This window comes from Salmo trutta, chromosome 5 (assembly GCF_901001165.1).
Source record: "Salmo trutta chromosome 5, fSalTru1.1, whole genome shotgun sequence".
Lineage (NCBI taxonomy): Eukaryota > Metazoa > Chordata > Actinopteri > Salmoniformes > Salmonidae > Salmo > Salmo trutta.
In genome coordinates this window covers 17,624,670-17,696,458 of record NC_042961.1, presented here as the reverse complement: position 1 = coordinate 17,696,458, position 71,789 = coordinate 17,624,670, and the positions used below count along the sequence as shown (strand labels likewise).

The 71,789-nt window shown below is 43.0% G+C and overlaps 4 protein-coding genes and 2 non-coding genes across 7 annotated transcripts in view; 4 read left to right on the top strand and 2 right to left on the bottom strand.

Annotated features, from left to right (window-relative positions):
* The window catches only part of polh (polymerase (DNA directed), eta), a 9,655-nt gene extending 8,176 nt beyond the window's left edge, over positions 1–1,479 (top strand). For both annotated transcript variants that reach the window (XM_029752745.1, XM_029752743.1), the window contains one exon: positions 31–1,479. In XM_029752745.1, the coding sequence (XP_029608605.1) occupies positions 31–1,138 (1,108 nt within the window). In that variant the 3' untranslated portion in view covers positions 1,139–1,479. The remainder of the gene's footprint in view (positions 1–30) is intronic.
* Positions 1,480–3,978: 2,499 nt separating this feature from the next.
* LOC115193773 (GTP-binding protein 2-like) lies at positions 3,979–5,253 on the bottom strand. The gene is made up of 3 exons (XM_029752742.1): positions 5,053–5,253; positions 4,710–4,874; positions 3,979–4,236 (listed from the first exon to the last, which is right to left on the bottom strand). Exons 2-3 carry the CDS (start codon positions 4,869–4,871, stop codon positions 4,051–4,053), a joined length of 348 nt encoding a protein of 115 aa, XP_029608602.1. The 5' UTR covers positions 4,872–4,874; positions 5,053–5,253; the 3' UTR covers positions 3,979–4,050.
* A 1,894-nt stretch (positions 5,254–7,147) lies between these two features.
* gtpbp2a (GTP binding protein 2a) lies at positions 7,148–30,802 on the bottom strand. Its single transcript, XM_029752741.1, has 12 exons — positions 30,385–30,802; positions 27,509–27,535; positions 23,958–24,142; positions 23,469–23,577; positions 23,119–23,316; positions 22,811–22,985; positions 11,590–11,809; positions 10,889–11,024; positions 10,741–10,799; positions 10,228–10,399; positions 9,885–10,049; positions 7,148–9,434 (listed from the first exon to the last, which is right to left on the bottom strand). Exons 1-12 carry the CDS (start codon positions 30,595–30,597, stop codon positions 9,249–9,251), a joined length of 1,845 nt encoding a protein of 614 aa, XP_029608601.1. The 5' UTR covers positions 30,598–30,802; the 3' UTR covers positions 7,148–9,248.
* trnal-cag (transfer RNA leucine (anticodon CAG)) lies at positions 15,297–15,379 on the top strand. Its single transcript has one exon. It is a non-coding gene; the product is annotated as a tRNA-Leu (tRNA).
* Positions 16,289–16,371, top strand: trnal-cag (transfer RNA leucine (anticodon CAG)). The gene has a single exon. It is a non-coding gene; the product is annotated as a tRNA-Leu (tRNA).
* A 5,325-nt stretch (positions 30,803–36,127) lies between the features above and the next one.
* LOC115193770 (otoraplin) lies at positions 36,128–67,506 on the top strand. The gene is made up of 6 exons (XM_029752740.1): positions 36,128–36,178; positions 37,708–37,795; positions 65,908–66,203; positions 66,453–66,592; positions 67,016–67,132; positions 67,303–67,506. The coding sequence occupies exons 3-6, from the start codon at positions 65,948–65,950 to the stop codon at positions 67,324–67,326; spliced, it is 537 nt and encodes a 178-aa protein (XP_029608600.1). The 5' UTR covers positions 36,128–36,178; positions 37,708–37,795; positions 65,908–65,947; the 3' UTR covers positions 67,327–67,506.
* Positions 67,507–71,789: the final 4,283 nt, after the last annotated feature.

Here is a 71,789-nt window from a genome sequence, read left to right as displayed (position 1 = left end):
TTCTCTTTCTTTCTGTCTCTTTTTATCCAGGACTCCTCCCCTCACCCTGCTCCACATTTCGGCCAGTAAATTTAATGATTCACCCTCTGCCGGGGCCGGAGGAATCGCCGGCTTCCTGTCCAGTGATGTCACTTCCACCCAGGCCTCCACTCAGTCTTGCTCTGGTTCAAAGAAGGACTCCACCCCCAAGAGACCCGGCGCCATCCAGTCCTTCTTCCAAAGATCTGCAGAGAAACAGAGGAAGGAGGAAGAGGGAGAAGAGAATGATAGGGGCAATGGAACCTTTCTCCCGCCTTCCTCTTTTCCTGTGTCTTTCTCTGTAGTAGAGAGGAGTGTGTCTGAGAAAGAAAAAACAACCTCAACTGTTTCTAGTACATCTTGTCACTCTTCTTCTGTTGTCAGTTCATCAGCCAGCCCCCATACTGGCATCACTTCCTTCTTTCAGAGGAAGACTCTTGGGAGAAACCAGCAGCCCGTAACCTCAGCCTCACACAGCGACAGTCTCGCAACAGGCAGAACAAGATGTTCCACAGTAGGATATGATACAATAGGGAGTGTCCAACTTTTAACAGACACAGTGGGGTGTGAAATAGCAGGAAGTTACACAGCTCCGGGAGCTGAAACATGTGACGAGCAGACTGCGAACGTAAAAGGAAAACGCACGAAACACACTCAACTCACGAGTTCTAACCAAGCAGAGGACCAATCTCTGGGGTCTGGGGAGGGAACTTGTACTCTATCAGGGGAAAAACAGTCCGAGGGGTCAGAGATGCCCTACTATCCCCCTTCTGACCCGCCTCAGTGCCATGCCATTGTGGCCAAAGAGGACCTGCTGACCTCTGAGTGCTGTGGCCAGGACGTGCTGGCCTGGGAGATGCCTGAACATAATGACTACCACTTTGCCTTGGACCTACAGAACTCTTTCTCCTCTGCAAGCACAACCACCAATGCCTCTCTTCATTCCTCCTCTCTCTCCTCCTCTGTTTCAACTGCCTCCCGCCCCCCTCTCAGGGCAGGCGCCCTTCAGTTGTCCCGGGGAAAGACGCGGGCTAGGGGCCAGTCAACACCGCAGCCTAAACGGCCCCGCTCCCAAGGTGGTACTACTGGTACGCTGGACTCCTTCTTCAAGAGGAGCTGAGGACGAGGTAGAGGACAAGAAGAGAATGACCATGAAAGGAGGTAGAGAATATACTGTGCTGGACTGGTTACTTCTGCTGATGCTATTTAAACTGACCAACAATATTCTAAACTCACTGCCAAAACAATTTATGTGATTGTATGGCGAGATGCTGTTTAATTGTAATGGCAATTATTGTACAGAATAAATATTTTTACGTATAGAAAATTAGCATATTTTATGATGGCTCTACAGATATTGATGAAGCCATACTTTCCTGGATGGCCTCTTTCAAGGGATATGTTATCTTGAGAAGCTTGTACATTTCTGTGATCATGTTTCCATTAAACATTGAAAATGGTGCTTGTGTTGTGGGCCTATTTTATCAACCATGTGAAATGTGTGTTTGCCACTAGATGGTAGCATCACACATGACGAGCGCACGCACAGTTAAGGCACTCAGTTTAATGCTTATTCAGCTTAGAGACAGTATTTGTGTTCAAGGAAATAGTTTGCTTAGTTTTACCGATGCAAATCTAAGAGAAGGCAAACATGCAAAATGCCCCCGTGTGTTATTGGGCTTTTGCTGTGATAACATTGTTGGCTGACCTTTAACAGACATTTGGCCCACCTTGTGAATAAACTATAAACTGAGTCAGTGTAAACAGTAGCCTATATTGCAGAAACTGGGCTGTAGTGTGACTATCTCCACAGCTGTTAAACACTCTATAATGCTCATACTGAAGTGGTCTTTTTTTCAACTATTCCATATCTGATTATTTTCCTAATAGTTTCGAACAAAAGAGAAGATAAGTGGAAACCTCATGTTGGGTTTACTTCCAGGTCATGGCAGAGTTAGGCTGGTGTGAGAGCTACAAGGAGGCCCTAAACGTATGACAGACACATCGCCAGTCCCGTCAATGATAAGGCCTGGGAAGTAACAGAATATAACTACTTTCATTTTGTGGATTTAACAATATAATTATGTAGATTTAACAATATAATTTAACAATTTAATATTGGAATGACAATTTCAATAAGATCTTAATACTGAGGTTCAATCTTAATGTCTGTTTTGTTATCTTTGACCTCAGTACAGTCCTGGTTGCCTCTATGATGAGTGGCATTGCACCATTTCTGGGTGTACATTCTCTGTATGTGAGGAATCAAGTGATCATCCCTTTCATAACACAGTGGTGTTTCAGTCTGACTCACAGTTTCTAGTGTCTTGCATCAGCTGAGTAATAGAAAAGGGAGGAGGCTAACAAAGGGGAGGAGAGAGAACTTCATGGACCCATTTATTATAGCTTTTCACCAGGGCACCCTTCAGATAAACAGCCTAACTACACCATTAAGGTGTAGAATCTTTTGAGAACACAGACAAAAATTAATGTAACACAACTTTTTATGTGTACCATAATATACAAACTGGATCTATACATAAATATGTGGTACTTCACCCCACACAGAACAGCGCAAACTGGAAACAGACGCCTCACAAGTCCTCAACTAGCAGCTTCATTAAATAGTACCCGCAAAACACCAGTCTCAACGTCAACAATGAAGAGGCGACTCCGGGATGCTGGCCAACTAGGCAGAGTTACTCTGTCCAGTGGCTGTGTTCTTTTGCCCATCTTAATCTTTTCTTTTTATTGTCCAGCCTAAGATATGGCTTTTTCTTTGCAACTCTGGCTAGAAGGCCAGCATCCCGGAGTCGCCTTTTCACTGTTGACATTGAGACTGGTGTTTTGCGGGTACTATTTAATGAAGCTGCCAGTTGAGGACTTGTGGGGCGTCTGTTGTCCAAACTAGACACTCTAATGTACTTGTCCTCTTGCTCAGTTGTGCACCGGGGCCTCCCACTCGTCTTTCTATTCTGGTTAGAGTCTGTTCGCTCTGTTCTGTGAAGGGAGTAGTACACAGCGTACGAGATATTCCGTTTCTTGGCAATTTCTCACGTGGAATAGCCTTCATTTCTCAGAACAAAAGTAGACTGATGAGTTTCAGAAGAAAGTTATTTGTTTCTGGCCATTTTGAGCCTGTAATCAAACCCACAAATGCTGATGTTCCAGATACTCAACTAGTCTAAAGAAGGACAGTTTTATTGCTACTTTAATCAGGACAACAGTTTTCATCTGTGCTAACATAATTGCAAAAAGTTTTTCTAATGATCAATTAGCCTTTTAAAATTGTGAACTTGGATTAGCTAACACAACGTGCCATTGGAAAACAGGAGTGATGGTTGCTGATAATGGGCCTTTGTATGGCTATGCAGATATTCCATAAAAAAATCTGCAATTTCCAGCTACAATAGTCATTTACAACATTAACAATGTCTACACTGTATTTCTGATCAATTTTATGTTATTTTAATGGACAAAAAAATGTGCTTTTCTTTCAAAAACAAGGACATTTCTAAGTGACCCCAAACTTTTGAACGGTAGTGTATGTTTGAGTGAGAGGCGAGTGTGTAAGCACATCACTCAGAGGTGTGAATCAACTGTGTTTAAGGTGACTGCTGCTTTACACTCATTTCCATAGTTACTATTGGATAGATTTCTGTGCCTTTTGTAACCAGGTCTTCCTTACACCTCAACCTCACCGTGGTGACTGTTGCTAGGTGAACAGGTGACACAGGAGACAAAATATACTTCCCTCATCAATATCTAGAAAAGCAAATGGAAACAATCGAAATAGCAGTTCTTGAAAAGGCTTGAGAAAAGGTTTGGTGACAACAAGGCTTTGGAAAAACAAAGTAAAAGACAAAAGTTGAGGGAAAAGTCGGTTCTTTGCTGAGATGACAGGAGAGGGGCTTTGGAAGAAGCAGGAAGGCTGAAGACGACAGGAGAAAGAGACGCAACCCTCTCCTCCGATGTTCTAGGATCTAGCTGGGACTGCTGTGGTTCTCCTGTTCCACTGGGCGGTTCTGGGTTCTAGGCCTCGTCCTCCTCCTCACTCTGTGAGGGCTGTGACTGGGAGACAGGCTGCAGCTTGGTGACCTGGCCGATGCCTTTGGTGGCTCCCTCTCTGAACAGCAGCTTGGCCCCCACCTTCAGGTACTCTGGGTGCTTAATGAACTTAAAACACACCACCGCCTTCTCACCTGTCCTCAGCTCCTCCTGTGGTACACAATAGATGGATTAGTAGTTTCATGGAAGACTTGTATTAGTTTCATAGAGGAAGACTTGTATAGAATATTATCACTGTATGTTAGCACTTCACAAATATTAATTCTACAAATCCTTAAAACTAGTGTTGACACTATACCAGAAGTATTTAAGTGTGTTAACTTTTGTGCAGCGTGAGAGGGGAGCTAACATCCCAGACCTCCAGTGCAGGCTAGCAATGAGTAAGGGGGAGCAGGCAAGGTTCACGCTATAATAAGGGTAGGGGGCGTTGATAGACAGGCTTAATCTGTGAAGTACCGAAAGTAAAAAAAGATACTAAAACATGAAAAAACGTTTGGTACTGTATCGAAAAAGTACCGAAGTTTCGGTATACCGTGCAACACTACTTCATCCGTGCAACACTTCTGTCTGTAACTGCAGGGTTTCTCCAGACAGAGAGGATTGTGGAACGGTGGAGGACTGACCTTGCCGTGCACAGCCTTCACAGTAGCAGTCTGTCTGATGTTGCCCACATGCACAGTGACCTGGAAGCCCTTGTGGAAGGTCTTGGCGTGGAATAGCAGCACGATCTCCGCCTCAAACAGCCAACAGATAGTGGGGTTCATCTCTGGACTCACCATCACCATACCCTGGGAGGGAACACACAGGAAGTACAGTCATTAAATACAATGAAACGGAACAATGGAAAATATGTTGATATTAGAAATTAAAAGGCAAACACTACTGCATAAACCACGATGGACAGAGACGTACAACTCAGTTTCAGCAGCTTGAGCGAAATACAAGTACACCGTTTGAGCGTCTCACCTTGCGTAACAGCGAGCGGTCGAAAGTGTCCAGTGCGAGTGTGGCGGCCTGGCCGGCCCTCAGTACCCTGCATGCTGAGCGGTTTCTCTGGATGCTGCACACTGTCAGCTTGAGGAATTGACCGGAGTCTGTAGGACCCACAACCAGCTGCTCCCCCTCACGACAGATACCACTGGATGGATGGAGAGAGATGGATGAGAGTTTGACAGATACCAATGGAGAGAGAGAGAGAGAGAGAGAGAGAGAGAGGAGGAGGAGAGTTTGACAGATACCAATGGAGAGGGAGGAGAGTTTGACAGATACCAATGGATGGACAGTTAGACGTACCACCACTACAACATGAGAGAGAGAGACAGAGAGAAATGTAATAAGACAAAAAGGGAAGGTCAGACAGATGCTACTCCACAAGGAGAACTAGATAAGAAAAAGGAACATGACGGCGAGCCTTGCGGTTGAGGGCAGTCCAGTTTCCTTAACAGGCGGTGATACAGCCCAACAGCATGCTCTTAATGGTGCATCTGTAAAAGTTTGTGAGGGTTTAAGGTGACAAGCTACATTTCTTCAGCCTCCTGAGGTTGAAGGGGCGCTGTTGCGCCTTCTTCACCACACTGTCTGTGTGAGTGGACCATTTCAGTGTGTCCGTGATGTGTATGCAGAGGACCTTAAAACTTTCCACCTTCTCCACTGCTGTCCCGTCGATGTAGATAGGGGGGTGCTCCCTCTGCTGTTTCCTGAAGTCCACGATCATCTCCTTTGTTTTGTTGACGTTGAGTGAGAGGATGTTTTCCTGATACCACACTCCGAGTGCCCTCACCTCCTCCCTGTAGGCTGTCTCGTCTTTGTTGGTAATCAAGCCGAATACTGTTGTCGTCTGCAAACTTTATGATTGAGTTGGAGGCGTGCTTGGCCACGCAGTGATTTATACTTTTACTTTTGATACTTAAGTATATTTCAGCAATTACATTTTATTTTGATACTTAAGTATATTTAAAACCAAATACTTTTAGACTTTTACTCAAGTAGTATTTTACTGGCTGACTTTCACTTTTACATGATTAACTTTCTATTATGGAATCTATACTTTTACTCAAGTATGACAATTGGGTACTTTTTCCACCACTGTCGAATGTATATGTGTCACTCTCTTTCCTTATCTTTCTATCCAGGACTCCTCCCCTCACCCTGCTCCACATTTCAGCCAGTAAATTTAATGACGCACCCTCTGCCGGGGCCGGAGGAATCGCCGGCTTCCTGTCCAGTGATGTCACTTCCACCCAGGCCTCCACTCAGTCTTGCTCTGGTTCAAAGAAGGACTCCACCCCCAAGAGACCCGGCGCCATCCAGTCCTTCTTCCAAAGATCTGCAGAGAAACAGAGGAAGGAGGAAGAAGAGAATGATAGGGGCAATGGAACCTTTCTCCCGCCTTCCTCTTTTCCTGTGTCTTTCTCTGTAGTAGAGAGGAGTGTGTCTGAGAATGAAACCCCAACCTCAACTGTTTCTAGTACATCTTGTCACTCTTCTTCTGTAGTTAGCTTATCAGCCAGCCACCATACTGGCCTCTCCTCCTATCAGGAAGACTCGAGAGAAACCAGCAGCCCGTACCCTTAGCCTCATACAACAACAGTCTTGCAACGGGCAGAACAAGATGTTCCACAGCAGGATATGATACAATAGGAAGTGTCTGAATAGAACTACTTTCTTTCAATGTGGATTGAACTATTCCCATACACTGGAAGGATCATTTCAATGGGGTCTTAATACTGAGGTTTAATCTAAATGTCTTGTTTTAACTGTCGACATCAGCATCAGGTCTTTGACCTCAGTACAGTCCTGGTTGCCTCTATGATGAGTGGCATTGCACCATTCATGAGGAATCAAGTGATCATCCCTTTCATAACACAGTGGTGTTTCAGTCTGACTCACAGTTTCTAGTGTCTTGCATCAGCTGAGTAATAGAAAAGGGAGGAGGCTAACAAAGGGGAGGAGAGATAACTTCATGGACCCATTTATTATAGCTTTTCACCAGGGCACCCTTCAGGTAAACAGCCTAACTACACCATTCAGGTGTAGAATCTATAGAAAACACAGACAAAAATAAATGTAACAACTTTTTATTTATGTGTACCATAATATACAAACTGGATCTGTACATAAATATGTGGTACTTCACCCTCCCAAAAAATTATAATAGCCTTAACAATTTTTTAAAAAGGAAAACAATCGTTGCATCCTTGGTAGAGAACGCGTGACACTTGTTGGTGCTGGACTAAAACAGTCTGAACAACAAGTGAATATATAATTGAGTGAAATAAGAAACCACTACAAATCTATAAAAAACAGAAACATTACTTAGATGCAAAAATCAATTTACAACATCTGATCAGCTCTTTTTTCATATTTTGGTTCAGTCATTTCCCTCTACGAGTGCACACATAATACCACATGTGCAACAAAAAGAGAACATTTAGTTGCACCTCTTAATAGTTTTAATACCGCGGTCACGTGCTAGTTGGAAATAGGAAACTCAGAAATGTCCAACTTGCTAACTGGTTGTAGATACACGTACCGCATTCAACCAGTTAGCCAAGTTTGAAATTCCAGAGTTCTGACTAGCATGTGAACGAGGCATAAATGAGCGAGTGATTTCTCTGCGTCATTCTTTCTAACATGCAATAACTTGACACTTTATATGGTCAACAGCAGACTTGAACAAACAAATTCAGCAATGAACACCTTTCCCTATTCATCATCTAGATATCAAAAGTTGTTTCAAGGAGCAGCACCAAATCAAGTTGATTTACCGAAAAAGTTGTAAAACCTTGGGGTGTCATGGAAGGGTACTCCAAAAGTAGTTCCACTAGGCACTGTTTTACCCCTTCATAATCAGAGACAACAGTAACGTAAGGGAGAAGACGACAGAAAAAGACAACATCAGACACAATTGCCGAACAGGGGAGTTTAAACATAGCAGCACAAAGTGGCCGCTTTTTAAACAATAAGCATAATCAAAACACACAAAGTAGTCAATCTCTTTGGGAGAAATGGCTGACTATTCCAAAGATACTCAAAATGATCAATAAAATCTCAAAACCATTGGAGTAGTTCTGTGAGAGTGGAATGGTGTCTATACTGTACGAACTATACTGACCTGAGTAACTAAAGCACTTGAAAAGTAGGTAGCAACACCATTCATTGGTTAGTCGGGCTATCGAGGGGCATTGCTACGAGTTACAAACATAATTCTCAAACTGTGCCAGAGAAAGGAGAACTTTACTGGGGATGAACGTCAGTGAGATCATTGGCCATCTTGGCCAGTTTATCACAAGGTCAAGTTTTACCCATACATCACAAGCTAAAAGGAAATGCCTCATAAAGTGCCAATGTGAACAACATATTCAAACATGGTATAAGAGGACTTCTGTCACTTTCAGCCAGGCACTGTGCAGGTCATACAAACCAGATGATGTGGGATTAGGAAGTTGACAGAGGAGGCATCACAGTTCTAACCTCTGACATCCTAGTTCTGTAGCTGCAATAGAAGAAAACTCACATCGATCTGCCATCAGTCCTCTGTCTGTATTTTTAGTTTGTAAACATGCCAGACATCTGGTAACAGAACTCAGTGCCTTTTCAGGTGATAAATACAGGCATCTCAGTGTGTGTGGACGCACCTGTGTACTTGTGTTTCAGTACGTGAATGTATGTTTGAGTGAGAGGCGAGTGTGTGTATGCACGTCACCCAGAGGTGTGAATCAACTGTGTTTAAGGTGACTGCTGCTTTACACTCATTTCCATAGTTACTATTGGATAGATTTCTGTGCCTTTTGTAACCAGGTCTTCCTTACACCTCAACCTCACCGTAGTGACTGTTGCTAGGTGAACAGGTGACACAGGAGACAAAATATACTTCCCTCATCAGTATCTAGAAAAGCAAAAGGAAACAATTGAAATAGCAGTTCTTGAAAAGGCTTGAGAAAAGGTTTGGTGACAACAAGGCTTTGGAAAAACAAAGTAAAAGACAAAAGTTGAGGGAAAAGTCAGTTCTTTGCTGAGATGACAGGAGAGGGGCTTTGGAAGAAGCAGGAAGGCTGAAGATGACAGGAGAAAGAGACGCAACCCTCTCCTCCGATGTTCTAGATCCTGGGATCTAGCTGGGACGGCTGTGGTTCTCCTGTTCCACTGGGCGGTTCTGGGTTCTAGGCCTCGTCCTCCTCCTCACTCTGTGAGGGCTGTGACTGGGAGACAGGCTGCAGCTTGGTGACCTGGCCGATGCCTTTGGTGGCTCCCTCTCTGAACAGCAGCTTGGCCCCCACCTTCAGGTACTCTGGGTGCTTAATGAACTTAAAACACACCACCGCCTTCTCACCTGTCCTCAGCTCCTCCTGTGGTACACAGATAGATGGATTAGTAGTTTCATGGAAGACTTGTATAGAATATTATCACTGTATGTTAGCACTTCACAAATATTAATTCTACAAATCCTTAAAACTAGTGTTGACACTATACCAGAAGTATTTAAGTGTGTTAACTTTTGTGCAGCGTGAGAGGGGAGCTAACATCCCAGACCTCCAGTGCAGGCTAGCAATGAGTAAGGGGGAGCAGGCAAGGTTCACGCTATAATAAGGGTAGGGGGCGTTGATAGACAGGCTTAATCTGTGAAGTACCGAAAGTAAAAAAAGATACTAAAACATGAAAAAACGTTTTGGTAATGTATCGAAAAAGTACCGAAGTTTCGGTATACCGTGCAACACTACTTCATCCGTGCAACACTTCTGTCTGTAACTGCAGGGTTTCTCCAGACAGAGAGGATTGTGGAACGGTGGAGGACTGACCTTGCCGTGCACAGCCTTCACAGTAGCAGTTTGTCTGATGTTGCCCACATGCACAGTGACCTGGAAGCCCTTGTGGAAGGTCTTGGCGTGGAATAGCAGCACGATCTCCGCCTCAAACAGCCAACAGATAGTGGGGTTCATCTCTGGACTCACCATCACCATACCCTGGGAGGGAACACACAGGAAGTACAGTCATTAAATACAATGAAACGGAACAATGGAAAATATGTTGATATTAGAAATTAAAAGGCAAACACTACTGCATAAACCACGATGGACAGAGACGTACAACTCAGTTTCAGCAGCTTGAGCGAAATACAAGTACACCGTTTGAGCGTCTCACCTTGCGTAACAGCGAGCGGTCGAAAGTGTCCAGTGCGAGTGTGGCGGCCTGGCCGGCCCTCAGTACCCTGCATGCTGAGCGGTTTCTCTGGATGCTGCACACTGTCAGCTTGAGGAATTGACCGGAGTCTGTAGGACCCACAACCAGCTGCTCCCCCTCACGACAGATACCACTGGATGGATGGAGAGAGATGGATGAGAGTTTGACAGATACCAATGGAGAGAGAGAGAGAGAGAGAGAGAGAGAGAGAGAGAGAGAGAGAGAGAGAGAGAGAGAGAGGAGGAGGAGAGTTTGACAGATACCAATGGAGAGGGAGGAGAGTTTGACAGATACCAATGGATGGACAGTTAGACGTACCACCACTACAACATGAGAGAGAGAGACAGAGAGAAATGTAATAAGACAAAAAGGGAAGGTCAGACAGATGCTACTCCACAAGGAGAACTAGATAAGAAAAAGGAACATGACGGAGGAGAGGACAAGACACTGGGGCTCCTATATCAGTGCACTGACCTGTATAGAGTTCCTCCCACCACTGTCCCCACATCAGGCACTGTGTAGATCTCATCCACCTACAGGGAAAGCACACACTGTCAAAACACACATTTACATGTATGCTATTCATTTACTGTGTGTGTGTCTGTATGTTCGTGTGTGTTACCTGAAACTCAGTGAGCTGTTGCATGAGCTCCTCCTGCTCCTTGCTGTTGCTGAGTGGGGGGATGATGTTGAAGAAGACCTTGAGCAGATTCAGACTTTCCCCAGACACACTAGACACGGTGAAGATGGGAGTGATGCTGCACAGGAAACAACAGCACCACCACCGTCACATGACCAGGGCTATGACAACGCACACCATGACCAACATCAAATGACCAATACAATGATATGACGCTAACATTATGGCTGGAACCCTGTGTGGCTGTGTACGTACAGTACATTAAATACACATCATGTACATTGATCATGACACTGCAAGTGTGTGTGTGGAGGATTGACCTTAACAATTTATTGTTAAAATGAGAGGCCGCCTGGATCGTTCATTTAAAGACGCTTGCTCCCTTCGGTCTCAACGTAGACTTGATCGGAAGCCATTCTTGTGATTGTGTTTTTGCTATCCATTGTAAATGTTTGTTGGCCTATGTAGCCAAATTGTATCTATGATCGTATGTTATCCATTCATATGTCCTATTTCTATCTGTAATCAAGCCACACCCAGCCATGATTACAGACACCTGTGTGTGTCCTTTCAAAGTATATAAGCTAGTGACCCGCAGTGTTTGTCATTATACCCTGATGAAGACAGCTTGTCTGTCGAAACGTTGGTTATTCAATTATTGCATTCGAGCTCCTAGTGTGTACCTGGGTGACTGAGCGAACTGCTGTGCGGCCGTGACGGCATCATCAGCAGTGGACACCACCAGAGGCACCTTGTTGCAGCCGGGCTGTTTGAGGATGCGCTCTAGCTGCCGGACCGTGCGCTCCACCGTGTCGCGCTTACACAGGTCCACCTTACTGACCACAATGAAGATGGGCACCTTCAGAGCCATGGCCAGACCCAGGTGCTCCCGTGTTGTACCGGCTGGATGGGGTACAGAGAGGGGGGCGCAGGTTAATACGAGTCATGTCCATACATTTCATTGATGTGTCAACACAGATCTCTTAACACTCTTTAAATCATATAGTATGTTATCAAGTGTTATGTATGGTGCAGCTTTTGGCTTCTATCACAAATTCAAAAAGCATGCATTCCGAAGCTTATTGATATCCATGTAGTTAAGTACAGTGTTGGAGTGCCAGCAGATGAGACTGCTTATCTAGAGTTTAAACCCCATAGAAAGAGACGGACATGAGGCCAGGTTAATAACATCAGGTAAACAAGCCATGGAGTAGGTTATGACTGTTATGTCATGGAAAGAAGTGTGCAAAGGTGAGGGCAGATAATACAAGAAAACCGAGAGCCCCGTGACATAATCACACTTTGACAATATCTCAACAATTTGAGATCCCCGGCCATTTGATTTGGATATAGCCTAAAGTTGTATACATATTTCACAATAACTTTGACCTTAGCCATATGTTGGCTACCTCAAAGTTGATGAGGTCACTGTGCATGTTTTTTTTGGCTGGGTGTGACTTTTAGAAGGAACGTAAGAGAGTTGTGAGACTGGAGTATTCCGTCACATGCTACTACACGTGGACTCAAACCATCACGGTCTGATTCCATTAGATAATCACATCACATAGGAACCCATTTAAAAACAAACACACACTGCAAATGTAATTAGCTGTCTGGAGCCAGACGGTTTGTACACAGTCATATGCTTATCATCACTATACACTGAACAAAAATATAAAACGTAACAATTTCAAAGATTTTACTGAGTTAGTTGATGTAAAGAAATCAGTCAATTTAAATAGATTCATTAGGTCCTAATCTATGGATTTCACTTGACTGGGAATACAGATGGTCACAGATACTTAAAAAAAAAAAGTAGGAACGTAGATCAGAAAACCTGTCAGTATGTAGCGTGACATCTCCTTCGCATTGAGTTGATCAGGCTGTTGATTGTGGCCTGTGGAATGTTGTCCCACTCCCCTTCAATGTCTGTGCGAAGTTGATGGATATTGGAACACGTCGATCCAGAGCATCCCAAACAAGTTCAATGGGTTCAATGATGTCTGGTGAGTATGCAGGCCATGGAATAACTTGAACATTTTAGCTTCCAGGAATAGTGTACAGATCCTTGCAACATGGGGCCATGCACAATCATGCTAAAACATGAAGTGATGGTGGTGGATAAATGGCACTACAAATGGGCCTCAGGATCTCATTTCGTTATCTCTGTGCATTCAAATTGCCATTGATAAAATGCACTTGTGTTCGTTGTCCGTAGCTTATTCCTGCCCATACCATAACCCCATCATTCACAACATTGATATTAGCAAATCACTCGCCCAAACGACACCATACACGTGGTTTGCGGTTGTAAGGCCGGTTGGCTGTACTGTCAAATTCTCTAAAATGACATTGGAGGTGGCTTATGGTTGAGAAATGAACATTAAATTATCTGGCAACAGCTCTGGTAGACATTCCTGCAGTCAGCATGCCAATTGCATGCTCCCTCAAAACTTGAGGCATCTGTAGCATCGTGTTATGTGAATAAAATTGCACATTTTATAGTGGCCCTTTGTCCCCAGCACAAGGTGCACCTGTGTAATGATCATGCTGTTTAATCAGCTTCTTGATATGCCACACCTGTCAGGTGGATGGATTATCTTGGCAAAAAAAAATTATGCTCATTAACAGGAATGTAAACAAAATTTGCGAGAAATGTTTGTGCATATGGAACATTTTGGGGATCTTTTATTTCAGTTCATTAAACATGGGACCAAAACTTCGCATTTTATTTTTGTTCAGTATGGTTTAAACGAGAACTACAAGATAAGGAGACTATAGTTTAGGGAGAAACAGATAGTAGGCCCTATTGCAGAGAAAGCATAAGGACACAAAAAAAAGAGAAAGAGAAGAGGAAAGCAAGATCGAGCATGTACGAGAGAGAGAGAGAAGCTACAGAGCGTGGGTGAGGGAGAGAGAGTGAGAACTTCAGAGTGGGTGTAGCCTGTGTGACACTAAAACATCACCTCAAGCTTCCTGTAGTGTGTGTAGAAAAACACTGCTGCTGACAAGTAAACAAAACAACTATGCTTATGCTCATAAAAATAACCTTAAAGGGCATCTTCATCAGTTGTTCTTGCCATTGAAGAAAAACCTGCTATTTCTGTATATCAACAATATGTCTGTATCCTAAGCCAGTGTCTCCCCTATATTCATTTAGCAACAGTGGCCAACCACTGCTAAATTCTTGCAACAACTGAAAAAAATGTCAATATTTATATATTTCTACATTGAAAAGCTTTTAAATGAATAGTCATTAGCTCAATGACTGGAAGTCTATGGGAACAGCTAGCATGTCATTGCGCTGACACTAGACGTGAGAGATGTATGGCTGGGTCTGGATATAGGCCACAGAGAGGTCAAGGGCACTGACCCACAACAGTCTGGCGGGACCGAAATAAACCTACCCTCTCAGCTGAGACAGATTGTATTTGCATGCTGGCAAACGAAACATAACTTACACTGTCTGTATGTGTGTGTTAGGGGGCAAGGCTACATGGTGTCATAATGAGCCAACCTATTCCTCTGCTTTTATGGGCCCCATCAAGGGGCATGTCTTGGCTCAACATGATACCTCAACAGAGCTCTGTAAACACCTCCCCCCCTCACTGAGTGGAAAGTATCTGTGTGTGCATGCACTAGCAAGAGAGGCATGCCTTGAATAGCCTGCAGCTTCGCCGATCAGCTGATCCATGTCTGTGTGTCACTGTCAAATCAAACTTTAATCGTCACATGCTTCGTAAACAACAGGTGTAGACTAACAGTGAAATGCTTACTTAAGGGAGAGGTGAAGCTGGTTGAGAGAAAGCCAAGAGTGTGCAAAGCTGTCATTAAGGCAAAGAAAGGGTGGCTACTTTGAAGAATCTCAAATATAAATATATTTTGATTAGTTCAACACTTTTCTGGTTACTACATGATTCCATGTGTGTAATTTCATAGTTTTGATGTCTTCACTATTATTCTACAATATAGAAAATAGTAAAAAATAAAGAAAAACCCTTGTACGAGTAGATGTGTCCAAACTTTTGACTGGTATAAACACTGGTATAAACAGCTAACTATGTGTATGTGTACATTAGCAAAAATGTCTAAAGACCTGTATTTATGCTTTGTCATTATGGAGTATTGTGTGTAGATTGATTAAATCCTTTTTTCCCCCCTCATCAATTTTAGAATAATCTGTAACCTAACAAAATGTGGAAAAAGTAAAGTGGTCTGAATAATTTCCCAATTAAGTAATTCAGAAGAAAATCATACAAACTGTCTGCAACAAAAGCAAATCTCATGCATATTAACGCAGTAACGGAAGAGAGAGCCCGTATTCATCAGCTGCAGCTGAAAAGTTTCCACCTGTCACTGTTCTGGGAGAATTAGAGGCAGGGTGAGGCATGTCAGCATGGCCGAGCGGTCTAAGTCACTGCGTTCAGGTCGCAGTCTCCCCTGGAGGCGTGGGATCAAATCCCACTTCTGACACTAATATTTTGGTTAACCCTCACAACTAATAGGTGAACAAATGAATAATGTTGTTACAACACAGCCTAAAAGGTATTCATAATCCTGGAACCCCAAACCAGCCATGATGTCTGGAAAGTTATGAACACATCTGCAAATACAGTGAGCAAATTAATACTGTTGTCAAAAAAGAACACTTAAAGGAGCAGTAGGTAGCTTTATGGGTGACCTGAACAAATTCACGTAGAAATGAGAGTTCTAGATCTGTCACTCTCATTGAAAGCAAGGGGGGCAAGTTTTATTTGTGCTCTTTTTACCCCAGCTTCAAACAGAAGAAAATACAATATTTTTGTTTATTGAATAGATTTCACAGCATTTTAGACAGTACAATGATTCTCTGTCAAATAAACTGAAATTAGGCAAACCAGTCGAATTTTAGCAACCAGGAAATGGCAGAGCGATTTCTGCCTATTGTAGCTTTAAGCAGAGAGGAAGAGGCGAAGCGAGAGGATTTACTCTGGCCCAAAATCTGTCTGCATGATATAAGCCCTTTTTCGGTCTATGAGAGTGTCGAATTACGTGAGGCTTATTTGATCTAATAGATGTTTCATAATGTTTAGGTTATTACAAATGTAATGACATAAGTGTATGCACCTGGCATTCTGGCAACTTTGAGAAAAACTACTAAGTTGTGCTGGTTGTTCACAAGCGTATCTGGCCTCTCATTGGCGAGAATGGTCCCACCTGATCTCACCTGTCTTCAAATCACTGAGGACATGCATTTCTATTGTTAGAGTGGTCACTCCGTTTATTTTGTCAATATAATAGATCATCTTTGCCCTAAGGTATTCAAAACATCTCAGATCCCAGTAGCAGCCAATGGCGCCTGACTGTTAGATATGTAGGTGAGTTAGGAGGAAAGATAAACATGTCAGGATGGCCGAGCGGTCTAAGGCGCTGCGTTCAGGATGCAGTCTCCCCTGGAGGCTTGGATTCAAATCCCACTTCTGACAACATTTTGGTTGTTCCTGGCAACTAAGAGTGCAAATCAATAGTGACATATTCCTACATTTACAATAGGTATTTAGTAACAGCCAAAACCTGAAACAGGGCTAGAGGCTTTAACTTGGCAGGCTGCCTACATTCCCCTTGAGGCACTCAAGCTCACTCTGATATCCAGGCAGTAAAGTATGGTGTTGGCAGACAAGCAGATACCACTGCTTATCTATAGAGTTAGAAACCCAGAGAGAGGGAGTCTTGGTAGGACGTGACTTAATGTGCAACTGTCATATCAGAATGGCCGAGCGGTCTAAGTCACTGCGTTCAGGTCGCAGTCTCCCCTGGAGGCGTTGGTTCGAATCCCACTTCTGACAATTTTTTTGCTAATCCTGGCAAATTACAGATCAAATTGATAGTGTTATAACAAAGGAAAAAAGCAATGAGCTATTCACTAACCACTGAAAGATCATCTCTAAATAAAGAAAAAGGCTAAGCAAGGGTGCCGACTGTGTGTCAGTTTCCTTTCCTTCCTTCGCTCAGATTTCAGCTGTGTCCCGATAAAGCTATTTTAGACTGTCTCCTCTTCCTCAGTCAAGACCACTGATCTGGGAGGACTTGAAAGGTGAAGGCAATATTAAGGACACCTATCCAGTTCCTTCAAGTATCAGTACAAAGGAACAGAAAGGAAACAAGAGCAGAATGCCTTTGAAAGTCTTGGGACAGTGGTGAACTTTAAGAATCTGAACCTTTCCTGTAGCGTCAGCACTGACATCCCAAGTGTCTGCTTACTAACTCAACAGGTGTCCGTTTCACAGACACCCTTTGGTGAGCTACAGACGATCATCTGTTAGGGGGCTCAGAGGAACGCCGGTTAGTCTGGGACTTGATTTGATTTTGACTGGGGAGGGGGCTGTTACATAAGCCCAGATAGCAGTGTGTTTTTGTTTTTTTGCAGTGTGTTTGTACAGCCCTACTGCCCAGCTTGGAACTTAGCTAGCCTGCCAGCTACAGAAGAGAGAGAAGAGGGTTGGACTTGAGTAGATTGGAGTCATATTGTGCAATACTCCTGCTTAGGGCTGTCCCCTACTAAAGAAAATCATGGTCGACCGAAAGTCTGTTCTTCCTAACAATTGATTGCTCAACATTTTTAAACGTAGTTTTCCATATACAAAACACACAGTATGAGCTTTAATAAAATCAACTATGTGTATTGAACTCGTCTGATGCTTTAAACGGTTTGAAGCCTCAAGAGGGCACCAGAGATCTAGATAACCAGAAGGAAAAAAATAACAACTTAACCAGACTGAACTATTTTCCTCCCACTCCTGTTGGCTTTTGCAATTTCTGCCATTACTCTCCTGAAGTTTCCAGTAATATGCTACACGAGGAGTCTGCAACCTTTCATGTGGAATGCCAATTTATTTGACAATTTCTACCGAGATGAATGACAGTTATGGTTTTCAAATGCACATTTTCGTAAACAGTTTCATTTAATTTATAATAAGATATTCATATCTCAAAATCATTCATATGTGGTTAATCGAAATTCCATCCAAATCTAAATGAAAAATGGTACAAACCTAAAAGGTAACTGATTGCCGTTGCCAACTAAGTAAAAATAGCCGACAAAGCGAACAAATAACATTCCAGCCTGTAGTTAGAAAATAACCTGATTAAAAATACATTTCCTATGAATCACCTTGTTTCAGACAGGCCATGTGTAGCCAAACTTGAAACATTGCATAAACTATTAACTTGGGCCAGCCCAAAGCTTGCACTAGCAAACTTGCAACATTGTATAAAATATTCTGGAACCTCAGTTTCCTGAGCCAGTGAGCTCAGGACAGACACAGCTGTAGGCTATTTGCACCAGGGATAAGAAGCAGTGCTTGACTTGGGCAGGAGCTCACCGGAGCTTAGTACTGGCACCTCAAATGTTCTACTGCTTGAGTTCCTGTTCCTCTTATAGAATATTAGCTCAAAAGTATTGTGGAGCTCCAGCACCTAAAAAAACTCAGCAAAAAAAGAAATGTTCTCTCACTGTCAACTGCATTTATTTTCAGCAAACTTGTGTAAATATTTGTATGAACATAACAAGATTCAACAACTGAGACAAACTGAACAAGATCCACAGACATGTGACTAACAGAAATAGAATAATGTGTCCCTGAACAAAGGGGGGGGGGGGGGGGGGGAATGGCCTTAGTCCTCACCCTCGGATCCAAAAGGTCCCAGACGTGCTCAATGGCCACGGCAGAACACTGACATTCCTGTCTTGCAGGAAATCACACACAGAACGAACAGTATGGCTGGTAGCAATGTCATGCTGGAGGGTCATGTCAGGATGAGCCTGCAGGAAGCGTACCACATGAGGGAGGAGGATGTCTTCCCTGTAACGCACAGCATTGAGATTGCCTGCAAAGCGCAGTCCGATGATGCTGTGTGTCCGCCCACCTCCAAATTGATCCCAATCCAGAGTTCAGGCCTCAGTCTAACGCTCCTTCCTTCGCGAATTCGACCATCACCCCTGGTGAGACAAAACTGCGATTTGTCAGTGAAGAGCATTTTTTGCCAGTCCTGTCTGGTCCAGCGACGGTGGGTTTGTGCCCATAGGCGACGTTGTTGCCGGTGATGTCTGGTGAGGACCTGCCTTACAACGGGCTTACAAGCCCTCAGTCCAGCCTCTCTCAGCCTATTACGGACAGTAACTCAGGCAGTTGTTGTTGCCATCCTGTACCTGTCCAGCAGGTGTGATGTTCAGATTTATCGATCCTGTGCAGGTGTTGTTACACGTCGTCTGCCACTGCGAGGACAATCAGCTGTCCGTCCTGTCTCACTGTAGCGCTGTCTTAGGCGTCTCGCAGTACGGACATTGCAATTTATTGCCCTGGCCACATCTGCAGTCCTCATGCCTCCTTGCAGCATGCCTAAGGCACGTTCACGCAGATGAGCAGGGTCCCTGGGCATCTTTCTTTTGGTGTTTTTCAGAGGCAGTAGAAAGGCCTCTTCAGTGTCCTACATTTTCATAACTGTGACATCAATTGCCTACCGTCTGCGAGCTGTTAGTGTCTTAACAATCGTTCCACAGGTGCATGTTCATTAATTGTTTATGGTTCATTGAACAAGCATGGGAAACAGTGTTTAAACCCTACAATGAAGATCTGTGAAGTTACTTGGATTTTGACGAATTATCTTTGAAGACAGGGTCCTGAAAAAGGGACGTTTCTTTTTTTGCTGAGTTTATAAACAGTACCAGCACCTGAAATGAGTACCAGAACCTATTTCAGTCCAAGTCAAGCACTGATAAGAAGCCTATTTTATGACGTTTCCACAGGATCAGAGCATGACCTTTTTCCCTTTCAAGCTGAGTGGTTATCGAAAGGGAGAGAGCTGGAAAGATTTTTCAAATACATTGAGGAACTATTGTAATTCTCAATGGATGTAATAACAGACAGTTTGCTTACTGTTTGAGGTGAAGAAAATATTACTTTGAGAAGCTAAACAGGTCATTAGTGGTGGTGCGTTAAGCCAATCAGAAATACTATCAGATCCCCAAATGGGCACATTTATATACCTACAATTTGCGCGCAGGTCAGGTAGCCTATAGGCCTACTTCTATGCGTGCGCGTCCTTACTCAACATTGACAGGAGCGCTCCAAACAAAAGACAATGACCAAATTGACAGAAATCGTAAATGGAATTAAATAAGCCAAAACTTGTTTGTCACAAGTGTAGCATAGGTTGTACACTCTGAAAACAATGTGTCCACTCTGACAATGAGAACAGAATGACATAATATAGAATGCATTAAAATAAAATGACCATAACCAAAGTAACAAACATTGTAGATTAGAATCATAGGAATTAACGGTAAATGTACTACTGGTGATATATGTAATGGGGAATTGATATACCCTAACGATCAAAACACAAACAATTCACACAATGAAGTTATGAAAGAATCTGACGTCTGCATTGGCAATGCAGCATTTACGGTGATATGGCCTCAGCAGGTCAGGGCATTCATACTTCTTGAGCTTCGCAGAGCAGTGCAGAGCTGTTGTCAAGGAAGTGAGTTTGTTTATACAGGATGTAACGCCCCTACCTACCGTCAACCAATCATGTCAATGCAGAGCTATACAGAGCCCTCCACATTGTTACAACATTTGGGAGACACATGGCGATGTGGTACAGAGCTCGATTTGGCCTCTGCATGCCTCTGGAGGCTCCGCAATTGCGTCACACCCTCCATATGGAGCCTCGGACCACATTTTCAAATTAAGCATAAATTGGCTTTAAGTCTAGGGCTCCGCAATGGATTAGTTCACCGAGATGGGCGCAAATAAAAAATATATAGTTGAAGTCGGAAGTTCACATACACCTCAGCCAAATACATTTAAACTCAGTTTTTCACAATTCCTGACATTTAATCCTAGTAAAACTTCCCTGTTTTAGGTCAGTTAGGATCACCACTTTATTTTAAGAATGTGAAATGTCAGAATAATAGTAGAGAGAAATATTTTTCTCAGCTGTTATTTCTTTCATCACATTCCCAGTGGGTCAGAAGTTTACATACACTCAATTAGTATTTGGTAGCATTGCCATAAAATTGTTTAACTTGGGTCAAACGTTTTGGGTAACCTTCCACAAGCTTCCCATAATAAGTTGGTGTAACTGAGTCAGGTTGTAGTCCTCCTTGCTTGCACACGCTTTTTCAGTTCTGCCCACAAATGTCCTATAGGATTGAGGTCAGGGCTTTGTGAAGCCCACTCCAATACCTTGACTTTGCTGTTCTTAAGCCATTTTGCCACAACTTTGGAAGTATGCTTGGGGTCATTGTCCATTTGGAAGACCCATTTGCGACCAAGCTTTAACTTCCTGACTGATGTCTTGAGATGTTGCTTCAATATATCCACATCATTTTCCTCCCTCATGATGCCATCTATTTTGCGAAGTGCACCAGTCCCTCCTGCAGCAAAGCACCCCCACAACATGATGCTGCCACCCACGTGCTTCATGATTGGAATGGTGTTCTTCAGCTTGCAAGCCTCCCCCTTTTTCCTCCAAACATAACGATGGCCATTATGGCCAAACAGTTCTATTTTTGTTTCATCAGACCAGAGGACATTTCTCCAAAAAGTACGATCTTTGTCCACGTGTGCAGTTGCAAACCGTAGTCTGGCTTTTTTATGGTGGTTTTGGAGCAGTGGCTTCTTCCTTGCTGAGCGGCCTTTCAGGTTATGTCGATATAGGACTCGTTTTACTGTGGATAAAGATACTGTTGTACCCGTTTCCTCCAGCATCTTCACAAGGTCCTTTGCTGTTGTTCTGAAATTGATTTGCACTTTTCGCATCAAAGTATGTTCATCTCTAGGTGACAGAACGCGTCTCCTTCCTGAGCGGTATGACGGCTGCGTGGTCCCATGGTGTTTATACTTACGTACTATTGTTTGTACAGATGAAAGTGGTACCTTCAGGCATTTATAAATTGCTCCCAAGGATGAACCAGACTTGTGGAGGTCTACAATTATTTTCTGAGGTCTTGGCTGATTTCTTTTGATTTTCCCATTATCTCAAGCAAAGAGGCACTGAGTTTGTAGGTAGGCCATGAAATACATCCACAGGTACACCTCCAATTGACTCAAATGATGTAATTTAGCCTATCAGAAGCTTCTAAAGCCATGACATCATTTTCTGGATTTTTCCAAGCTGTTTAAAAGCACAGTCAACTTAGTGTATGTTAACTTCTGACCCACTGGAATTGTGAAACAGTGAATTATAAGTGAAATAATCTGTCTGTAAACAATTGCTGGAAAAATTACTTGTGTCATGCACAAAGTAGAAGTCCTAACCGACTTGCCAAAACTATATAATTTGTTAACAAGAAATTTGTGTAGTGGTTGAAAAACAAGTTTTAATGACTACAACCTAAGTGTATGTAAACTTCCGACTTCAACTGTATGTATGCATGCATGCATGTATATATATATAAAAAACAATCTTGGTCGACCAACAGCCTAACAATTCACCAGTCGACTAATTGGAGCCAGCCCTACTCCTGCTTCATCAGGGAGTGCTCCACCGACTGGCTTATCTGTAAAAATGTAAGAACCTGTCAAAGCACAAGTCTTGACAACAACGCTCAAGTGTTGCCTCCAAGCACTGGAGTAAGAACAACTTTCCCCACACTGATCCAACTGTGACCTTTAGGAGGCATAACCTGCCTTGGACAAGCACAGAGGCACAGTATTCATGTAAACCAGGGGTAGGCAACTAGAATTAGCTGTGGGTTGACCATTTTTTGCTAAAAACCTTGGGGGAACAAAAAATTATAATCACAGGTGGCTGGTCTTACCTGCGGGTAGCATGTTGCCGACCCCTGACGTAAACCAACAAAAAGCGATTTTAACAAACAACCACAGAGTCTGGGTCAAGTGTAGCAGTCAGACTCACCGATGCCCGTGTTTGCACTGACCACCAGCATGGCAAAGTCTGGGCAGTAGCTAGTCAGGCCAAAGATGGTTGTCTTCAGGTACTTGTGGTGGCCGGCCAAGTCAATGAACGTGATCATCTTAGAGGCACTCTCACATATCTCCTCTGCTGTCCGCGACTCACTGTAGTTCACCACCTGAGGGACACAAGAGGGCAAAGGTTTAAAAAAAAAAAAAAAAAAAAAAAAAAACAAGCCAACCCATCTAGTCCTTTCATCTATTAGTAGTCATGAAAAAGCCGTTTGGGACATGGCCAGTCCTTTCCCTCACCTCTCCTTTGCTGTTGAAGCCGAGAATCTCAAAGCTGATGCTGGAGGTACGTCCTGTCTGGATCTCGTGGAGGTGTCTGAAGAGGTTGAGTCTGGCCCGGCCTCGCCCGTTATCCAGCTCACCCTGTGTCAGCACACCTAGCAGGGTGGACTTTCCTGAGTCCACGTTACCCAGCACAGCCACCCGCAGGTCCAGGAACTAAATACAAAAACACACGTATAACATAGTATGAATGTTGACCTAGTCACACATAGCCAGCTTATCAGCAAATGTTGTAGTAGTAGTACGACAAGTAGTGACTCTCGCTGTCTACACTTAACAGCTTATGAGCTTCTCATGAGGTCACTAACCTGCTGGTCGTCTGGCACCTTCCTTATGAGAACCTCAGCTATCTTACGAGGGATATCAGCATCGTGGTCCACCTCTCTCTCTCTGAGAATGGTGATGTCAGCCCCAACCCTTCAAGTCAAAAGTAAATGAAGAGTCAATTACATGTACAACATCAACCCAGAAATACTTTTGGTACAAGAATTGCACAAGCAATTTCATCACATCTTTAAAAAATGGAGTATACGAGAAGGCTGGCAGGGCTCCAGAGGGGCGCAGCGGTCCAAGACACTGCATCTCAGTGCTTGAGGCGTGACTACAGACACCCTGGTTCAAATCCTGGCTGTATCACAACCGGCCGTGATTGGGAGTCCCATAGGGAGGCGCACAATTGGCCCAGCGTCGTCCGGGTTTGGCCGGTGTAGGCAGTCATTGTAAATTATAATTTGTTCTTAACTGACTTGCCTAGGTAAATCAAATAAAAATCTAAACAGTTGGTGTGTGGGTCGTACTTCTCTGCCATCCTGCCTAGGGTCTTTAGCGATGACCTCAGGTCTTCCTCTGATAGGCCCACCAGCATGCCGTTGTCATCGACACCAATCTGATAGACAGCCTCACCCCGCCCCTCCTGTAGACGCCATTTCATCTGTGTGGCCAGGTGTTCAAAGCGGTATTGCGTGGGGTCGATCAGCTTCAGCTGTAGAGGGGGAGAGAAAGCTGAGACTAAAGAGCTGAAGGAATGGTATGGCTAATAAATGGCTAACACCTCTGTTCAGGCCAATTAATGTTTCTAGTTTGCACTTTGCAGGTGGTGAAAATAACTAATACTATAAGTAGGATGTCTTTGTACATTTGTTTGGAGGCAGCAGCTGCCCCTGGTCCTAAAAACGACAGTGCTAATCCACTGTAGTAGGACATGAACATGTTCGGGTTGCAGCCAGACTATTCACTGCTCTTTGGTCATAATACACCTTTACATACAGAACAGAAGAGTGAAACAAAGCTACATCCAGTCTTTTCCACTAGCGCCGGCTGTTGGCTAAACAGCCGATTACAGGCTCCTTTTCAGCCAGCTACTTTTTCCACTTAAATTAACTAAGCTAATTTTCAAAATAGTCAACCGATCTCTCTCCCGCTAGAAGAAACAATTTACATCTTCTAGCAATCTATTGACTTTAAACATCAGCTATCTGAGCAGCTAACCGATCGCTGCAGCTGTACATAGTCCATCTGTAAATAGCCCACCCAATCTACCTACCTCATCCCAATATTGTTTTTATTTACTTTACTGCTCTTTTGCACACCAGTATCACTGCTTACACACCATCATCATCATCATCATCTATCACTCGTGTTAATCTGCTAAATTGTAATTACTTTGCTACTATGGCCTATTTATTGCCTTATCTCCTCATGCCATTTGCACACACTGCAAATAGACTTTCTTTTTTTTCTCTATTGTGTTATTGACTGTACGCTTGTTTATTCCATGTGTAACTCCATGTTGTTGTTTCTGTCGCACTGCTTTGCTTTATCTTGGCCAGGTCGCAGCTGTAAATGAGAATGTGTTCTCAACTAGCTTACCTGGTTAAATAAAGGTGAAATAAAAAATTTAAAAAAATAGGCGCTTGTCAGTCACAAAGCGAGCGATGACAGGGAAAAATTGCTTTGTCTCGCCTTCCGATACCTGCATGCAATGTGATTTGTCTGCGCTGTGGTTGGTTGAAGTCAAATGTCTTTACATGCAGGGGGAGAGCATGATGCTTCTTCATCTTCTCTGTAATTTTTCCAACAATTGGTAACAGACAGATTATTTCACTGTATCACAATTCCAGTGGGTCAGAGGTTTACATACACTAAGTTCACTGTACCTTTAAACAGCTTAGAAAATTCCAGAAAATGATGTCATGGCTTTAGAAGCTTCTGATAGGCTAATTGACATCATTTGAGTCAATTAGAGGTGTACCTGTGGATGTATTTCAAGGCCTACCTTCAAACTCAGTGCCTCTTTGCTTGACATCATGGGAAAATCAAAAGAAAATCAGCCAAGAACTCAGAAAAAAAAATTGTAGACCACAAAAAAGACAAGTCTGGTTCATCCTTGGGAGCAATTTCCTGCCTGAAGGTACCATGTTCATCTGTACAAACGATAGTACGCAAGTATAAACACCATGGGACCACGCAGCCGTCATACCGCTCAGGAAGGAGACGCGTTCTGTCTCCTAGAGATAAACATACTTTGGTGCAAATCAATCCCAGAACAACAGCAAATGACCTTATGAAGATGCTGGAGGAAACAGGTACAAAAGTACCTATATCCACAGTAAAACAAGTCCTATATCGACATAACCTGAAAGGCCGCTCAGCAAGGAAGAAGACACTGCTCCAAAACCGCCATAAAAAAAGCCAGACTACGGTTTGCAACTACACACGTGGACAAAGATCGTACTTTTTGGAGAAATGTCCTCTGGTCTGATGAAACAAAAATAGAAATGTTTGGCCATAATGACCATCATTATGTTTGGAGGAAAAAGGGGGAGGCTTGCAAGCCAAAGAACACCATCCCAAACGTGAAGCATGGGGGTGGCAGCGGGCAGCAACATGTTGTGGGGGTGCTTTGCTGCAGGAGGGACTGGTGCACTTCACTAAGTAGATGGCATCATGAGGAAAGAAAATTATGTGGATATATTGTGAAAAACTGAGTTTAAATGTATTTGGCCAAGGTGTATGTAAACTTCCGACTTCAACTGTATTTCTGCGTTTTATTTCATAGTGGGTAGCTAATCACAAAGAACCATATAAATCAGAATGATTTCTTATTTCTATGCAAACAACTATGTAGATTCCCATATAACCCACCTCACATGGGGCATTGCATGGACTGAGTGAAGTGCTGAAAGATTCATTTTTAGAACCGCACCAGCATAGAATGGTCGAATTTAGCCGGAAGTCTACTGAAGTTTGACTTCGTCCTTGTGTTTCTTGGCTTTTTACGTACATTTTGATCACACACACACACACACTACTAGATTGTTATCCAATGTTTGTTTGATCAACTGCTACTAGCAAAGGGATGTCAGAGAATCTCATCGATCAGACAGACGAATCACACCGTTACCACGGTAAAAGGCCTGCCCTTAAAGTGTCAGCTGAATATTTGTCACACCCAAGTGACTGAAATATTTGAGGGCACATTGTACTTCATTGAGCATGGAAAACACCCCAAAACTTTTATTCATTAACTTTTAGTCATTTCCAGTGTTTCCCCTATATTTTCGGGACGGTAAAACGTTTTCAATGTAACGTTTGTGTAAAGTATTCAAATATAAAGTACGTAGAATTAACAAATCACCAACAACAAAAAAACTAGACAGTCAGGGAAAAAAATGGCATGCAAAAAGTGTTGGTCCCTCGTTTCATGAGCTGAGATAAAACATCCCAGAACTTTTCCATACACACACAAAAACCTTATTTCTCTCAAATGTTGTGCACAAATTTGTTTCCATCCCTGTTAGTGAGCATTTCTCCTTTGCCAAGATAATCCATCCACCTGACAGGTGTGGGATATCAAGAAGCTGATTAAACAGCATGATCATTACACAGGTGCACCTTGTGCTGGGGACAATAAAAAGCCACTCTAAAGTGTGCAATTTTGTCACAAAACAAAATGCAACAGATGTCTCAAGTTAAGGGAGCATCCAATTGGTACGCTGACTGTAGGAATGTCCACCAGAGCTGTTGCATGTTCATTCTCTACCATAAGCCACCTCCAACGTCGTTTTAGAGAATTTGGTAGTACGTCCAACCAGCCTCAACCACAGACCAGGACCTCCACATCCGGCTTCCAGACCAGGACCTCCACATCCGGCTTCTTCACCTGCAGTGATAAACTAGGGATAGGCTATTCACTTGTGAAGAAAAGCTGAAATATAGACAACCAATGATGGAGGTAAGATTATTGGAAACTGGAAGGCCTTCCATCAGCTGACAACTGCTACTCTCCAGTAATGAGTGAGCAAAGGTGTGTGTCATGACACATGTATAACATTGTATTTCAGCTTACCTTGTACTCTATATTCCCCTCTTCAGCCTGAAAGAGAGGAGAGGACAGCATTATTATGTTGGACAGAAGAGAACTGAGACAAATGGTACCTACTGTTCTCTAAAAAGGTACAAAGAACCCCAATCTGACTGAAAGCCCAGTATCCAACAGTAAATGAATGGAGTGGGTGGTTGGAAGAACTTTAAAGCTGCTACATTGTTTCAACTAGCCATAAAAGAGTCTACATGCAAATAGAACTGTAAAGTGATGCAATGCTGGCTTAAATTGCTCTAAGTAGAGATTTCCTGATTATTCGGTGAACTAAAGACCACATACAGGCAGCCAATAGCATAGTCAATGGAAAAACAATAAGCCCAACATCATTGGTCACCAACTGGTCGACCACGATCGGCTGGTCATCCCCAAGGCATTCCTAGTCGATCGTCAAAATATTTCTGTAAAAAAACCAACAATAAAGTGCTTCTCGCACTGTTGATGGTAAGTGCACCCGATTCAGCTGCCCTGAGGCTGGGTAGGCGAAGTGTTCCCATTTTGTACCATCTCCTGTGTCTGAAGGTACAAATCAAGTGCACTATAGGCCTAACGCTGGCTGGCTCAGATTAATGTCGGCAGTAACGTAGCAGGCGTAAAAGAAAGCTATAGCAAAGTTGATATGGTGAGATAAAAAGTGTTTTACCATGAATAGTGAAAGACTCAACGAAAACAGCAGAGCTGCTGTTTTAAAAAAAAAATGTATGAGCGAGTTCATGTTTGTTCTTAATCAGCACTGTCACTTTTTATTCAACCATAAAATATGTGTTCTTCCTACATTCACTTGCGCTATAACCAGCACTGCAGCTGTAATGAATGAGTAGGAAAGTGTATTGATGGGTTTGCGTTGTTATTATTAGCAGTTTGTGTCTTTTAATGTCAAGGAATATTTCACTTTCTCTGCTCATAAGAGTAACATGAATTTGTGCACGAGGTAGAAATAATCCGGTGCGACTCGAGTTTCAATCAGCTGGAAGACTGTCGCTTTTTGGTCAGTGTCAGCAGAGGAAAGGGAGGAGAACCCTCAGTCTGCTACTCTCTACCTCCACTGAGACTGACCATCAGTCCAGTAAAATAAAAACAAAAAGCAAAATATTTAAATGTATGCTCACTCAGCTGTACCTCACAAGTAATACAACAACTGTTCTATTACCGATGCGTTCATATAGCCTACCTCAAATCTAGAAATATATTTTTAGATTTGGTTCGAACAATGGTTCGAACAATGGTTCGAACAATGCATTGGCAGGACAAGTCAAGCAAAGCCAATATGCGGTGAAAATGTATTGGGTCATTGTTACAGTAATGTTTTTAATAGGGTAATGTTGCATAGGCGTACATTTTTTCAGTCATGTTAATAAATAAATAAAAAATCTGAGCGGTAGATCTCAGCTTGCATTTTCACTCAGAAATTGATCTTGACTCAGAAAAGGTTGGTGACCACTGTCCTATGTAATGGGGATTCTAAATGGCCACGGCAGAACACTGACATCCCTGTCTTGCAGGAAATCACACACAGAACGAGCAATATGGCTGGTGGCATTGTCATGCTGGAGGGTCATGTCAGGATGAGCCTGCAGGAAGGGTACCACATGAGGGAGGAGGATGTCTTCCCTGTAACGCACAGCGTTGAGATTGCCTGCAAAGCTCAGTCCGATGATGCTGTGACCGCCCACCTCCAAATCGAACCCGCTCCAGAGTACAGGCCTCAGTGTAACGCTCATTCCTATGACGATAAATGCGAATCCAAACATCACCCCTGGTGAGACAAAACCGTGACTCGTCAGTGAAGAGCACTTTTTGCCAGTCCTGTCTGGTCCAGCGACGGTGGATTTGTGCCCATAGGCGACGTTGTTGCCGGTGATGTCTGGTGAGGACCTGCCTTACAATAGGCCTACAAGCCCTCAGTCTAGCCTCTCGCAGCCTATCACAGACAGTCTGAGCACTGATGGAGGTATTGTGCATTCCTGTTAAGTTATATGGATTTTGATGAATGATCTTTTAAAGACAGGGTCCTAAAAAAGGACGTTTATTTTTTTTGCTGAATTTGTGAGCGAGAGAGAGAGAGATCTATCCATATATATACACACACACACACACACACACACACACACACACCAGCCCAAGTTAAAGTCAATGGGAAAGAAAGCTAAAAGACTAAGTAATAAACTATAGGTAATTATTATGTGAGGAGGCTCTACTCTATCAAAATCTCTCAATCTCTCTGGGGGAGAAAGCAATTCATCAGCTCTGCAGAGGATTTCAGTGGCGTCTGCCTTTGCTTCAGTCCTCTACACTCAGTAGGCGAGGCAAGCCGTCCCTTTGCTGTTTACAAACACAGCTGTTCCGGTTTTTTTTCCCAGCTAGCTAGCTACCTAGCTAGTAACGTCAACAAAACATTGGACAAAATTATACAAAATATTAAAAGGGAACGATCTGGCTAACTTGGCTATAGTAGTTTTACTGCAACTATTCAGTTCAATAAACAACCAACGTTGCTACATAATGTATTTTGTAGAGATAGCTAACATAGCTAGATAGCTTTAGTTACGTGTCACTGCATCTCCAGCCAGGAAGCTAGCTAATAGTGTAAAAATGACTTTCTGCTTGCAGACACTTGCTTCGAAACGGGCAGTCAGTTCACAAGAACTTCTAAGAGAAGATGGTTACAAACATGTTTTTCGACAATATACATACAAGTATGGTATGCACAAACAAATTGTAAGAGTTGTTAGAAAAAAATTGGCGGGTAATAAACTTGCAAGCCATTTCTCGTTAGTCAGCTAGCAAACGTTAGCTAGCTACTGTACCACCCAATTGCAGGCTACGGAAGCATATCTGCTTACCTCTGGGGGTAGATTAGCCGGGGGAAGATATGGGGGGTTATTGCTTGGTTTGGAGTTTCGGGATGACCGACTCTTTGCTTTTTTGGCATTCTTCAAACACTTTTTAGAACTCATTCCGAAGCCATTCCCCGAACTAACGTTACATCCAACTCCTTGGCAACCAGACTTCTGCCCGGAACCTGAACCAAAAAGCTCTGATACCCGCGAATCCATTACTTCGGAACCGTGTGTACGCTAGCTATGTACGATTTGAAATAGAAAACGTCCTAAAACCGAGACATTCAAGCGTATTTTTCATAGGGAGAGTTTCAAAAAAAAATTTTTTAAAAAGCGAGAAGAACAACTGAACTACCAGCTGGTTAGAGTTCCTGCCCCCCACTACAAAGTGGACAATAACAACTCCGCGTCGTTGACTCGTTTTGAGTTGACAGCGGATCTACGTCAGACCTGCATTATTCATATTTAAAGTAGCTTCTACGTCAGTATATTTCATCAATACAAAATATTTGGGCTTGTTCGACATTGCTGCCCACAGTGCAAGCGACTTCCGACTGATTGATCTACACATCAACTTGCATCATCAATAACGACTCAATATTATTTTTAGATCATTCAGTCAATCACAATTTACCCATGGTAGGCTACATCACGGTTTTGACACGGCCAAAATTAGCTACTTAGAGGTGTATTCATATTACCTATATTTGAAGATGAAGTACATTTTGAAATAACTTTCCAACTGATTGTGTAGCAATACCATTTGTTAGAAATATTGAGTTTATGCAAGTTAAGATATGTATTTTAACCTAACCAATAGGCCTAAACTTTATGAGGTTACGTTGTTACTACTGGGATCAACTTGTATGAACATGTATATTGTTCAATAGTACCACCATGTGGCCATACACAAAAAAATATATTGGCTTTTGGGGAAGTGCATCTGTGACAGCCAAAAGTTGCACACTATTTGGTTTTCCAACAGCAAGGTTCAGTGCAACATGGCAGTGTTGCCATTGTTTATAAAAGTTTTCCTTTGTAATTTTGAAATAAGCATGTATCCAACCCCCATGTCACACACAAACTGTAAATATGCACTCAGTGTCCAGTTTATAAGGTACACCCATCTAAAATAAAATGTTATTTGTAACATAGACCTTACCGTGAAATGCTAACTTTTGAGCACTTAACCAACAATGCAGAGTTTTAAAAACAAAAGGGCTCCCGAGTGGCGCAGCGATCTAAGGCACTGCATCTCAATGCCAGAGGTCTCCCTGGTTCAAATCCAGGCTGTATCTCATCTGGCTGTGATTGAGAGTCCCATAGGGTGGTGCACAATTGGCCCAACGTCATCTGGGTTTGGCTGGGGTAGGCTGTCATTGTAAATAAGAATTTGTTCTTAACTGACTTTCTTAGTTAAATAAAGGTAAGAAATGTTTGCTAAATCAACCGAAGGAAAAATATTGTGTCGGGGTATGGGTTTGTTGAGGTAATTGAGGCAGTATGTACATGCTGGTAGGGATAAAGTGACAGTGCATAAATAATAAACAGAGTAGCAGAAGTACATCAGCATGACGCAACAGGGACCAGGCAATGTTTTTCCACTCCTCAATTGTCCTGTGTTGGTGATCGCATGCCCATCGGAGCCGCTTCTTCTTGTATAGCCCATCAGTGACAAGGTCCGACGAGTTGTGTGTTCCGAGATACCGTGTTGCACGCCACTGTTGTACTTATATATTTGGGCTTGAAGTGCCAATGACGTGTCTTTTCCTATGAAATGATGTGTACATTATTTTTAGCCTACGTTTCGTTTCAGGGTTGGGTTTTATTTGAATGGTACCACCCCCTAGCATGGCGTTGTTTATTAATGATAAACTCCTGCATCGTTTGCTAGTCACGACTGAGCTGAGCAATATAATAGATCATCTTTGGCTACAACAAATATGGTGAATATATTAAGATAGTTGACTCAGGCTGTTTACTAGGGATGCACGAAATATCCGTGAACATATCGGAATTGGCCAATATTAGCTAAAAATTCCAACATCGGTATTGGCCGTTGTCTAATTTAACGCAGATGTGAAAAAATGATGTCAAAGCTGACGTGCGTACCTATATATTGTAGGTACATGACATAATGACACCACGTAAAATTTTGCGCTACACCTGCAACACAGCATTCCTAACCTAGCCCACAATGTCTGCTGTGTGGATTGAGCAGTCAACAAGTCGAGCAGTTTCAAAGAGTAAGAACATTTCAGCAAGACAACTCAAAGCTAAAATCCACTAAAGCCAAGATAATAGAATTCATTGCCATTGACAATCAACCGTTCTCTGTCGTGGGTGATGTTGGCTTTCGCGACTGGTCGAGCACCGGTACACACTAACGTTACCAAGTGCGCTATTGTTCAGATTTTTTTTTCACCTTTATTTAACCAGGTAGGCTAATTGAGAACAAGTTCTCATTTGCAACTGTGACCTGGCCAAGATAAAGCATAGTATTTCGACACATACAACAACACGGAGTTACACATGTAATAAACAAAACACACAGTCAATAATACAGTAGAAAAAAAAGAAGAAAAAAATCTATATACAGTGAGTGCAAATGAGGTAAGATAAGGGAGATAAGGCAATAAATAGGCCATGGTGGTGAAGTAATTACAATATAGCAATTAAACACTGGAGTGATAGATGTGCAGAAGATGAATGTGCAAGTAGAGATACTGGGGTGCAAAGGGGCAAAATAAATAAATAAATACAGTATGGGGATGGGCTATTTACAGATGGGCTATGTACAGTTGCAGTGATCTGTGAGCTGCTCTGACAACTGGTGCTTAAATTTAGTGAGGGAGATATGAGTCTCCAGCTTCAGTGATTTTTGCAGTTCGTTCCAGTCATTGGCAGCAGAGAACTGGAAGGAAAGGCGGCCAAACGAGGAAATTCGCTTTGGGGGTGACCAGTGAGATATACCTGCTGGAGCGCGTGCTACAGGTGGGTGCTGCTATGGTGACCAGTGAGCTGAGATAAGGCGGGGCTTTACCTAGCAAAGACTTGTAGATGACCTGGAGCCAGTGGGTTTGGCGACGAGTATGAAGCGAGGGCCAGCCAACAAGAGCGTACAGGTCGCAGTATATGAGGCTTTGGTGACAAAACGGATGGCACTGTGATAGACTACATCCAAATCTGGTCGCAGTTGTAAATGAGAACTTGTTACCTGGTTAAATAAAGGTGAAATAAAATAATAAAAAAATATATATTTTCTACATTGTAGAATAATAGTAAAGACATCAAAACTATGAAATAACACATATGGAATCATGTATTAAACAAATCAAAATATATTTTATATTTGAGATTCTTCAAAGTAGCCACCCTTTCCCTTGACAGCTTTGCACACTCGTGGCATTCTCTCAAACAGCTTCACGTGGAATGCTTTTCCAACAGTCTTGAAGGAGTTTCCACATATGTTGAGTACTTGTTGGCTGCTTTTCCTTGACTCTCCGGTCCAACTCATCCCAAACCATCTCAATTGGGTTGAGATCGGGTGATTGTGGAGGCCAGGTCATCTGATGCAGCACTCCATTACTCTCCTTCTTGGTCAAATAGCCCTTACACAGCCTGAAGCCCTATCAGCACTAACAACAAGGCGGGTCGACAGGCTTTCGTTTTGTCGCATCTGGACTACTGTTCAGTCGTGTGGTCAGGTGCCACAAAGAGGGACTTAAGAAAATTGCAATTGGCTCAGAACAGGGCAGCACGGCTGGCCCTTGGATATCCACAGAGAGCTAACATTAATAAAATGCATGTCAATCTGTCCTGGCTCAAGATGGAGGAGAGATTGACTTCATCACTACTTGTATTTGTGAGAGGTATTGACATGTTGAATGCACCGATCTGTCTGTTTGAACTACTGGCACAGAGCTCAGACACCCATACATAATATATATATACATACCCCACAAGACATGCTACAAGAAGTCTCTTCACATTATCCCATGTCCAGAACAGACAATGGGAGGCGCACAGTACTGCATAGAGCCATGACGACATGGAAATCTATTCCACATCAAGAAACTCATGCCAGCAGTAAAATTTTATTTAAAAAACAGATAAAAATACACCTTATGGAACAGTGGAGACTGTGAAGCAACACAAACATAGACATATGCGTACAAGAACACGATAACATACGCACTATACACACGTACAGTTGGATTTTGTGATATAGATATGTGGTTGTAAAGTAGAGGCCTGAGGGCACACACTTAATATGTTGTGAAATCTGTAATGAATATATGGTAACGTTTTTAAAACGTATAACTTAATAATAAATACTTTGTGGGCTGAGTCGTACTGCGTTGGCTGAGTCGTACTGCATTGGCTGAGGCCTACTGCGTTGGCTGAGTCCTACTGCGTTGGCTGAGGCCTACTGCGTTGGCTGAGTCCTACTGCGTTGGCTGAGGCCTACTGCGTTGGCTGAGGCCTACTGCGTTGGCTGAGGCCTACTGCGTTGGCTGAGTCCTTCAGCATGGACTGTCCTGTTCTGGTTTGTGAATTCATTACAATTTGTGACACAAAAAAGGGGAGGGTAAAAAAGAATGCAGAAATGGATAGAAAAAATCAACTGAAAATAAAAATAGCCCTACCAACTAACCATACACCCATTAAAACCTCACCACTATTCTACTACATGACCCTATCTGATCCTAGACCCATTAAAGCCTCACCACTATTCCACTACATGACCCTATCTGACTATAGACCCATTAAAACCTCCCCACTATTCCACTACTTGGCCCTATCTGATCCTACAGCAGGCCGTCAGCCTGGGAGAACGGGACACTGTCGTTCATCACACCTTGAAACTCTTCTGCAGTAAAATCTTGTAACCCAAGGAGTTCTCTGCAGCTGCCACCACAACATCAATTTTCTGTGATTTATGTTCCATTTCTGTGGTACAGTTGATAACCATGGCTATGAATGCTAAGAAACCAACCTTACTGAAACACATGTTATTCCTATCACTCTCTATTGGCGACGGCATACTCACAGGGAGTCTCTCAGGATCCCTCGAAACTGGAACCATCTTCCTCTACTACTCTCTTCACTGCCTATGAAGATTCCTTTATAGAAAATGACTCAAGTAAAAGTGAAAGTCACCCAGTAAAATATTACTTGAGAAAAGGTCTAAAAGTATTCGGTTTTAAATATACAGAAGTATCAAAAATAAAAGTATAAATCATTTCAATTCCTTAAACTAAGCAAACCAGACCGCACCATTTTCTTGTTGTTTTTAATTTAATTATGGATAGCCAGTGTCACACTCCAACACTCAGACATAATTTACAAAGAAAGCATTTGTGTTTAGGGAGTCTGCCAGATCAGAGGCAGTATGGATGACCAGGGATGTTCTCTTGATAAGTGTGAATTGGACCATTTTTCTGTTCTGCTAATCATTCAAAATGTAACAAGTACTTTTGGGTGTCAGGGAAAATGTACGGAGTAAAAAGTACATTATTTTCTTTAGGAATGTAGTGAAGTGAAAGTTGTCAAAAACATAAAAAGTAAAGTAAAGATACCCAAAAAAAACTCATTAGTAGTACTTGAAAGTATTTTTACTTAAGTACTTTACACCACTGGCTAATGGCGGACATCGGGATCTCTCGTTGGGTTAATGAGGCAACTAGTCACACCTGTGACAGGTCCTTTAAAATGAGAGGTAGAAGAGGGAGACCATAACTCACAGACAACAAAGAGAGAGACACCCAGTGATTCCCTTTGAAGAGTGCAGAAGGTGAGAGTGTGTCATTATTTAATAGGCTATCTGTATCTCAAATGGTACCTTAATCTTATGTGGCCCTGGTCAACTGTAGTACACTATATAGGGTGCCATTTTGTGGAGTGACCACCTGAATTTAAGAGCATAGACTAATAGTTACCTTTGCAGTAAATGGGTAGTCTCGGATTAGATCTAGGATGCTTCCACTTCCCTATGTAGTGCATTGTGGGCCCTCGTCAAAGATGGTTCACTACATAAGAAATGAGGAGCCATTTGGGAAGGATACATATTCCTGTGTGCCAGACTAATCTATTGTATGTGGTTGAAGAAGTGATACCTGAGTTTTGGCAGAAGACTAGCACCGTGTTGCCAATACTAGTACTGGAATATTCCAGTACTATCACAGCTGATTAAACATTCTCAACTAATCCTCTCTATCAGGAGACTATCATCATGGCGACATTGACCATCATTCTGTTTATCAGCACGGTTTTTGCTCTGGGAGGTAAGAGTTACATACCTCACACCTACATTTTAAGAAACATTAGTGGGTGTTGCTCTGTCCTATTTCACACATTCAGGCATTAATACGCAGGTGTGACTTGGTAATCTTTTCATAACCGGTTCTCCATGGGACACCCTCTGAGAGGTCAGCCATTAATAACTGTGACACTGGAATAATGAAGGTTGTGCCTTGCTGAAGGCAACAGATGGATATATGAACTTGTCAGCTCACTGATTTTGAACTACTGGCCCAACTCTCAAACAGCAGGCTACCTGCCACTCCTCTAGTTCCAGAGATGTATATTGGTGTCTAGATCACATTTACATTACATTTTAGTCATTTAGCAGATGCTCTTATCCAGAGCGATTTACAGTAGTAATGCTGGACTGAGGTATTCTGATATGATTGGTTTAATCATTCAACTGTATGACTGGCTTGTCTACCAACTATCAAGAAATGACACTGATCCAATTTACCCCCACTTTTACAGTCTTAGTGTCATCAGCAGTTATAGAAAACACAGAAACTGAATTAAGACTGCATGGGCCCTTTAAACAAGTAGCAGAATTTCTATTTTTAGCCAGGAAGTCCCTAGGTTGCATCTGAAATGGAACCCTATTCCGTATAAACTACTTCTGACCAGGGCCCATAGGGGAGTAGGGTCCCACACGGGATGCAACCCAAGATTCCAGAATGTTATGTCTACGTTACAATGTATGTTACCTGTGTGTCCAGATGCTATGAAACGTCCCCATGTGTGACTGCCAGGGAGAATACACCCCTGAGCAACACTGGGGCTCTACAGGTTACCGCTCAGTCTTGTACAGCTAACCTTGTGGGGGGACACACAATTCAGTCCCATTTAAAATCCTATTTTCCCTAACCTGTACTCTTACCCTAACCTTAACACAACCTTACCTTAATTCTAACCGTAACCCCCTTTGAAATAGCATTTGACCCATGGGGACTAACAAAATGTTTTTTTTCTTTTCTTGTGGGGACTTATGCAACAGCTTTTTAACATGTCCACTTCTGGTAGGTTCCTCTTGGTGTGTTACCAGAACTGGACAGAAGATCCTGGCTACTGAGACTCCACCAGGCACTGCTTCTGTCAAATGTGCATGCAGGTACACTCATTCACTAAATATTACTTCTTTGCAGCTTGTTCTGAGTGTTAATATTTGGCTTTTGTTTAATTGTAATGGTGCTCGCAGATGAGGCATCGGAATGAAGACATTGGGAAGACTTTGCAAAAACATTGGCATTACTTTGATGGTTGTCTTTACAGTACTATGGGAGCTGATTCACATTCCATATGAATAAATCCAGAGAACTGTTGCTTTACTTTCTTTATTGTTGGTGTGATATGCTGAACTAGTCCATTTCTGGGAAATGGAAGGAATAAGGCTAATATGGTGACCATATTACCACCACACCTGTGGTCATGAAGGTAGTCAATTCCATGTGACCACTTGGTCATGATAATTAGGCTTTTCCAAGCTATGATGCTGCTGATGGTCATTAGTAGCCTACTGTACTTGCTAACTGCCTGGTACTCAGCACCTTATTGCCCTCTAATCAATGCAAATGTAATTGCAAATCAACTATTGGTCACATACATGTGATTAGCAGATGTTATGGGTGTAGCAAAATGCTTGAGCGTCTAGCTCCGACAGCGCAGTATTATCTAACAAATTACACACTGTATACACATCTAAGTAGGAATGAATTAAGACTATAAACCTATGGAAGAGAAGTCAGAACGGATTAAGATGCTGTATATACATATGAGATGAGGAATGGCAGATATGTAAATATTACTGAAGTGGCCAGCGATTCCTAGTCGCTGCCTATAGGCAGCAGCCTCAAGTGCTAGTGATGGCTGTTTAACAGTGTGGTGGCCTTGAGAGAGTAGCTATTAAGTCGCTCGGTACTGACTTTGCCTTCTAGATGATAGCGGGGTGAACAGGCAGTGGCTCGGGTGGTTGTCCTTGATCTTTTTGGCCTGCCTGTGACATTGGGTGCTGTAGGTTTCCTGGAGGGGGGGGGATAGTTTGCCCCCGGTAATTCCTTGGGCAGACCGCACCACCCTCTGACGAGCGTTGGCAGCAATACAGGATGCTTTCAACTGCATCTGTAAAAATGTGTGGGTTTTATGTGACAAGACAAATTTCTTTAGCCACAAGGTTGAGGAGGCTCTGTTGTGCCTTCATCACACTGTGGGTGGTTCGTTTCAGTTTGTCAGTGATGTGTATGCCAAGGAACTTGACGCTTTCCACCTTCTCCACTGCATCCCGTCAATGTAGATAAGGGGGTGCACCCTCTGCTGTTCCCAGAAGTCCACTATCAGCTCCTTTGAGTGAGAGGTTGTTTTCCAGGCACCACATTCCCAGAGCTCTCAACACTGTAGGCTCTCATCATTGGTAATCAAGCCTACTGTTGTGTCTGTAAACTTCACTGAGTTGGAGGTGTGCTTGGCCACGTAGTCATGGGTGAACAGGGAGTACAGGAGGGGGCTGAGCACTCACCCTTGTGGGACCGCAGTGTTGAGACTCAGCGGAGTGGAGGTGATGTTTCCTACCTTCAGCACCTGGGGGTGGCCTGTAAGTCCAAGACCCGGTTGCACAGGGCGAGGTTCAAGGCCTCGAGCTTAATGATTATTAAATGCGGTGGTTCGTGCGACTGCTACCATCTATCCATGGTTTCTGGTTAAGGTATTGAATAGTACGAAGCACAGGCACTTCCTGTTTGAGTTTCTGCCTATAGGACAGGAGGAGCAAGATGGAGTTGTGGTCAGATTTGCCGAAAGGGGGGTGGGGGAGGGCCTTGTAAGCATCCCGGAAGTTTAAATAGCAATGGTCGACTGTCTTAGCAGCGCCAGTAGGACAGTCAATATGTAAAAATTTAGATAGCGTAGTCCTTAGATTTGCTTTGTTAAAGTCCCCAGCTACAATATATGCAGCCTCAGGATGTGGTTTCCAGTTTGCATAAAGTCCAATCAAGTTCCTGAGGGCCGTCGAGGCTTCGGCTTGAGGTGGGATGGAAACGGACGTGGCGATGACGGAGGAGAATTCTCTTGGGAGATATGGTTGGCAATTAATTGTGATGTATTCTAGGTCGGGTGAACAAAATGACTTGAGTTCCTAGAATTACACCATGAGTCATTAATCATGAAACACGCCCTTCTGTTTCCCTGAGAGAGATTTATTTCTGTCTTCGATGTACTGAGAATCCTGCTGGCTTTACTGACTCGGACAGAGTAGCCCGAGAGGGCCATGTTTCCGTGAAACAAAGTATGTTACAGGCCCGATGTCTCTCTGGAAAGAAATCCTTGCTCTAAGCTCATCAACTTTGTTAACCAAAGACTGAACATTAGCGAGTAATCTACTCGGAAGCGGTGGGTGGTGTGCCTGCCTCCTAAGTCAAACCAGCAGGCTGCCTCAAGTGCCTCTCCTCTGTCGGTGACGTCTTGGGTCGGCCTCTGGAATAATTTCAATTGCTCTGGGGAGAGTGAACAAAGGATCTGCTCCAGGGAAGTCGTATTCCTGGTCGTGATGTTGGTAGTTCTGCTGAGCTACCGCCGCTCTAATATCCAAAAGTTCTTCCCGGCTGTATGTAATGACACAACATTTCCTGAACTAATAATGTAAAAAATAGTACACAAAGAAACAAAATATTGCAGTTTTCTAAGAGCTAGTTGTGATTCTGCCATTTGTCAGCATCTTTAAATTGTGAGTGTGTATATATATTTGTTTATTGAATATTCGAAACATACAATATACTTGCAGTCATACCAGTCATCCAACAGATTCCCATTCAGAGCGACACACAGAAGCATCCAGGGTCAATTACCTGCTCAAGGGCATGTTGACCGATCTACCACCAGGCCAAAAAACGTGAACCCGACCCCTCGAAGACCCCCCCCCCCCCCCCACAGTCCCCCAATAGCTATCCCTCAACCATTCAAGACCCCTCCAACAGTCCCCCCCCCCCCCCCCGGGATGAAAAATAAAAAATACAATTAATTTCATTCCCCACCCCCAAGAACCCCCCCCAATGCACCAACAACCAAGAGAATGATTTAAAGAGGAAAAGACAGAAAACAACAATTCATATATGTATAAAACAAAGGACATGTCACAGGTTGTCGGTGTTGAAGAGAGGACCAAAATGTTGTGGATACTCATTTTCTTTTAATGAGACACACGCAAAGCATCCACAGTGAAAAAACAAAACAATAAATGATACTCACGACAGAAACAGTTTTGCAGGCTATACAAAACGCAGTGCAAAAACAACTACCCACAACCCCAAAGAAAAACACACACCACTATATAGGACTCCCAATCAAAGGCAATTCAACACACCTGCCTTCAATTGGGAGTCTAATCACCAACACAAACCCCTTAACATACAAAAAACCTGCCACATCCTGACCCAAAACTGATACCATACCTCCCTCTGCTGGTCAGGACGTGACAGGACAACTAAAATCATAACAGCAATTCCAACTATATGGTCATGTCTGGCACTATTACATCTGTGTTCTTATGTGTTTATTTGATTGAGAGTGTGTATGCATGTGTACAAACATCTGCACGGCATCAGCCTCAGCAAACCGGCATTAGTTGTAAAAACACTGCCACTTATTGTCATTCAAATGTACTTTTTTATGTTTTATCTAGACTTTTAAAAAAAAATGTGTTTCTTAGAATGATGGTCAATCTCTCACACACCAACTCCACTCCCACTTGTCTCCAATTCCACATACCAACCCTCAGTCCATCCCATCTATCTCTGTTGGCCACCCACTTCGGGTGTATACGCAACATATATCTTTCAACTATGCTGTGATGTTTAATGTACAATTTCAATCTATCTAATCGAATAGATTGCGAGTTGAAGAAATACTTTTACTAAAAGTGTTAGTAATTGACTGACCAGATCTCCTAACAGTACTATTTCTAGGGTCAAATTTAGATCAATGCTATGCATTTTCAGCCATTCCTGAACCTGAGACCAGAAACAGGCTACCTAAGGGCAATACCAAAATAAATGGTCTATTGATTCTGTATCCTCACAACAAAATCTGCAGAGCTTCGATGATTTTATGCCCCAAATATTCAACGTTTTGTTGGTAGCAAGACTTATATATAATTTCTGCTGAAAAGCACAGTCTTGAATCTTGCGTTGTTTAATATATCGACTCATACACCATGGAATAGGAACATCAAAAATCTCTTCCCAACTATTTTTGCAGTCTGTATGGCACAGTTGTCAACATCCTGGTCCTCAAATGAAACTGGTATACTTTCCTATTTATACTATTTTTATTCCTCCAAGTTTTGATCCTTTATATTGGGCAGACAGACCACTTCCCTACCTCCTCCCGCTGCCACCTGCCTCCATTTTTGGGGTAATGCTGTAATCAATTGGTTGCACTCTTGGATTGAGCAGACCTTTCCTTACAATTCTGATAGCTCCACGAAGGACATAACTATACCATTCCAATTTACAATATAATTTTAAGAACAAAATACCCTTTTCAAATATCTTTTCCATAAATACAGGTATTTTATCAACCAGCACATTTGAGTTCAGCCATAATGTGTTGTAATATTTGTTTATCTTTTCAGGGGGATGAAATTGAAATTGTAGCTAGCTCTGCAATGCTTGTTTGAAGAGGGAGACTTTTTTTCAAAGTATCATTTTCAATTAATCGAAAATGAGACATGGCAGTCTGCACAAAGGCAAAAAGGCCATTTTTAAACAATGGATGAGCTTTTCTTAGTAATCTACTTGAGGACCATTTAGGGTTCAAATAACATTTTTGAATGAGTGAAGCTTTTGGAGAGGTTTGGTGCTTTTGTTTAATAATCTCAACCCACCCAATTCATTATAGAAAGGCACGTTTTATTTTGTCTGGTTTAGCTTCTCAGATAAAGCCAAATATTTTTTGCTCATATGATTTGAAAAACAAATCATCAGGAGTAGGCAGCGCAATAAGTGAGTAAACTGACATATGACTAAGGAGTTAATCAGGGCATTTTTCCATAAATAGACAGGTATTTACCTCCATGGTTGCAGGATCTTGTCTATTTTTACAAGTTTTCTATTGAAATTCATTATGGAGAGCTTATCTTTTGTGATATGAATACAGAGTACGTCTACTTCACCATCAGCCCATTTTATAGGTAAACTGCAGGGTAATGTAAAAGTTGTATTTTTTTTTTTAAGGATCCAATACGTAATATTGAACACTTATCGTAATTAGGTTTTAGTCCAGAGAGTACAGAACAGTTATCAAATTTATTTGTCACATACACATGGTTAGCAGGTGTTAATGCAAGTGTAGCGAAATACTTTTGCTTCTAGTTCCGACCATGCAGTAATATTTAACAAGTAATCTACCAATTCCACAACAACTACCTTGTACACACAAGTGTAAAGGAATGAATACGAAGATGTACATAAAAATATGTAAATGAGTGATGGCCGAACGGCATAGGCACGATGTAATAGATGGTATGGAGTACAGTATATACATATGAGATGAGTAATGTAGGTTATGAAAACATTATATTAAGTGGCATTGTTTAAAGTGGCTAGTGATACATCTAATTACATCAGGATGGCAAGATGCAGTAGATGGTGTGGCGTACAGTACATACATATGAGATGAATAATGTAGGTTATGTAAACATTATCTAATATAAAGTAGCAAGTGATAAATTGATTACATCAATTTTCCCATTATTAAAGTGGCTTGAGTTGAGTCAGTATGTTGACAGCAGCCACTCAATGTTAGTGATGGCTGTTTAACAGTCTGATGGCCTTGAGATAGAAGCTGTTTTTCAGTCTCTCGGTTCCAGCTTTGATGCACCTGTACTGACCTCGCCTTCTGGATGTTAGCGGGGTGAACAGGCAGTGGCTCGGGTGGTTGATGTCCTTGATGATCTTTTTGGCCTTCCTGTGACATCGGGTGGTGTAGGTGTCCCTTTAGGGCAGGTAGTTTGCACCCGGTGATGTGTTGTGCAGACCTCACTACCCTCTGGAGAGCCTTCCGGTTATGGGCGGAGCAGCTGCCGTACCAGGCGGTGATACAGCCCAACAGGATGCTCTTGATTGTGCATCTGTAAAAGTTTGTTTTTGGTGACAAGCCGAATTTCTACAGCCTCCTGAGGTTGAAGAGGCGCTGCTGCGCATTCTTCACCACGCTGTCTGTGTGGGTGGACCATTTCAGTTTGTCCGTGATGTGTACGCCGAGGAACTTAACTCTCCACCCTCTCCACTACTGTCCCATCACTGTAGATAGGGGGCTGCTCCCTCTGCTGTTTCCTGAAGTCCACGCTCATCTCTTTTGTTTTGTTGACATTGAGTGCGAGGTTATTTTCCTGACACCACACTCCGAGGGCCCTCACCTCCCTGTAGGCCGTCTCGTCGTTGTTGGTAATCAAGCCTACCACTGTAGTGTCGTCTGCAAACTTGATGATTGAGTTGGATGCGTGCATGGCCACGCAGTCGTGGGTGAACAGGGAGTACAGAAGAGGGCTGAGAATGCACCCTTGTGGGGCCCCAGTGTTGAGGATCAGCGGGGTGGAGATGTTGTTTCCTACCCTCACCATCTGGGGGCAGCCCATCAGGAAGTCCAGGACCCAGTTGCACAGGGCGGGGTCGAGTGCCAGGGTCTCGAGCTTAATGACGAGTTTGGAGGGTACTATGGTGTTAAATGCTGAGCTGTAATCGATGAATAACATTCTTATATAGGTATTCCTCTTGTCCAGATGGGTTAGGGCAGTGTGATGGTGATTGTGTCGTCTGTGGACCTATTGGGTCGGTAAGCAAATTGGAGTGGGTCTAGGGTGTCAGGTAGGGTGGAGGTGATATGGTCCTTGACTAGTCTCTCAAAGCACTTCATGATGACGGAAGTGAGTGCTACAGGGCGGTAGTCATTTAGCTCAGTTACCTTAGATTTCTTTGGAACAGGAACAATGGTGTCCCTCTTGAAGCATGTGGTCGACAGCAGACTGGGATAAGGATTGATTGAATATGTCTGTAAACACACCAGCCAGCTGGTCTGCGCATGCTCTGAGGACGCGGCCGGGGATGCCGTCTGGGCCTGCAGCCTTGCGAGGGTTAACACGTTTAAATGTTTTACTCACGTTGGCTGCAGTGAAGGAGAGCCCGCAGCTTTTGGTAGCGGGCCGTGTTAGTGGCACTGTATTGTCCTCAAAGCGAGCAAAAAACTTGTTTAGTCCCGTGTGGCTCAGTTGGTAGAGCATGGTGTTTGCAACGCCAGGGTTGTGGGTTCGATTCCCACAGGGGACCAGTACGAAACAAAAATGTATGAAATGTATGCATACACTACTGTAAGTCGCTCTGGATAAGAGCGTCTGCTAAATGACTAAAATGTAAAATGTTGTCAGTCTGGGAGCAAGGCATCGTGATCCGCGAAGGGGCTGATTTCTTTTGTAGTCTGTGATTGACTGTAGACCCTGCCACATGCCTCTCATGTGTGAGCCGTTGAATTGTGACTCCACTTTGTCTCTGTGCTGATGCTTAGCTTGTTTGATTGCCTTGCGGAGGGAATAGCTACACTGTTTATAATCGGTCATGTTTACGGTCACTTTGCCCTGATTAAAAGCAGTGGTTCGCGTGTTCAGTTTTGCGTGAATGCTGCCATCAATCCACGGTTTCTGGTTGGGGAATGTTTTTTAAGACGCTGTTGGTACGACATCACCGACGCACTTGTTAATGAACTCTCACACCGAGTCAGCGTATTCGTCAATGTTGTTCGCAAAAATGCGGAACATATCCCAGTCCACGTGATCGATGCAATCTTGACACGTGGAATCCGATTGGTCGGACCAGCGTTGAACAGACCTGAGGGCGGGAGCTTCCTGTTTTAGTTTGTCTATAGGCTGGGAGCAACAAAATGGAGTCGTGGTCAGCCTTTCCAAAGGGAGGGCGGGGGAGGGCCTTATATGTGTCGCGGAAGTTAGAATAACAGTGGTCTAGTGTTTTGCCCGCCCTGGTAGCACAACTGATATGCTGATAGAATTTGGGGAGCCTTGTTTTCAGATTAGCCTTGTTAAAATCCCTGGCTACAATAAATGCAGCCTCAGGATATGTGGTTTCCAGTTTACATAGAGTCCAATGAAGTTCTTTCAGGGCCATCGATGTGTCTGCTTGGGGGGGGGGGGGATATACACGGCTGTGATTATAATCGAAGATAATTCTCTTGGTAGATAATGCGGTCGGCATTTGATAGTGAGGAATTCTAAGTCAGGTGAACAAAATTACTTGAGTTCCTGTATGTTGTTATGATCACACCACGTCTCATTAGTCATAAGGCATACACCCCCACCCTTCTTCTTACCAGAGAGATGCTTGTTTCTGTCGGCGCGATGCATGAAGAAACTAGGTGGCTGTACTGACTCAGATAGCGTGTCTCGAGTGAGCCATGTTTCCGTGAAACAAAGAACATTACAGTCTCGGCTGTCTCTCTGGAATGCTACCCTTGCTCGGATTTCATCTACCTTGTTGTCAAGAGACTGGACATTGGCGAGTAGTATGCTCGGGAGTGGTGCGCGATGTGCCCGTCTATGGAGCCTGACTAGAAGACCGCTCCGTCTGCCCCTTCTTCTGCGGCGCCATTGTTTTGGCTCGCCGGCTGGGATCCGATCCATTGTCCTGGGTAGTGGGCCAAACAGAGGATCCGCTTCGGGAAAGTCGTATTTCTGGTCGTAATGTTGGTGAGTTGACGTTGCTCTTATATCCAATAGTTCCTCCCGACTGTATGTAGTAAAACCTAAGATTACCTGGGGTAACAATGTAAGAAATAACACACAAAGCATAATACTGCATAGTTTCCTAGGAACGCGAAGCGAGGCGGCCTTTGTCAGCACCGGAAGTTAAGATCTTCAATGAGACATTGCAGGGATCTAGCTTGCGGACTTAATTTAAAACTTGAGTCATCGGCATACATGGACACTTTTGTTTTAAACCTTGGATATCTAATCCTCTAATGTTGTTATTGGATCTGATTTTCATAGCTAGCATTTCGATGGCCATAACGAATAGATATGGTGTCAGCGGACACCCTTGTTTAACTCCTCTTGACAATTCAAAACTCTCTGAGAAGTAGCCATTATTTAGTATTTTACACCTGGGGTTGCAATACATAATTTTTACCCATTTTATAAGACAATTAGTGAAATTCAAAAAATCCAGGCATTTATAAATGAAATCCAGTCTTACTTTATCAAATGCCTTTTCAAAATCCGCTATAAATACCATTCCTGGCTTCTTATGTTTCATGATGTTCTGTTATTTCTAGTAGTTGTCGTATATTATCTCCAATGTATCGTCCATGTAAAATAACCTGTCTGATCAGGATGAACAATACCTGGTAAAACCCTTTTAATTCTGAGTGCTATGCATTTTGCTAGTATTTTTGCATCACAACATTGTGTAATGGGCCTCCAGTTTTTTAGATAGACTGGGTCTTTTATATTAGCCATCTGGGTCTTGTTTTAATAATAGAGAAATCCGACCTTCCTGCTGAGTACCTGACAGACTACCATTTCTATAGGAGTAGTTAAAACAATCTAACAATGGAGCTTTTAGTATATCAAAAAATACTTGATATACTTCTACCGGTATGCCATCAAGCCCTGGGGTTTTTCCAGACTGAAAGGATTTAATAGCCTCAAAGTTATTCCTCTGTAATTTGGCCTTCGCACTGATCTGACTGTACATTTGTTAATTTTCCATTTTTTTTATATTATTTGGAAAGAATTCCTTACCATAATCTTCATTCCGTGGGAAAGGATGAGACGGAAAAGTGAACATCTGCCTAAAAAAAATTTGATTCCTCTTTTAAAATATAATTCTGAGAATCATAGATGACTCTGTCTTCAGTAACGGGTTTCTGCAAATTATTTTTTTTTTGCGTTCCTGTATTGGAGATTCAGGAAGAATTTTGCATTTTTCTCCATATTCCATCCAGTTTGCTTTATTTTTGTAATAGATTACATTAGATCGTTCTTGAATAAGTTCCTCAAGTTCTTTTTTGTTTTTCCTCTAACTTATTTTGTATCTCTGTAGTATAATTTTTATTGCCATCTACCAGTACTATTAGTTCATGGATTTTCCTTGTTAGTCTTGTCTCTTAGCCAGAAACAGTTTTTTTTTTTTTATGGCTGGTGGTCCCCAGCATCAAGATATGGGTGGTCCACCTGGCCGTGCTGCTGCTCTAGTTTCAACTGTTCTGCCTGCGGCTATGGAGCCCTGACCTGTTCACCGGACGTGCTACCTGTCCCAGACCTGCTGTTTTGAACTCTCTTGAAACCGCAGGAGCGATAGAGATGCTATGAAAAGCCAACTGACATTTACTGACCTGTTGTAACCTCAACAACCAATGTGATTATTATTTGACCCTGCTGGTCATCTATGAACATTGGAACATCTTGGCCATGTTCTGTTATAATCTCCACCCGGCACAGCCAGACGAGGACTGGCCACCCCTCATAGCCTGGTTCCTCTCTAGGTTTCTTCCTAGGTTCTGGCCTTTCTAGGGAGTTTTTCCTATCCACGGTGCTTCTACACCTGCATTGCTTGCTGTTTGGGGTTTTAGACTGGGTTTCTGTACAGCACTTTGTGACATCAGCTGATGTAGGAAGGGCTTTTATAAATACATTTGATTGCATGTGACGCACAATCCAGCTACGCTCTGAAGATGCAAGTCTATATGGGCTGAGTTATACTGTGTGTGCTGTGTCCTGTTCTGGAGAGTGAATTGATTACATTTTGTGACACAAAAAAGGGGAGGGTATAAAATAATGGGGAAATGGATAGAAAAAAAATAGCCCTACCAACTAACCATACACCCATTAAAACATCTCCACTACCTGAACCTATCTGACTATTGACCCATTAAAACCTCCCACTATTCCACTACTTGACCCTAGACCCATTAAAACCTCACCACTATTGCACTACATGGCCCTATCTGATCCTAGACCCATTATAACCTCCCCACTATTCCACTACTTGGCCCTATCTTATCCTACAGCAGGCCGGCAGCCTGGGAGAACGGGACACTGTCGTTCATCACACCTTGTAACTCTTCTGCAGTAAAATCTTGTAACCCAAGGAGTTCTCTGCAGCTGCCACCACAACATCAATTTTCTGTGATTTATGTTCCATTTCTGTGTTACAGTTGATAACCATGGCTATGAATGCTAAGATACCAACCTTACTGAAACGCATGTTATTCCTATCACTCTCTATTGGCGACGGCATACTCACAGGGAGCCTCTCAGGATCCCTCGATACTGGAGCCATCTTCCTCTACTACTCTTTGCTGCCTATGAAGATGCCTTCAGAGAAAATGACTCAAGTGAAAGTCACCCAGTAAAATATTACTTGAGTAAAGGTTTAAAATTATTCGGTTTTAAATATACTGAAGTATCAACATTAAATGTAATTGATCAAATATTCTTAAGTATCAAAGCAAAAGTATTAATCATTTCAAATTCCTTACAATAAGCAAACCAGACGGCACCGTTTTTTAAATATAATTACGGATAGCCAGGGGCATACTCGGTCACAATTTACAAACACAGCATTTGTGTTTAGGGAGTCTGCCAGGTCAGAGGCAGCAGGGATGACCATGGACGTTAACTTGATAAGTGCTTGAATTGGACAAGTTTTCTGTCCTGCTAATCATTCAAAATGTAACGATTACTTTTGGGTGTCAGGGAAAATGTATGGAGTAAAAAGTACATTATTTTCTTTAGGAATGTAGTGAAGTGAAAGTTGTCAAATATAAATAGTGAAGACCCCCAAAAAATGACTTAAGTACTACTTTAAAGTATTTCTACTTAAGTTCTTCACACCACTAACTAATGGCCCGACAACGGGATCTCTCGTTGGGTTAATGAGGCAACTAGTCACACCTGTGACAGGTCCTTTTTAAAAGAGGTGGAAGAGGTAGAACGATAACTCACGGACACCCAGTGAATCCCTTGGAAGAGTGCAGAAGTTGAGAGTGCATCGTTAGTCTAAATATCTGCATCTCAAATGCTACCTTTAATGTTATGTGGCCCTTGTCAAACGTAGTGCTCTATATAGTTGTGACATTTTGTGGAGCGGACCCCTGAATTTAAGAGCATAGACTAATCCGTACCTTTGCAGTAAATGGGTAGTCTCTGACAATCTATAATTCTTCCCATTCCCCATGTAGTGCATTGTGGGCCCTCGTCAAAGATGGTTCACTACATAAGAAATGAGGAGCCATTTGGGAAGGATACATATTCCTGTGTGCCAGACTAATCTATTGTATGTGGTTGAAGAAGTGATACCTGAGGTTTTGGCAGGTGACTAGAAGCACCACGTTGCCAATACTCAGTTCTTGGGGTCCTCAGGACTGGGTTTAGAAAATGCTGCTTTGGCAGTTGCTTAGGTTTTGTGCCTAACAGTGGGTTTCTTTAACCTCTCCTCTGGTACCCAAAGCCATTCCAGATGATTTTAAAATGCTCAACTAATCTCTCTCTCTCTCTCTCTCGACAATCACCATGGCGAATTTGACCATCATTCTGCTTGTCAGCACAGCTTTTGCTCTGGCAGGTAAGCGTGACATACCTCACACCTACTCACCAACATTTTAATATAATTTGTTGGTGTTGCTCTGTCCTACTTCAGACACATGTAGGTATTAATACACAGGTGTGAATTGGAAATGCATTTCTATTCATCTCCATGGGACACCCTCTGAGAGGTCAGCCATTATCAACCTTGACACTGGTGAAATTAAGGTTGTGCCTTGCTGAAGGGCACATAGATGGATATATCAACTTGTCAGCTCACTGATTTGAACTACTGGCCCAACTCTCAAACAGCAGGCTACCTGCCACTCCTCTAGTTCCAGAGATGTATATTGGTGTCTAGATGCTGGACTGAGGTATTCTGATATGAGTGGTTTGATCATTCAACTGGATGTATGATTGGATTGTCTAGCAACTATCAGGAAATAACACTGATACAATTTACCCTCACTTTCAGTCTTAGTTTCATCAGCTGTTATACAAAAGACAGAAACTGAATTGACTGCATAGGCCTTCTTAAACGAGTAGCAGAACTTCAATATTTAGCCAGGAAGTACCTAGGTTGCATCTGAAATGGAACCCTATTCCGTATAAACTACTTCTGACCAGGGGGAATAGGGTCCCATAGGGGACGCAACCCAAGATTCCGGAATGTATGTCCAGCAATGTATATTCTGTCCATATATTGTCCTGCAATGTTATGTCCACATTACAATGTATGTTACCTGTGTCCAGATACTATGATACGACCCAAGACCCCCTGTGAGGATGCTAGAGATGCCGCTATAAATGGCCCAATTGGAGCCTACATCCCCACGTGTGACACCGCTGGACGATACACCCCTAAGCAATGTTCGAGCTCTACAGGTTAACACGGCCACACACACACACACTAAATTCTCCAATTCACTTGAATGTGACAATTCAATGTGTATATATTGTATATGCAACATGTCTTTCTGGTAGGTTACTGTTGGTGTGTGACTAGTACCGGACAGAAGATCCAGGGTACTGAGACTCCTCCAGGCACTGCTATCAACTGCTAGCAACTGTTCCAGCAAGGTGTGTGTGTGTATGTATATACATACTCATTCACTAAATGTTACTACTTTGCAGCTGATTCTTGATGTGTTTGTTTTTTTTGTCTGTAATTGTAGATGAAAGGCGTTGGAACTAAGATGTAGAAGACTGACAGTTGTCTTTACTGTACTACAGGAACTGATTCATATTCCATATAAATACATGAAGGAATCCAGAGATTAAACTGTTGATTTACTTACTTTATTGTTGGTGTCATATGCTGAACAATTTATCTGAACCAGTCCATTTCTGGGAAATGGAGGAACGGGTGGGACTGTTATGGTGACTGTATTACCAGGACAATAAGGCAGTCAAATTCCATGTGACCATTTAGTAATTAGGCTTCTCCAAGCTCAGATGCTGGTGATGGTCAATTGTAGTCTACCAGTCTACCAAACTTGCTAACTGCCTGGTACTCAGCACTCTACTGTCCCTCTAATCACTCTGACATCCACTCTGATTGGTGGAAATCAGAAAGATGGACAGCTGAGAAGGGGGTTGTGGGGTTTAGTCATGTGCCCATGCAAGGCCTTTTTAATGGCTTTTGGGTCCATGATATGGGGCATCAGCCTACTCAGTGATACCCACAGAACACAACTGAAAGAGTTTACAAATATTAGCATTCTCACTCTGATTGGAGGACTTGGACTGTGGAATCAAATCTGTCAGTATTTCCTTTGTGTGGCTTTCTCTTTATATATTTTAATTCTAATTATGGCAGCTTTGGTCCTCCATACAAATCAAAATGTCATTCCAATATATACAGGCGTTCAACAGAGTCCACAGTCAGAACCATGCTACTCTGAGGCTGAAGAATTGTTCCAGGCCACAGAGGGATAAAATATCCCTTTACTGAGTCTACATCTTCACATGACACTAAATCATTCCATTGTTTGCTTCATGCATTATATCATCCTGAAAAAAATAAGTACATGCTCTTCATCTTTACATGAGTAAATGTTGTATTAGAACTTGTAGGATGACTTGATGAAAGATGGTTCATATCTCCTGGTTTTGTTACATTTGCTGCCATCTGATCTTTTAGGGCCAGACTATAGTCTATTAATGGTTAGGGTACTTCATGCCAATATTTGGAGGAAACTTGACAGACTTGAACATGGTTAGTATAGTATTAGCTAGCTAGAATGCTTGGGTGATTCACATCATTGCCCTAGGTGAACAGGACATCCAAGAAGGGAAATTAATAACTTCAGGGGGGTAAGTAAATGTTCAGCCTATAATTTGTTAAGTTATAAAAATTAAACACCCCACATGACAAAGTATGTGGACACCTGCCCGTCATACATCTCATTCCAAAATCATGGCGTTGGTCCCCTTTTGCTATAACAGCCTCCACTCTTCTGGGAAGGCTTTGCACTAGATGTTGGAACATTGCTGCGGTGATGTGCTTCCATTCAGCCCGAACCATGAACAGCACCAGACCATTATTTCTCCTCCACCGAACTTTACAGTTGGCACTATGCATTCGGGCAGTTGGTGTTCTCCTGGCAGACTTTTTACAAACTAACTTGTTGAAAAGGTGGCTTCCTATGAAGGTGCCACATTGAAAGTCACTGAGCTCTTCTGTAAGGCAATTCTACTGCCAATGTTTGTCTATGGAGATTGCATGGTCGCATGCTCGATTTTTATACACCTGTCAGCAAGGGGAATGGTCTGACAAACAAAAAACATCCAGTCAGTGGCAGTTAGGGTGAAAACAGCTCGTTGATGAAAGGTCGAAAGAGAATGTCAGGTATTATGCAAGCTGGACAATTGAGGAGTGGAAAACATCGCCTGGCCCGATGAATCCCGGTTCCTGTTGTGTCATACTGATGGCAGAGTCAGCATTTGGTGTAAGCAGCATCAGTCCACGGCCACATCCTGCCTGGTGTCAACGGTACAGGCTGGTGGTGGAGGTGTAATAATGTTTCCCTGGTACACGTAAAGTCCCTTGATACCAATTGAGCAATGTTTCCAAGCCCTGAAGAATTCAGGCTTTTCTCAGGGCAATGGGGGGGTCCAACCCAGTACTAGATGGCTGTACCTAATAAACTGTATACGTCTATTCATTTTTTAAACTGGTCTACCTTCAGACGAGTCTTGTGAGGCTTGTGTGAAAAGCAAAACAACCGCCATATTGTCTTTTGATATTAGTGTCTTTTGATGGTGGGGTCATATCAGTGTCTTTTGAAGAATGTTTAGGGATTTTCACCCTCATTATTCCCAAAAGGTCTTAATGATGAAATGCCTATTTACGTTGTAAATGTGAACATGAATTAATCCTGCCACTTTAGTCTACTCATGTTTTATTCTTGTACGGAAACTTACTTGATAGGTCTATGTCCTCTGTGTGATTTTAGTCTTGTTTGACACGTTATGTACACACTTTATTAGAATACTCATGAAACGCACATTGTTACTTTTGGTAACACACATTTTCTCTCATACTCCAACCTCATTGAATGCATTGAACGGATGTGGTTGGAGCAATGTCTACATAAAGGTGCAGGTTGTGAACACTGAAAGCTCTGACGAGGCCGATACGTACAGCTTTAGACCAGTGAGACTAGCATGAACAGTGTACGGCGTTCTTCCTCATCTCATTCAACTAAAACCATGCACCTGCAACAAAGAGATGTGCGAGTGCCTTTTGAATCCTAGTCAGAGTACACAAAAAATGTGGAGTTCATCTGGAGTTCTAAGGGCCGCAGTTCTTTGAAGAAACGTACTATTCTTGGCACTGAAAATGCCCCCTAAAAGGTTCTTCCAAGAACCCCATAGAAGGTGGGGTTCATCATGGAACCTCCTTAGCTGGTGTGGGGTTCTTGCCGGAACCTACCTGCCCAACAAACATTTCGATTTGAAAGGACAGTAGGAGCAGGCGCTTAACTGAAAAATGATAAGATCAGGGTGAGGTTTGTCCCTTGTATGATACCATTTCTTTTCCTATGTGTCAATCTTAAACAGAAAATATTCACAATTCAATGGATAATCAAGAGGTAAAATAAGGTTAGCTGTATTGCGTGCAGAAGACTGAACTGCTCACTTGTCTGCAGGTATACAGATGAGGCATGTCAATTGGTATGTTATGCAGATCACATTTAACATCCTCCCTTACCTCTTCAATGAATACCCTATAGGCCTCTACATTTTGGAGACGGTATGAGAACTTTTAGCAAAAGTTCTGTCACCACAAAAACCAAGGTATGAGTTCTGTTGTGTGCTTGTTTTGTTAATCTGTATAATAAAAATGTTCAGGGTTCAGACTTCAACCTCCCTACACCGCTGATGAATATAACCGGAATCCTGTTTTGCAGTGCATGGTGAGCATTCTGGCTATGGATCGAGAACAGCAACACCCTAGATATAAAACATTGGACTTGAAGCTCTGCTGGCATTTCTCCTCATGATTACATTTTTTCTTCAAGTATCACTTACAAGGGGTTCTCTGAACATAGGGGTTCCCCCTAGTTACAATCTGAAGAAACCCTGAAGGATACTCCAGGAACCTGCGCCTGAGTGGCGTAGCAGTTAAAGGCACTGCATCTCAGTGCAAGAGGCGTCACTACAGTACCTGGCTCGACTCCAGGCTGTAGCACATTCAGCTGTGATTGAGTCCCGTAGGGCAGCGCACAATTGGCGTAGCGCCATCCGTTGTCATTGTAAACAAGTGGACTTGCCTAGGTGAATTAAAACCACCTTTTTAGAGTGGTGACAAAAGACCGGCATAATGACCTTCTCAGTTCTTTAAAACACAACTTAAGAAACAAACATTTATAAACTAAAGAACATCATGACAGGTTAAACATGTCTTTTGAACCTTCAGTATCCTAAACATACTGCGTCATTTCACAGGTGTACATTTACAAAAAGTTAGGCACAATGACAGTTATATGCATGGTGGCACAGTTGAGCATGGCACTTGCAACATTAGGGTTGTGGGTTTGAGTCCCACAGAGGACCAGTAAGAAAGAGTACTAACTACAACGTATCATTCATGTTCAATAACTCGTGAGACAAAATAGTGTACACATTTTATTGGCTGCAAACAATTCCTCAACATTTGTGTAGTAACTGAAACTTCATTTAGCAACAACAAAGTATTTGACTTTACCATGAAGTATTTAGGATGCAGACACTATGGAATAGAATTGCTGCTTTTAATGTATAGTCTGGCGAAGCGGCAGGAGTCTCAGGGAGCACACCGAGGGCATGCTCCTTCCACATAAAGCATTGTTCCAGCGCTTTTGACCTGAAGACGAAACACAGAACGGAAATATTCAGCTCTACACAGACACACAACAGTAGGAAAGTCTACATGAGATTAATTTGTTAAATGAACTGGGAATAAAGTTTAATTTGATGACTGGATCAGTGAATGTACCTCCAAAGTTGATATGAATACAAGTCTCTCTGGCACCGGCATCGCAGGCCTTCCTTTTGCCCAGTTCTGGTGATCAAAGTCGGAGCCATCGCTCCAGAACCACTGCCTGTCCTGAGGGGGGAAAGTGGGGTTTCATAATAAAAACTAAATGTAGTCCTTCCTCTACCACCTGAAACAACAAAACAGTTAAAGCTACCACAAAACCCACCGACTGGGACTGTTGCTTGTGTAAAGAACAACGTGGAGCTTAATCCTCACATCTGCAATCATCCCAATGCATTTCAAAGACCATAACTAGCCTACAACTGTTGAAGCTAGAAACCCCATACACATGTTTACAAGAAGACTGTCTGGAATAGATTACTTTGATCGAATTTATACTTAACTAGAACTGTTTTACATGTGTATAAAAGCCTCCTACTGAAGTTGACAGTTAAATACATTTAAGTAATTTAGCAGATTCATCTAGAATGACTTAAAGGATCAATTAGGTTAATGGCGTTGCTCAAGGGCATGTAAGATTTCACTCAGTGAGCTCTGGGATTCAAACTAGCAGCCTTGCCTTTATTGGCCCCATGGTCTTAACGGCTAGGCTACCTGATGCCTGGGTACTCATGATATTTTATATGGAACACATTATAGTAGCTGTTAAAAAAAGCAGCAGTTACTCTTCCTGGGGTCCACACAAAATGACATTATACACAACTCAGACAGAACTACATAAACAAATTACAGGTAGCCTACATGCCACACCTCACATTTTTATTTTTTTAAACCAGGTTTGCTGTTCACTTGAGCAATATGAGATGGAACGGAGCTCCTTGCAATAATCGCTCTATATAACACTGTGCTTAATTGTCCCACTTTAACAGAATAAAATCCACCAATCCAGGTAGGAGGGAAACCAACAGTCTTGACCAAGACCAACTCCTGTAGAAACTAATCCTCCTCAGAGCTGTGCACAGATGCCAGGTTTGCGCCAAGGTACTTCACAACGTTGGGTACAGACACCAGTTTATCACCAAGGGACACACAGTGCCGCTAGAGACGAAAGTATTTATTTAACTAGGCAAGTCAGTTAAGAAAATTATTATCTACAATGACAGCCAAGCAGTAGATGGGAACAAAGACATTTCATGTATTAGTCAGTCGGCCAGCCTTGCTGAAAATTTGTCTCAACCAAATATTGACCATCGCAACTAATTCCCTTTTAAAACATTCTCTTAAAGATATTAGTTCATCTCTGTCTTAAACCATGTCCTGTGGGTTCCAGTATACAGGAGGCACGACTCCACATTAAAAATGTATAGAAAATACCCATCTTTAAGGGATGTCAAAACTGTTCGCTGCTCTGGCACCCCAATGGTGGAACAAGCTCCCTCACGACGCCAGGACAGCGGAGTCAATCACCACCTTCCGGAGACACCTGAAACCCCACCTCTTTAAGGAATACCTGGGATAGGATAAAGTAATCCTTCTAACCCCCCCCCCCAAAAAAAGATTTAGATGCACTATTGTAAAGTGGTTGTTCCACTGGATATCATAAGGTGAATGCACCAATTTGTAAGTCGCTCTGGATAAGAGCGTCTGCTAAATGACTTAAATGTAAATGTAAATGTTCAGTATTTTACATCAGTCATGTGTTGCCGTTTAAGAAAGTATCACCTTTAACTAGGAAAGTCAGTTAAGAACAAATTCTTATTTACAATGACAGCCTACCCTGGCAAAACTCGGATGACGCTGGGCCAATTGTGCGCCATCCTATGGGATTCCCAATCACGGCTGGATGTGATAAAGCCTGGATTCGAACCAGGGACTGTAATGACGCCTCTTGCACTGAGATGCAGTGCCTTAGACCGCTGCGTCCGTGTGTGCGTTAACTATTTAACTGTACTAGAATGCTTAAAAATGCTTTAAAAAATGTTTTATAGCGGTTATCGGTATCGTTTTTTTTGGTCAGTTCCAGTCTACTTAACGGATACCCATAGATACCGATGCAATAGCAGCTTGGTCTGGTCTACTTAGTTCATTGACTTTCATTGAACCAGAAAAAAACATGAGTGGGGTGTCTCGCTTCCTCTTCTGTCTCTCGCTAAACTTGGCTGCCTGAGCCATTGAACAAATTATGTTTTTGCATCTATACTTTTTAATCAGCAAATGATCATAATCCATTGGATCATTTGTGAAGTTTCACTTATTTTTGCAATAGTCTGAATATAAAAAAAACACATTTTATAAATACTAAAATTGCGTGATATGATTGAGTTTTAGAACCCCGCTCCCCCATCACCCAAAGAAAAATTGTTTTAATCACAATCCAGTGGGTATACGATGTGATAAAGATGTAATTTACTGGTTGAAATCTGGTCAGTATGTCTTATAACCAGATAAAAGGCAGAAGGATCCGGCCCCAGGACCGGTGGTTAGTATTCCGTCGACGTCATACGCCGGAGGGGAGGAGCAGAAGATGTGACAGTACCCACCCTCTGACACGCAGCTCCAGCCGCAGGATGACACCAACCAAAGGGACGACCCCGAGGAGCGGGTCAGTCCGGGCGGCGAAAGTGGAAATCACGGATGATGTTGGGGTCCAGAATGTCCTCCACCAGAACCCAACATCGCTCCTCTGGGCCATACCCCTCCCAGTCCACCAGATACTGGAGCCGAACCCCACGACATCGGGAGTCCAGTAGGGCTCTGACAGCGTACGCCGGGCCCCCCTCGATGTCCGGGCGGGGGGGGGGGGGGTGGAGGTGTGTTGTAGGGGACAGTATCAGCTAGGGGACGAGGGCCCACCGGCCTGAAAGGGAGACATGAAAAGAGGGTAAGATACAATAGTGACTGGGTAGTTGTAACCTGTACGTCACCTCGTTGACCCTCCGGAGAACCTTGAACGGCCCCACAAACCGGGGGCTAAGTTTCTTGCAGGGCAGGCAGAGTGGGAGGTTCCTGGTAGAGAGCCAGATGCGGTCCCCAGGATGGAACACAGGGGTTTCACTGCGGTGGCAGTCTGCCTGTTCCTTCTGACGATGGATGGCACGCTGGAGTCTCACGTGTGGTTTGCACCACACCTCCTCCATGCGCCGGAACCACTCATCTACCGCAGGTGCCGCACTCTGGCTCGGGGGCCATGGGGCAAGGGCCGGCTGGAAACCCAAAACACATTCGAAGGGGGTCAACCCAGTGGAGGAGTGACGTAGGGAGTTCTGGGCGTACTCTGCCCAGGGAAGGAATCATGCCCACTCACCCTGCCGGTCCTGACAATGACATCTCAGGAACCTCCCCAGCTCCTTGTTCATCCTCTCCACCTGCCCGATGGACTGAGGCCGATATCCGGAAGTTAGGCTGACCGTGACACCGAGCTTCTCCATGAAGGCCCTCCATACTCGTTATGTGAGTTGGGGGCTACGGTCAGAGACGATGTCCTCCGGAAGGCCATAATGCCGGATGACCTGCTGGAAGAGTGCCTCAGCGACCTGGAGAGCAAATGAGGACACCAGGAAGCAACATGACTTGGAAAATCTATCCACTACCACCAGAATGGTGGTGAAACCATCAGAGGGGAGGAAGATCAGTTACAAAGTCAATGGATAGATGTGACCAAGGTCGCTGAGGCACAGGAAGCGGCAGGAGCTTCCCTGCTGGAGCATTCCGGGGGGACTTGGTTTGAGCACATATGTAACAGGAGTTGATATACCGAGTGACATCCTGCACCAAGGTGGGCCACCTGTACTTCTCAGCGATGGAGTGGATGGTGCGAGAAATACCTGGATGTCCAGTGACGACAGCTGTGTGTGCCCATGTCAGCAGCCGATCCCTTATCCCTGTGGGAACGTAGATGCGCTCAGGAGGACAATTCCTGGGTGCGAGCTCCCTCTCTAGAGCCTGGCGATGTCCACATCTAAGTCCCAAACCACTGGACCTATAACTCCGGAGGATGGGATTATGAGTTCCCTCTGGACAGGAACCTCTCCCGAATCGTAGATACGGGGCAGGGCAATGGCCTTGATGTTCTTAGAACCTGGGCGATAGGTCAGTATGAAGTCAAACTTCTTGGCGCAGATTCAGTCTCCTTGTTTTCCGGATGTACTCTAGGTTTCCGATGGTCAGTGAGGATGACAAATGGTTCCTTGGCGCCCTCCAGCCAGTGTCTCCACTCCTCTAATGCCAACTTCACCACCAGGAGCTCCCAATCGCCGACGTCGTAATTCCTCTCTGCGGAGGACAGTTTCTTGGAGAGAAAAAAGCACAAGGATACAATTTCAATGGGTTACCCTGTCTTTGTACACAAAACTGCCCCCACTCCCACCTCAGATGCGTCTACCTCAACCACAAAAGGTAGCATGGGATCTGGGTGTTTTTAGCAAGGGGCCCCTTGAGGAGACAAAAGGCCTCGTCGGCTGCTGGAGACCACACCAACCTATGAGGCCCACCCTTGAGGAGGGAGGTGAGTGGGGCAGCGACGGCACTGAAGTTCCTGATGAAGAGGCGCTAGAAGTTGTCAAACCCAAGAAACCATTGTAACTCCTGGATGGTGGATGGGACTGACCATGACCTCGCCGCATCTACCTTCTTATCCTGCATCTTCATTCCCTGCGGGCTGATTTGGTAAACCAAGAAGGATACAGCCCTCTGATGGAATTGGCACTTCTCTGCCTTGACAAACATCACGTGGGGGATGTTATCTTCCAGGTTGGTCGAGAAGATCAGGATGTAATCGATGTATACAATCACCTGATGTCCGAGCATGTCCCTGAACATCTTGTTGACGAATTCCTGAAACACTGACGGAGCATTGGCTAAGCCAAAGGACATAACCGAGTACTCATAGTGGCTAGACATCGTGCTGAATGCCGTCTTACACTCATCCCCCTCCCGGATGCGGATGAGATTGTAGGCACTCCGCAGGTCCAGTTTGGTGAAGAATTCGGCCCCGCGGAGATGCTCGGTGGCACCAACGGGAGAGGGTACCGATACTTTGTGTTGATGTCATTGAGTCCTCGATAATCGATATAAGGGCATAATCCTCCCTCCTTCTTGGCCATGAGGAAGAAACCAGCCAACGCAGGGACGTGGATGTGCAGATGAAACCCTGTTGGAGGGCCTCTTGAATGTAATCCTCCATGGCCTGGGTCTCAGCCATAGACAGAGGGTAGATGCATCTGCGACAAGGTGTAGCACCCGGAAAACAGGTCGATGGCACAGTCCCAGGGGCGATGAGGAGTGAGACAGGTAGCACGGGTCTTGGAGAATACCTCCCTTAGGTCCTGGTATTCCTCTGGGATGTTGGGTTGAAGGGCAACCATAGGACTCTCAACTGACATGGAAACACAGGGGACAGGGAAGCAGTTCCTCCGGCATTCAGGCGACCAGTCTGATTCTCATCCTCGACCATGAGATGGTAGGGCCATGGCGTTGGAGACAAGTGAGGCCGAGGATGATTTTGTGAACTGGTGCACTGGTGATGAAGGGGATGTTCTCCTGGTGATTGGACTCCATCGTGAGGGTGAGTGGTTGAGTGATGTGTGTGATGGTTCCAGATCCTAATGGCTGACAGTCGAGACTTTGAACCGGAAAAGAAGAGGAGAGCAGGTAGATGGTATTGTTGAAGGAGGAGGCAAGGGTCTGATCCATAAAGTTCCCTGCGGTGCCGGAATCCACTAAAGCTGTAGACACTGTACATCAGGGATAGTCAGCCAGAGTGATGGACACCATGAAGAGTCTAGCAGGAAGAGCTGAATCTGGAATACTCACTCCTGGTCCAGGGGATGGAACATTACGTGACCGTAACTCTGCTCTAGTGGATCCCAGATTCTGAAGTACTGGACACCGCTGGAGCTTGTGCCCTCCTTTCCCACAGTACAGACATAGCCCCAGCTGTATTCGTCTGCGTCGTTCTGCCGCGGAAAGGCGTGTGACCCCTATCTCCATGGGTTCAGGCTCTGATCCCGAGTGCTCGTCGGAGGGAAAGAAGCGATGAGAATGCCGACGCTCCCGGAAGAAGGTTATTCAGATGGATGGCCATCACAATGAGTGAGTCCAGGGTGAGGTTATTGTCATGACAGGCCAGTTCCGTCTGGACCTCCTCGCGCAGACCTCTTCTAAATAGCGTGTGAAGCGCTGGCTCATTCCATCCACTGTAAGCTGCTACTGTCCGGAAGCTGAGCGCATACTTAGCAGCCGTCTGATTCCCCTGCTGTAGCTGAAGCAGACACTCACCTCCCTCTCTGCCCTCCGCGGGATGAGCAAAAATGCATTTAAACAGAGCCATGAACCCCTCATCAGAATCTAGCTCCTCCTCGCCTCTCTCCCAGTGGGCCGTTGCCCATTCCAATGCCGCCCGGTCAGCAGAAAAATAACTCTGGCAACCTTAGACCTCTCGGTGATGGGGGCTCCCAACTGGTGTGAAAAATAGAGGGAGCACTGAAGGAGGAAGCCACGGCATTTGGATGGTATACCGTCGTATTTCTCCAGGAGGGATAGACGCACACCGCTGACCTGAGTGGGTTGCTGAATGGGCTGTTGCGCTGGCTCGCTGGGTAGACTGGCTCTGGAGTATCCTCCGCTGCAACATCTCTCAGGGGTGTTCGAGACGCTGCAGACTGCGGAGAACCTCTTCCATGGCCGTCCCCATTGTTGTGCTGAGTGAAGTTGCACCTTCAAATCTGGGTCATGGCACCATTGTAAAGGACGTCATGCTGCTTGCTTAGACATAGTGCTTCCTCCCAATCCAGTTCATATCGAGACTTGAACTTCTGCCTCGCAAACACACGTGACCACCATCCTGAAGGGTTTTAACAGGTCACGCTACTGAATTTAATAGCGCAAGTGGTGATCCTTCAGACTGAGGAGTGAGTTTCACATATTCCCATCTGCTACACTTAAAACTAACACAAAACAAAGAAACCAAAAGGGGCAAAGGAAGTGGTGCAGCCCAGGACGCACACATCCATTTTTTTCTCACATTTCAGCTTACAAGCTCCATAAGCCATGCTTTCACCAAACACAGTAGCGAACGAGCTCTGGAAACCAAGAATCCACCATGCCTCTGGACTGCATCACCTCCCATGGGCAGCCACCTTGAACACAAAATGAAATGGGGTTAAAGTAACAGTCCTATCACGTTTCAGGTAAGATGCAAATACAGACTGTGTTGAAGTAACAATGTTTATTACAGCAACAGGGGTAGACAAATGACAGGTCAAGGCAGGCAGGGTTCGATAATCCAGAGTAGTGGGGCAAAGGTACAGGACGGCAGGCAGGCTCAGGGCAGGCAGAAAAGGTCAAAATTGGGGAAAACAGGAACAATAGGCAAGACAGGAACAGGGGGAAAGCGCTGGTAGGTTTGATGAACAAAACGAACTGGCACAGACAGACAGAAAACACAGGTATAACGGGGAAGACTGGCGACACCTGGAGGGGGTTTGGAGACAAGCACAAGGACAGGTGAAACAGATCATGGCATCCAGTGTTTTCAGATATCTATGAAATATGACCTATAATAAATTGCAATATGAGCTAAATATTTTTCCTTCCAAAAAACTGTAATTACTTATGTAAAAAAAAATATATTTTCTGTGTTGGAATGGTACGGGTGCACCCCAACAACAGAAAGGTGTGGGCACATACCAGTCATTGAAAATATAATGCGAGTAGACCGCTGATTGTCCATCTCATCCTCCTCAGGAGTATGACATCATACTCTATGAGGAAATAGCAAGCATTTTTTAAATTACATGTTTGAGATACAAGTTTGAGGTGGGGTTTTTGAAGATGTTTTTCTCCAATTTATACTTTGGCCACAAATACAAGTATAAGATGAGTCAACAACATTATTTGGGTATGAACTTTAAAAAGTGAGATTTTCACTGGATAGTTACTTAATTGAATGTTAGGGCAAAATGTAGATTTTCCGCCTAAATAGACATGCCCAAAAGTAATTATTTTTCATGAGATGGCCATAAACAATAACTGATAATGGTGCATAGTTTTAGAAATTTCTGGAACTCACTGTTCTGATAAAAATAGTTATAAATTGCTGAGTGGTACTCACTTTTGAGGACACAAGCTCAAGTACAAAGTAAAAATATTATGAAAATATGAAAAATCATATCTGATTTTTTTTCCTATTCAACAAAAGTGGGGCAATAGGGTTTGAAATGACTGAAATGCTTTCTAAACATAGTAATAATCAAATTATAGACCACTTACTATACGATTTCACCTTTCTTATAACTGTACAATAAATATGATCATTCTTAGTGACAGTACAATATTGGCACCATTTCATATAACTGACGACAAAGACTTTTGTGCAAAATAATCAATTCTACAAAATAATGTTATATTATTTCCTGTTGAGGGCTATAGATTCATCTGAGAACATCACAGCTAGATGAAACTGCTATTTTGAATCCGCTAGACTCTCCCATAGCACAGATATGAGGTTCACAGTCATAGAAAACCATTCCTTTGTCTGGATAGGCCAGAACATGTGACGCGTTGCTCCCTATGCAAATAGACAATTTCCAGTGTCTGTGAACCTCACAGCTGCGCTTGCAATAGCGCAAATGAATCGGGACAACCAGCGCTTTCGGGAGTCTAAAGCAATTGATGTTGCACTGTTCACAGAGCACGCTGTACACAGAAACATTGGTCGGAACCGGTCCAGAACCACTCAAAGTCCCATCTATAGGAGACTTAACATCTATTTGTTAAATACACACTGCTCCAATCTCATGACAAGACAATTGTCCAATAGCAAGGCATGTTTTATTGACATGCAAATAAGTCACATCTGTGACATAACTGCAGATAAAATTTAGTCCTAGATTCAATCCGTATCGCGGAAGATCCACGCTATAGCGTGATTGAAATTTAAAGGCGATGTTCCTGCATTCGCAGAGACTGCATTCACGGTAAACGCTGCATATGTTGGCTCAAATGGAAATTACCTTTACATTTCCATTGCTCTATAACGCAGATCTTTGACTATATAGATTGAATCTAGTGCTTTTGCTCAAAACAAGTGAGAGGCTCTGAAAACAATATTGTAAACAAGTTGTATGCGTTCACGTGCTTTAAACTCATAGAGAACTACGATTGGCTAATGGCAAACAAGCTGCGTCAACCATAAACTAAAAGTACAGCTATTATGCTCATTAACAAATTAAGAGTTAAAAATCCACATTAATAGATTGTCTTTTATGAATAATGTTTTGTAGTTACATTTAAGTGCAGAAAATGCTGTTATCAAGGTAATTTCCTTAGTATGTGATTTCAGAGTTCAGAGATGATAGACAAGTTTCCCACTAGTAATTACTAGTTGGAGGGGCGTTCCAGTTCATTTTCCCCAGTCGTATGCTGGTATTTAAGAATTGACCAGTTTTTAGAACGCATGATCAATCCAGTTTTACTGACACATTTACATTTCTTTACATTTTAGTCATTTAGCAGACGCTCTTATCCAGAGCGTCTGCTCTGGATAAGAACGTTTCCAGCTACCATGTAGGTAAAATTTGAAGACAGGGCCCATCTTTTGTAGGCTCCTGCTGGGATATCACTAAGGTGTAGTCTGCAAAACGACAAACCTGTTAGCCTAAATGGAACTAGTAGAAATGAAGGGCAGAAAGAATATATTCCCTAAATGCAGTGATGTCCTGAATTACATTTTTTATTTAACCAGGCAAGTCAGTTAAGAACAAGTTCTTATTTATAATCACAGCCTACACCAGCCAAACCCTAACAATGCTGGGCCCATTGTGCACCACCCTATGGGACTCCCAGCCTGGAATTAAACCAGGGTCTGTAGTGATGCCTCTATGCCTGAGATGCAGTGCCTTAGACCGCTGTGCCACTTGGGAGCCACTGAACACCCTCGGATTTAGAGGAGGAACAGAATGCGGAGAAGGAGGATTCACAGATATTATCTGTTTCTTATGGAACTCTGGAGAAATCAAGTGGATGTGGTTGAATCATACTCAAATCTCAAATGTCCTATAAAGCACTAAGGATATACCTGTTGAGGCAGATGCATGTTGCCAAACAAAAAAAGAACAAACAAGAAAACATACAAATATCCATGTCTGTTTTTGATAAGAGCTCACTGCAGGGCTTTTGTTTTTCCCATAAAACTTGCAGACCACTTTTTTTCTTTTTCTTTTAGGAATGTGGAATGTGGAGCCAGTCAACTCTGATTGGTCAGAATGCCTGTGATGAAAGGGTTCTGCCCATCCAGACATAGGAGAAGAAGTGTGTGGAAGTTTACAGTAGAGAGTTATTTCACACTCACTCACACACATACAGCACACTCACTTTCTCACACAGTCTTCAGGATGAACCATCCACTGCATTTCGCTCTCCTGCTCCTCTCTTTGGGATTTCTGTACCAGACCACCACCAGTGCTGTTCTTATGGACAAACTGGCAAACAGCAAAATCTGTGCAGATGAGGAGTGCTCATGTGAGTACAGTAGATTTTATGCACCTTACTGATCAGAAGACCATTGTTGGAGAGTATGGATTTGCGTTCTCTATTCAGACATTCTGGATTTTTTGAGGGGTGTGACAATACCATGCACCCATCAGTCAATCTAGTCAATACTGGCTTTATATGTGATTTGACAAAAGAGTGCACAGTCAATGTTTTTTCTTATTTTATGTACTGTAGGTCATTTGCTTTCATGTTGTTTTTGTTGTTGTTCCCTCTCAGATGCTCTCTCTATGGCTGTGGCTCTGGATGACTTCACCGCTCCTGACTGCAGATTCATCAACATCAAGAAGGACCAGATGATCTACGTGTACTCCAAACTCACACCAGAGGAGGGCACTGGAGTCTTCTGGTCTGGAAGTGTATGTTCTGTGATGACTGGTTTGTTTCCAGAGTTACAGGAACATTTTCATCACTATTCAAAATATGTTTTTAGAAAATGGTCCATCCAAACCGTTTTTGTCAATTCATGTTGAAACGTAAAGACCCTGGTGAAATGATTCCACATGATCAATGTACCAATCAAATCAGGTGCTTCTGTGCTCCATCTTGTTGGTAGTGCGGTGCATACTTTTTGAGGTGCATTTTGCTGTGCCTGTCACATTGTTTAATCATTTCGAGTTGTGGAATGTGTGAGATTTGGGCAGAAACTCACAGATATATGACTCGATCACACAAATGCATCTATTCTACTCTTCCTAAACCTGCCCGCTAGATGTGATTGTTTCTGTCATGGTGAAACACCTGAGCACATCTATCTAGCACCACGTTCCTCTCTCTGGCAGGTTTACAGTGAGCGTTATGTGGACCAGATGGGCATCCTCGGCTACTTCCCCAGCAACCTGGTGAAGGAGACTACCAAGTTTAAGAAGGATACTGATACCGTGGAGATCCCTACGGCCGTGAGTATTACCTCAACTTCCACGCATTCAACACTATAGCTACCAACAACATGTTGTTTGTCTCCATTCATTCTCACCCAGTAGCTACATTCTCACAGGTAATCAACAGATCCTGAAGTATTACTTATTGTTGTAGTTTTGATCATTGTTACATTTGTTCTCTCTTGCAGGACGTTGACTTCTACTGTTTTTGAATCTCTGGATGATGTAGGTCTCTTTATTGATCAACTGTTTTGCTTTTTTTCTGAGAATTACGAAGGAAATATGCGGAAGTAGAGATCCTTATGATCTGCGGAGCAAGGTTTTTATTATTTCAAAGACTTTTCTTGTATTTTGATATAGAAAATGTTTCAATAAAACACCTTTCATCCCAATGTTTGTACTGTACATGTTGTATCTTCTGAAATCAGGGATCAAATTATCACTAATATGACTAAAACTAATTTTCTAAGCTTACTGTAGGCCGGCTATATTAAACTTGTTGGAGTTTGGCTGAGTGGAAATTCTATTTTTCCAAGTACCCAAACATACAACAATATCACAGTGAGGGTAGGATACTGCTGCTGTGTGTTGGAAAGCCTCCTGTATATTTTGGATGTTTTTAGATCCTTGGTAAACAGGATCGCGGAGTAAGCCTGCCAGGGTTATGGGAGTTACCTTGTTTCATAGAATTAGGTGTTATGAAAAGCACCACTGAAAACATTCTGATAAAATGTTAATGGAAGGTTATATCAATTTGATATGCTTGGAAACAGAGGAAGGAGAAAGCATGTCATTGATTTTGCAGTTGATGAGGCAAAACCTCATCTGGCTGGGTATGACACATTTAATAGAAACAACCTAATGACTTGATATTAGGTTATAGAGTAGTAAATACCTCTAGAAGAAATATTATGTCAAGATCTGTCAAGAAGATATTTTACAGATAAGCAGTGGAAATAGAAAGATGAGGTTTTTTGGGCCGTGTGGAGCGTGAACACCAGACAAGTTGTGTATTTATCTGTGGTGATGGCATTTCTCTGGGGATGCATCCTGGTCTGTGGATGTTGAATGGCTGAAAATTGAAGTTAATTATGTTTAAGAGCACATTCTCTTCCTCCTGCTGTAGTGGTATTAATGATATTACCTAATTTAATTTGTTATCCTGAATGAAGCTTTTTGTAGCAGTGTCAAACCTGCATTTACGTAATCAAGCAAAGGTCGTCATAACCCAGAAAAAAGTAAGCATACTGTGTTTTACACATAATATTTGAGTGTCAAAGTGGGAAAATGATTAGGTCACTTTAAAATATAGTAAATCTTATTTGTTTCCTCTTCCTTGCCTCTTTCATAAACATTTGCATATTTGCATATATTTTATTAACACCATGAGAAAGGTAAACACGAAAACCAATTTTCCCAGTATACCCTTACAATGAGGCTAATCAAAATGTGGTTGCATAGTCTTGTCTCTCGCTCTCTGTCACATGCAAGCATGTGCCTACAGTGCATTCAGAAAGTATTAAGACACTGACTTTTTCCACATTTTGTTACGTTACAGCCTTATTCTACAATTAATTTAAAAAATAAATAAAATTGGAACCCAAAACTTGTAGAGTTATACCCAAGAAGACTCGAGGCTGTAATTGCTGCCAAAGGTGCTTCAACAAAGTACTGAGTAAAGGGTCTAAATACTTACATACATGTAATATTTCCGTTTTTTATTATAATAAATTAGCAACATTTTCTAAACCTTTTTTCGCTTTGTCATTATTGGGTATTGTGTGTAGATTGATGAGGGGAAAAAACAATTGAATCAATTTTAGAATAAGGCTAAAACGTAACAAAATGTGGAAAAAGTCAAGGGGTCTGAAAACCTCCCGAATGCACTGTATGTGTGTGCGTCCGTGCACCACACACACACACACACACACACACACACACACACACAGATAGAGAGAGACACATGTACACTCAGAAACGCATTGACACACTTATTGTGTTACTCGGTGTGATTGAACATTCGCTGTGTGTATGAGTGAGAAGGGTATGTAAAGGTATTAGAGGCAGGTTTAGCCTGCAGCTCAGTGTAAGGTCATCAGTGTGGTGGAGGTGAGATACTGAGGTATGGTAACAAAATGTGGAAAAAGTCAAGAGGTCTGAAAACCTCCCGAATGCACTGTACAGTGAGGGAAAAATGTATTTGATCCCCTGCTGATTTTGTACGTTTGCCCACTGACAAAGAAATTATCAGTCTATAATTTTAATGGTAGGTTTATTTGAACAGTGAGAGACAGAATAACAAAAATATCGAGAAAAACGCATGTCAAAAATGTTAGAAATTGATTTGCATTTTAATGAGGGAAATAAGTATTTGACCCCCTCTCAATCAGAAAGATTTCTGGCTCCCAGGTGTCTTTTATACAGGTAACGAGCTGAGATTAGGAGCACACTCTTAAAGGGAGTGCTCCTAATCTCAGCTTGTTACCTGTATAAAAGACATCTGTCCACAGAAGCAATCAATCAGATTCCAAACTCTCCACCATGGCCAAGACCAAAGAGCTCTACAGGGTGTCAGGGACAAGATTGTAGACCTACACAAGGCTGGAATGGGTTACAAGACCATCGCCAAGCAGCTTGGTGAGAAGGTGACAACAGTTGGTGCGATTATTCGCAAATGGAAGAAACACAAAAGAACTGTCAATATCCCTCGGCCTGGGGCTCCATGCAAGATCTCATCTCGTGGAGTTGCAATGATCATGAGAACGGTGAGGAATCAGCCCAGAACTACACGGGAGGATCTTGTCAATGATCACAAGGAAGCTGGGACCATAGTCACCAAGAAAACAATTGGTAACACACTACGCCGTGAAGGACTGAAATCCTGCAGCGCCTGCAAGGTCCCCCTGCTCAAGAAAGCACATATACATGCCGGTCTGAAGTTTGCCAATGAACATCTGAATGATTCAGAGGACAACTGGGTGAAAGTGTTGTGGTCAGATGAGACCAAAATGGAGCTCTTTGGCATCAACTGAACTCGCCGTGTTTGGAGGAGGAGGAATGCTGCCTATGACCCCAAGAACAACATCCCCACCGTCAAACATGGAGGTGGAAACATTATCCTTTGGGGGTGTTTTTCTGCTAAGGGGACAGGACAACTTCACCACATCAAAGGGACGATGGACTGGGCCATGTACCGTCAAATCTTGGGTGAGAACCTCCTTCCCTCAGCCAGGGCATTGAAAATGGGTCGTGGATGGGTATTCCAGCATGACAATGACCCAAAACACACGGCCAAGGCAACAAAGGAGTGGCTCAAGAAGAAGCACATTAAGGTTCTGGAGTGGCCTAGCCAGTCTCCAGACCTTTAATCCCATAGAAAATCTGTGGAGGGAGCTGAAGGTTCGAGTTGCCAAACGTCAGCCTCGAAACCTTAATGACTTGGAGAAGATCTGCAAAGAGGAGTGGGACAAAATCCCTCCTGAGATGTGTGCAAACCTGGTGGCCAACTACAAGAAACGTCTGACCTTTGTGATTGCCAATAAGGGTTTTGCCACCAAGTACTAAGTCATATTTTGCAGAGGGGTCAAATATTTGTTTCCCTCATTAAAATGCAAATCGTTTTATAACATTTTTGACATGCGTTTTTCTGGATTTTTTTGTTGTTATTCTGTCTCTCACTGTTCATATAAACCTACCATTAAAATTATAGACTGATAATTTCTTTGTCAGTGGGCAAATGTACAAAATCAGCAGGGGATCAAATACTTTTTTCCCCCACTATGTGTGTGCGTGCGCGCACCACACACACACACACGCTCACACACACATATAGAGACACACCTACACTCAGAAACGCATCGACACACTGATTGTGTTATTCGGTGTGAGTGAACATTCGCTGTGTGCATGAGTGTGAAGGGTATGTAAAGGTGTTAAAGGCAGTGTAAGGTCATCAGGGATGTGTGGTGAAGGTGAGATACTGAGATATGGTAATGACCCATCTGCTGCCATGGCAATGGTACCCAGGCCTACATGCTCACCTTGAGAGAGAATGCAGATCAGCTTTGGAATTCTAAAGATATGAATTTGAAATGTCATGTTTTTAATTTCCTAATGTTAATGCTTTGCTTATTGGTTGGTAATGACACCCCGAGGAAGGCAGCTTCCGAACTTTGGTGACTATTAATGAATAATTTGCATCAGAGCAAGAGTGGGTGCCCAAATCCTCTTTTGAATACTGATTGATAAAGTCCCAATTAATACTAACTGGAAAAATGTGTGATTTTGCTAAACTTGCATCTAATATTTGAGTATTTAATCTATGTTGCATATACATACTGTACATGTATCCATTAACCATTTGATCAGCATCAAAATGATTGGCAAATTGCAACGAACAACTTGAACTGCGGTGTCTTAGTACTGGTTTTCATAAAACAATAGTAACGGGAAATAACATGCACCTGCTTGCTAAAATAGTCTTGATTCCAATGAAAAACACACAACAATTTACGAGTAGATGAACTGATCTCTCATTGTTATGGCTTCTGATACCAGACAACTGATTCTAGGTTCTGCGTCTAGGTTCTCTATTTCCGCTACCACTGAAATAACGAACGTTAGGAACATCGAAAATCCTCGAAGGCCTGTAATGAATTAATGTAAAATACTTGTA

Coding starts and splice junctions, on each gene's coding strand:
- LOC115193770 (XM_029752740.1), top strand. CDS start 65,948: ATGCCTGTGATGAAAGGGTTCTGCCCATCCAGACATAGGAGAAGAAGT. Junction 66,204..66,452: donor TGCAGATGAGGAGTGCTCAT/GTGAGTACAGTA, acceptor GTTCCCTCTCAG/ATGCTCTCTCTATGGCTGTG. Junction 67,133..67,302: donor CCGTGGAGATCCCTACGGCC/GTGAGTATTACC, acceptor TCTCTCTTGCAG/GACGTTGACTTCTACTGTTT.
- LOC115193773 (XM_029752742.1), bottom strand. CDS start 4,871: ATGGTGATGGTGAGTCCAGAGATGAACCCCACTATCTGTTGGCTGTTT. Junction 4,237..4,709: donor TGAAGGCTGTGCACGGCAAG/GTCAGTCCTCCA, acceptor TGTGTACCACAG/GAGGAGCTGAGGACAGGTGA.
- gtpbp2a (XM_029752741.1), bottom strand. CDS start 30,597: ATGGATTCGCGGGTATCAGAGCTTTTTGGTTCAGGTTCCGGGCAGAAG. Junction 22,986..23,118: donor GCTTCAACAGCAAAGGAGAG/GTGAGGGAAAGG, acceptor TGTGTCCCTCAG/GTGGTGAACTACAGTGAGTC. Junction 9,435..9,884: donor TGAAGGCTGTGCACGGCAAG/GTCAGTCCTCCA, acceptor TGTGTACCACAG/GAGGAGCTGAGGACAGGTGA.